The 71302-nt window shown below is 33.1% G+C and overlaps 7 protein-coding genes and 1 pseudogene across 16 annotated transcripts in view; 3 read left to right on the top strand and 5 right to left on the bottom strand.

The window, feature by feature from the left end:
- LOC133309785 (ABC transporter G family member 25) overlaps positions 1 to 4000 on the top strand; it is a 6563-nt gene extending 2563 nt beyond the window's left edge. Inside the window, exon 3 of the mRNA XM_061510607.1 lies at positions 2649 to 4000. Within this exon, the coding sequence (XP_061366591.1) occupies positions 2649 to 3667 (1019 nt within the window). The 3' untranslated portion in view covers positions 3668 to 4000. The remainder of the gene's footprint in view (positions 1 to 2648) is intronic.
- A 3995-nt stretch (positions 4001 to 7995) lies between these two features.
- LOC133309813 (uncharacterized) lies at positions 7996 to 8628 on the top strand. Its single transcript, XM_061510641.1, has one exon. It carries the CDS (start codon positions 8002 to 8004, stop codon positions 8626 to 8628), a length of 627 nt encoding a protein of 208 aa, XP_061366625.1. The 5' UTR covers positions 7996 to 8001.
- An 11487-nt stretch (positions 8629 to 20115) lies between these two features.
- Positions 20116 to 26164, bottom strand: LOC133309788 (receptor homology region, transmembrane domain- and RING domain-containing protein 2-like). Of its 2 annotated transcripts, XM_061510610.1 has the most exons (5): positions 25800 to 26164; positions 24998 to 25228; positions 23246 to 23650; positions 20978 to 21141; positions 20116 to 20920 (listed from the first exon to the last, which is right to left on the bottom strand). In XM_061510610.1, exons 1-5 carry the CDS (start codon positions 25924 to 25926, stop codon positions 20573 to 20575), a joined length of 1275 nt encoding a protein of 424 aa, XP_061366594.1. In that variant the 5' UTR covers positions 25927 to 26164; the 3' UTR covers positions 20116 to 20572. The 2 variants fall into 2 exon arrangements, with proteins under 2 accessions (XP_061366594.1, XP_061366593.1); XM_061510609.1 differs by having other exon boundaries at positions 20116 to 21141.
- A 3171-nt stretch (positions 26165 to 29335) lies between these two features.
- Positions 29336 to 34357, bottom strand: LOC133309798 (protein disulfide-isomerase 5-2). 2 transcript variants are annotated; one of them, XM_061510625.1, is made up of 5 exons: positions 34065 to 34357; positions 33503 to 33606; positions 32980 to 33350; positions 31140 to 31444; positions 29336 to 29849 (listed from the first exon to the last, which is right to left on the bottom strand). In XM_061510625.1, the coding sequence occupies exons 1-5, from the start codon at positions 34254 to 34256 to the stop codon at positions 29532 to 29534; spliced, it is 1290 nt and encodes a 429-aa protein (XP_061366609.1). In that variant the 5' UTR covers positions 34257 to 34357; the 3' UTR covers positions 29336 to 29531. The 2 variants fall into 2 exon arrangements, with proteins under 2 accessions (XP_061366609.1, XP_061366611.1); XM_061510627.1 differs by having other exon boundaries at positions 31140 to 31441.
- A 4141-nt stretch (positions 34358 to 38498) lies between these two features.
- LOC133309811 (probable amidase At4g34880) lies at positions 38499 to 41963 on the top strand (annotated as a pseudogene).
- A 3966-nt stretch (positions 41964 to 45929) lies between these two features.
- Positions 45930 to 57944, bottom strand: LOC133309783 (tRNA nucleotidyltransferase cca2-like). 6 transcript variants are annotated; one of them, XM_061510599.1, is made up of 16 exons: positions 57382 to 57944; positions 56381 to 56727; positions 56161 to 56291; positions 55197 to 55314; positions 54734 to 54789; positions 54419 to 54468; positions 54238 to 54336; positions 54000 to 54109; positions 53661 to 53788; positions 51625 to 51691; positions 51389 to 51472; positions 48346 to 48408; positions 48116 to 48260; positions 47439 to 47597; positions 46641 to 46735; positions 45930 to 46548 (listed from the first exon to the last, which is right to left on the bottom strand). In XM_061510599.1, exons 2-16 carry the CDS (start codon positions 56696 to 56698, stop codon positions 46444 to 46446), a joined length of 1728 nt encoding a protein of 575 aa, XP_061366583.1. In that variant the 5' UTR covers positions 56699 to 56727; positions 57382 to 57944; the 3' UTR covers positions 45930 to 46443. The 6 variants fall into 6 exon arrangements, with proteins under 6 accessions (XP_061366583.1, XP_061366582.1, XP_061366581.1 ...); XM_061510598.1 differs by having other exon boundaries at positions 56381 to 57734; positions 57800 to 57944; XM_061510597.1 differs by having other exon boundaries at positions 56381 to 57631; positions 57800 to 57944.
- A 2047-nt stretch (positions 57945 to 59991) lies between these two features.
- On the bottom strand, positions 59992 to 63918 carry LOC133309799 (alpha-(1,4)-fucosyltransferase). Its single transcript, XM_061510628.1, has 3 exons — positions 63249 to 63918; positions 60865 to 61038; positions 59992 to 60780 (listed from the first exon to the last, which is right to left on the bottom strand). Exons 1-3 carry the CDS (start codon positions 63729 to 63731, stop codon positions 60226 to 60228), a joined length of 1212 nt encoding a protein of 403 aa, XP_061366612.1. The 5' UTR covers positions 63732 to 63918; the 3' UTR covers positions 59992 to 60225.
- A 3825-nt stretch (positions 63919 to 67743) lies between these two features.
- LOC133309784 (sucrose transport protein-like) lies at positions 67744 to 70771 on the bottom strand. 3 transcript variants are annotated; one of them, XM_061510604.1, is made up of 4 exons: positions 69273 to 70770; positions 68274 to 68337; positions 68128 to 68171; positions 67744 to 68011 (listed from the first exon to the last, which is right to left on the bottom strand). In XM_061510604.1, the coding sequence occupies exons 1-4, from the start codon at positions 70569 to 70571 to the stop codon at positions 67838 to 67840; spliced, it is 1581 nt and encodes a 526-aa protein (XP_061366588.1). In that variant the 5' UTR covers positions 70572 to 70770; the 3' UTR covers positions 67744 to 67837. The 3 variants fall into 3 exon arrangements, with proteins under 3 accessions (XP_061366588.1, XP_061366589.1, XP_061366590.1); XM_061510605.1 differs by having other exon boundaries at positions 69297 to 70765; XM_061510606.1 differs by lacking the exons at positions 67744 to 68011; positions 68128 to 68171 and having other exon boundaries at positions 68269 to 68381; positions 69297 to 70771.
- Between the last annotated feature and the right edge of the window lie 531 nt (positions 70772 to 71302).

Below are 71302 nucleotides of genomic sequence, written 5' to 3'. Positions count from 1 at the left end.
TATATCTTCCTGGGAAGGCTAAGCTTTTAAGACAATTTTTTGGAAACACAGAAGGATGGCTTAAGAAACTAAAGAAAGTAATGTGGGTGCCAATTTCCCATCAAATTCGGTTTGGTGCCAATTTTAATGTGGGTCCGGATATATTCCAAAAGTAGAAGAAAAACAATAGAGACGCATATCATACACTCATGCTGGCATGGCCCCTTATTATTACTACTAGAAGCATCAACCATATCTTTTTCAACAGGAATAACTTGATCTAATATCCTTTGGAGAGGATAACATCAGAATAAAAAAAAAACTTTTGTTGTGATGTCGAAAATAGGCATTTGGATTGACTTATTATTTTGTAGTTGGGAAAGGAGGCGAACACAAGTCATTTAAGCTTGCACGAAGGCAATACTTTAATTGTTATAATGCAACCTCTTGGTGCAGATATTGGCACATATTGTTATCACAATTTATGAACCGCACTCTGTTTTCAAATTTATACCGGATTATTTTGCATGTTTCTCTTTGCTTTTATTTTGTATTCTTTCATTTTGTTGAAGAATTTTTTTGAGTTAACGTTTTTCTTTCTCCATTTCATTTTTTATTTGTCAAGTTCATGCATAACAAAGAATGTTATACTGGCTGTGTAAGATATGTGCTTAGTAGAAACTCTCTGAACTATTTACACTTAGCGTTTGTTGAAGGATTGGTGTAGTCAGATTAGACTAGTTATCGTTGAAAACGCCTGGATGGCATGGGGACCAAAGCTACTTTATAGTCAAAAGAGAATGTGCCTATGGTATAAAGTTGGAAATGCTAAAGTAGTGGACCGGAGTCTTAAGTTGTAGATTACTGGTCTTTCTGTATGTGTTAGTGTTTGCTTCTTTTGGAATAGATTGGTTGGTGATATCACTAAGCACAGTCTAGAATTAATTAATCCAAGAAAAACTGTATGGTAAGTGCTCTTTGACTAAGTATTTTTATCTTATATGAGGTTCAACATCTTTGGCACTGAAAGATTATTAGGGATATGTGCCTCTCTTGACCTTTTTCGTTGATCATTGGGACCATGATGATCATGTGGATATTAAGGTGGTAGAGGTGATGACGGCATTGATAGCGTGAGAAACCATAAATCTGCTGTGAAAAGGGGGTGGGGGGAAATGTCAAAAGCAATTGGGAAAAGTGGCACACTGAATCACTGTCTGCCGTTATTGAATAGTGATAAAATCATAACCATTTACCCAGTAAGTTGTTGTATTGTATTCTATGGGGAGGTTAAGTTTTTAGGTGTATGAGGTTTAAAGTTGGGTTTTGGGTCATACGCAACATCTTTGTTTTCCAATGATGTTTGGTTTGTCCTACACAATTGTGTACCTAGGTTGATAAAATTTTCCTTAGAAAGGTTACTCTTACACCTCAATTTTTACATTCATGCTCTATATGATCTTTCTTTTAAAAAGATTTTTTTTCCGCATAAAACGGTATAATAAATGTAAAAAAGTGAAGTAAAAGAATAATAATGTTGAACTTACGTAGAAAGTATTTTTGACCAACACAAGAACATGATCTTGGGGGCTGTTCCTTATTCATCATTACACTTGGAAACTTGACCTTCACTTCTTTTACAATGATCTGGCCAATTTTGGAGATGATTCCCTTTTCTCGTTAACTTTGCTTCTTTTTCTCTTTTCCTCCAACTTTTTTAGAATCTCTATCTTAGGATCTGTTAATTAAAGAGCTACACGTGTTGGGCTGCTTTACATCCTTATAAACATTTCTCCCACAAAAGTGAAGTCTGATGGCAGAAAAGTAAATAGCTATATTGATATTATATAATTGAAAGTGGGAGCTGGTGGCCCAATCAACAGCGCCAGCAACAATATTAGTGGAGACTCACCGTAACACGGGAACACCAAGATAAGTCAGCTGTCATAAGTTCCACTATCCTATTTAAGCATGTTTATTCCCCTAATTGACCCCATTAGAACAATCAAGTACTGTTTCAATTAATTTAAACACATTTTTATCCCTTGTTCGACCTATCATATACTTTATTTAGCTTCAATATTTTCATTGGAAAAGGTTCGGCTATTTAAATGCTATGATTTACAATATATGGTTCCATAGGGCCTCGCCATGATGTTACAGCTATCACTTTCTATAGTTTATTCGGTTGTATATTATTGATTTTTAGATAAGGATTTTTCCTAGAAAGCTTCAATCTATCTCCTCTGGTTTTTCTGTTAATAATCTATCTCTCTCTCTCTCTCTCTCTCTATATATATATATATATATATATATATATATATATATATATATATATATGCTGGGGTCCCTTATCTCTTTTATCCTAAAGTTGAAAATTGAATAATCTATACTTCTTGCCAACTAAAAGCAAAATAAAGGTTAACTACGAAATATGAAGCCCTCTTGTTTTTTCAAACTGAATGTGATTCTTGAGTTTTTCCTAGTTATTTTGCATCGTCTTTTGTCATTTTGATTGGACTTCCTCAGATTCATTTATTGGACAACTTAGTTTATTCATGATGAAATACAACTACATAATTGAAGTGCAACAAGAATGAACTTTTTATTGTTTGAAGGAAAAAGAATCGTCAATTGATATTAATCAAGCTTGGCCTTGAATTCTGTAGGTGTTTGCCATGTTGATGGTCTAAGTGAAAGAGATAGGCCAGCCATAAAGCAAAACCTAGTTCATTCATACAACACAGTACTTGCTCCCAAGGTAAAAGCTTCCTGCATGGACACTGTCAGTTTTCCTACAAGGAACACTCACCTTTTGAGAAGCAACTCTTCCAAAGAACGTAGATATACTGACAGGGTTAACTTCTTAGATTGGTTCAACCAATTCAGTATTCTGCTCCAGAGAAGCCTCAAAGAAAGAAAGCATGAATCCTTTAACACTCTGAGAGTCTTTCAAGTTATTGCTGCTGCACTATTAGCTGGTCTAATGTGGTGGCACTCAGACTATAGGAATATTCAAGATAGGCTTGGCCTACTCTTCTTCATTTCCATCTTTTGGGGAGTCTTCCCGTCTTTCAACTCTGTCTTTGCATTCCCTCAAGAACGTGCCATCTTTATGAAAGAGAGAGCTTCTGGTATGTATACACTGTCGTCCTATTTTATGGCTCGAATTGTTGGAGACCTGCCCATGGAGCTTATCCTTCCCACAGTTTTCCTCATTGTTACATATTGGATGGGTGGATTAAAGCCTGATTTGTGGGCTTTTCTCTTGACTTTGTTGGTTGTTCTTGGATACGTGCTTGTGTCACAGGGTCTTGGCCTTGCTTTAGGTGCAGCAATAATGGATGCAAAACAAGCTTCCACAGTTGCAGCTGTGACAATGCTAGCATTTGTCTTAACAGGTGGATACTATGTCCATAAGGTGCCATCTTGTATGGCTTGGATCAAATATATATCCACAACCTTTTACAGTTATAGATTGCTGACTAGAATCCAGTATGGGGATGGAAAGAAAATATCATATCTGTTGGGTTGCTATCATGGTGATAGTGATAGGGCTAGCTGCAAGTTTGTTGAAGAAGATGTGGTGGGGCAAATCGGCACTGTGGGAAGCATTGGGGTGTTATTTTTCATGTTTGTGTTTTACAGATTATTGGCCTACCTTGCCTTGATGCGCATCAAGAGTTGAAATTTCTGCATTGCATAGTTCTTTTGGAAACTATGCTATTAAACTTTATGTTTTGAATGACACGGATGGAAGAAAAGGGATGGATCAATTTGTGGGCTCCTAGTGCAACAGCCACAACCTTTACACTAGGCTAGACTGGCTAGTTGATTCGTACTAACTGTAATTGAAGAATGAGAGAATTTCTGGTGTAAAGTTAGAGAATTAACAATCAAATTCGAAGTGAAGAAACAATAGTTGTAGATTTGGATTTCACATTGATAAGTTTCATTAAGCTGTATTCAGAATGTTCAGGGAAGAAATAAAGCAATTTCTTCCACGTGGAAAATATAATATTTACGGTGTTAATTTATTATTTTTACGGTTCAAACTCTGCGATTTCTTTTTATTGGATAGATTATATATCTGCAATCGGTATTATCAGTCTATCAATTATTACTGTGAAGGAGATTGCTCACTTTAATGTCTATTTTTCATTTGTTTTTTAAATTATCATTAATAATAACTCATTTAATGATTTAAAGATAAAATTGTAAATATATTTATCAATCATTTAAAATTTTAAAGATAAACATAATGTTTACCAAAAAAAAAAAACATAAAAAAGATAAACTTATACATTTGTTTCACTCTTGAAATACGTGTAAGTTAAGAGTTATTCTCAGACCTTAAAAATTTTACAACTTATTTTTTCATCGTTGATTTTTCGTTAATCTAATGATTATAATTTATTGTAAATTAACAATTAATAATAAATGTGACCTAATAAATCATAACCGATCGATTGATGAAAATCAACGGTGAAAAAATAGGTTGTAAAACTTTTAAGTTGTAAAAATAATGCTCCTCATAGTAAACTTTAAATATTTTTCAGTTTCCCACTATATAACTATAATTTACTTCAAACAAGTTTTATGATTATTTATTTTTATTTTAATAAAATAAAAAATACAAAGTGACTAGCATATAATATATAGTTTGGCTCTTGTGTATAAGTTCAAAGAATGAGGGAGATGCATCACAGTATCACATCAGCAGGCAAAGTTTCATCTTGATTCGTTGAATTACACAGTGAAGCGTGTTTCTTATTATGACTACGTCCAGATTCGTGTCGTTTGTAAACAATGAAACTTGGAACTACTTAAATTGAGATATATAAAATTATTAATGTAACTTTACCCAACAGTTTAAGCTTTTGGGTTGAATTGATTCTTTAACATGGTATCAGAGTTTCGGTGTACTCGATCCTCACCTTAATGTAACCTCACCCAACAGCTTAAGCATTTGGGTTGAATTAGTTCTTTAACAACCTAAGACTTCCAATCATAGGAGAAATTCATAGCATGTCTTACCTTTTGACAATCATCAGTTCCTTGTTAACGTTATGGATGGTTGATCGCGTAAGCCATGTTCAGTACATCATTTTATCTCCCCGTGACGATGACAAGGAACTGATGGAAGAATTTATGGCTATGGCTATATGTGGTAGAATGGCATTTTGTAGATTTAGTGACAACATTCCAAGACCAGAAGAAATAGACGGTGACAATATGATTATCATCAAGATGCTACATTTTAGACAAATATTTAGTGCGTCAGATATATTCAATACGGTACATCTTTTTTCAAATTTAAAAAAAAAAATCATCATTTTTTAAAAATGATTTCCCGCCTCACTAAAAAAATTTCTTCTTTTGAAAAAAATATGTACCAAGTTGGATTTATCTTATGCATCGAAGATTTATTCCATTATATGATCCTTTTATTTCTATCGGTAGATTGCATATCAGACATTTGATTGAGTGATTTATTCTTGGCAGTAAGGCATTTGAAACAAGTAAGAAATTCTCCACAAGATGGGAGAACCATTGATATTAAAAAAATTAATATCAAAATAAATTTTGATAAAATGCAAACACATTGATAATAAATCACGAATTTAGTTGAATTTAATGATTTGATTATTTTCATGGATGATTTCTACTTACACTTTAAAATATCCGTCTTATTATGCCTCTCAATTCAAACACACGCATTTTATCCTCCCAAAAAAAATACTTACACTATTCTAGAAAAGGTACAGAAATCAAATGTAAATAAAAAAAATGTGTATCATTTTAAAGGATGTAAAGTTATGTCATTTTAAGTGAGAGAAGAGATAGATAAAGGAGAAGAGAGAGTCGCCAAAAAAATATAAAGGTGTGAGTCTCACTTTGTGAGGGTGAAATGATATAAGTTGTGTCATTTAAAAGGACAAATACTTTTCCCAAGGGATATTGATCCAATGATCCATGTGCCACAAAAAACCGACGGAAGATTTCAAATCATGACTTTATTTTAACGAGCAAGCTTTCTCAATTTTGTGGATTTAAGTATTTAACTCCGTGAAAAAAGACAATTCCATTATTAAATCCCCTTATCTTAAAAAGTGGGCTTGAACATCTTCTCAATTCAGAATTTGATCCATATGGGGACAAAGATTCCGAGGCTTGGGTCTGCTTTAAGCCCCATAGCTGAGGGAAGGAGCAACGTTTCAAAAGCCCATTGAACTCCACGGGTAGGCTACAATAATAAAATAAAATATGGGTTAAATATTTATGCTAGATTTTTTTTTTTCTGTCATACTTGTGAGTGGTTTCATTGTATTTTTCCCATAAAATATAAAGGAGCATTATTTTTACAACTTTTTTACTTACAATTTATTTTTTTATCGTTGATTACGTCAATTCAACAATTATGATTTATTGGATCACATTTATTTATTAATTAATTATTAATTTCTAATCAATTATAACCGTTAGATTGACAGAAATTAACGATAAAAAATAAATTGTAAAAATTTTAGGTTATTAGAATAACGTTCCTCTAAAATATATAGAATGAGTTAAGAATATTAAAATGATTTTTTTTTTTACTAATTCAATTTGTCCTAACTCAATATGGAATTAGACATGCTTGTAAGATTGAATATGTTCTAATTAACTATTTATTAGATGGAAGTTATAGTTGTTGTAATTTTTTTTATTTACCCATACTATCCCAAATATCATAATTTGATTTGAATCCAACTTATACCTGACACTGCCAAAGCAGGTTTTTGGCCTCACCAACATTTTAGGAAGACATTAAAATACTCAAACACTTGTCTCTTTGCTCAAAATTTATATTTTCTTGCTGGAACACCGGGTATTATTATAACAAGAAGTTTGGGTATTGTAATTCAACAAGAAAGATGAGGTTTGGGTCCATTTACTTCTAAGGAATTTGCATTTAGCTCATGCCTACCTATTCCATAGCCCACTCCCGTTTTAGTGATTAGCATCTTGTATTTGTATTGTTTCCTATGGGTCCAAACCACTATTCTATCAATAAATTCTCTACATAGTTAAATAAGGAAACATTTATAGGCTTTTGCTTCCCTTCTCAAAGAGTGATTTTTTACAATTAATTATTTTCATCAAAATTTTATTGACAGTCAAGTGTGAACAAAGCAAAAACTGTGCTTAAACTTGCTATCTTTCACTTCAAAGCAAAGATTTATTCTATCAAAGCAAAATTTTGTTCATCTTTCACTTCACATTCCAAAACTGTAACTCTAATTTTTATGCAACAAAAACTTAGGTTGGGAAGGTATCTACTATCTTGTTTAGAGTTAAGCGATCAAAAGCCACAGCCAGGGAATTGAAAAGTTACACTACACAAAATAAACCATTCATTTCAAAGGAATGTTTCTATACTTATGAGTCCCAAACTTTTGACACTACCTAGGGGACAAGCTGAAATTTCACAAAGGTAAATAAACTTGACCCTTGACATCTTTAAACATATGCAGCATTTATGGTTTGATGTGTATTTTTTGATGAAATTAATTGCTTATTCTTCCAAATGCACATAGAGACAGCTTTTATGCCCAAAAACCGATTTGATTAAAACCTGTACCTGCGTCTTTAGCAGCTGTAATTCCCCATGTTTGGCCTGCCACCTGTCCTAGGATTGCTTCTTAACCACTCCCTATAGTAGCCCCTCTAATTAAAACATAGCTTTATCACCTCCATCATTATTGATTTTCCCATTTTGTCCCCCTCATGAATGCTATGGGGTCCTTTTTGTTACTCAATAATATATATATATATATTTTTCTTTTACCTTCTTATCTCCCCATATTAAAATAAATAAACATCAACTCATAAAATATAGAATAGGACTTGAACTCTTGTCTTTCTTTATATGCCTATATAATAAAATGTGCAGGGTCCTAGAGGACAAAACTAAAGTGAACAACCACACAAAAATATACATAAACACTTCTCTCTCCTTTCTTCATAGCACTAACAACAATGGATACTTCAGCAGCAACTCTCAGTCAGCATGCCATGGATGTCCCAAAACAATGTGACACCTTCCCTGCCAGAAAGTACTTGTCTTCTCGCCGTACTCCTTCATTTTCATCCTCTTGTTCATCACTTTCACCCTCTTCTTCCTCCATTGAATCATTCTATTTTCATGATGATCCTTTGCTTAGTCCTGCTTCCCCTCTTAGATTCTCAGGAGTTCCATTTTCTTGGGAACGTTTACCTGGAATTCCCAAGAAGCAGAATTCCAAGAAGAAGCAGGAATCATCCATGAAACTACTTCCATTACCCCCTCCTACTACCTCACACTCTTCTAAAAAGCTCAGTCATGAAGAAACCAGGATTCGGAAGAAGAATTCAATGCAAACTAGTTTTCAAAGGGATCCTTTCTTTGCTGCACTGGTTGAATGCTCAAAGGATGATCATGAAGAAGAAACAAGTAGTAGCAGTTTCTTTAATGGAGCTAAGGTTACAAGGAGTATTAGTGATCGTTTTGGGTTTATTAGCCTTTCTGCTGCTTGCAAGAGAACTTGTGCTGTTTCTGAATCTATAGTTTACCTTCCAAGCTCAAGAAGAAGCAACTATGATCATGTAAGTCGCAGGTCCCTATGAGCTTTCTGTACTCAATAATGATGCCTAGCTGTCAATCTAATTGTGTTCATGTTATTATAAAGAGAGCTAGTCCCGTCATGATACTGATGCTCTCCGCTCGAACAGAATTACTTTCTGTAAAGAATATCTATGCTTTATAAAAAAAAATGGAAAAACCAAAAAAGATGTATTTTATTTTTTTAACTTTTTAAACCTTCATCTTTGTTTCATAGTTTCTAAAATATGGTATGTGAAGACAAATATGTCTTTGGAAACCTGAGTTATTGTAATATGTTAATACTAAGTATAGGAAGCAGTGCTTGTCTCCTTTTGTTCAGAGAACACCGATAACTGTTACTGTTTCTAATTTTTTATCAATATTTTTTTTGGTTTTTTTTGGCATTAAGCACCTAAATCTCTAAATACAATATAAGCTCTTTGCTGTTTTTCATGTGATAATATCACATTATGAGTGAAATTTACGTGATCCCACGTGGGAACAATACACAGGACCACGGTGGGAAGAGACTGCCAAATTATTGATTTGACTTTTCTATTTTCTATGTACATTTTTATTTGCAAGTGAATGTGATTCCCTAAGATTTTCAGTCCTGATGTAGATAAGAACTAACAAGTTGTTGAGCTACCTCCTCCTCTGTCTGTCAAACTCGCTCCCACACAACACAACTACATAAACACTACACAGATTAGAAAATTAGCATACCCAAAACAAAAACATAAAGCTTAGGCTACCCTCTAACTAAATCAACTTGATGGAGAGACAGTAAAATTAGTAGACCTTTTTTCACATCTTTTTTGAAGGTTAGTGGTGAACCAAATCATGACCCTTACATAATATCTCCCTCTTTTATATAGAATTTTTTTGGATATCAGTAGATCTTGAGTGAAACTTAACAAACTGAGTGTATCCTTTTTTTTGTGGGGCCCCCACAGTATAGGCTATAAACAGGAGTTAACTTTCTTCTTCCTTAAAATTATCTCTTTTCTAATGAGGTGAGATCTGAATTCAGGTCCTTAAAAGTTGGCATAACCTTTAGAAGATTTGACTTAGAATTTTAAGATATGGATGCTGAACTATGAGCTTTTTACCACTGTTCTGCCGAAATAGAAATAAGAGTAAATATTTTTTTTGGTCCTCCGCAAATTTTACGATGCCTGTTTTAGTCCTTAGCAAATAAAAAGGTCCATCGTGGTCCCTAAAAAATTCAAAATGGACCTATTTTAGTTCTTTTGAGGACTAATATAAGTCTTTTTTGAATTTGTGAGGGACCACGATTTTAACTAAATGGGTCTATTTTGAATTTTTTAAGGATCACAATAGACCTTTTTATTTGCTAGGAACTAAAGTGAGTATCGTAAAATTTGATGAGGATCAAAAAGATAAAGAAAGTATTTACTTTACAAATTTGTTTTGTACATACTACCGTACTACCAGTTTAATATTCACATGCTCTTCTCAGTCTGGTTTTCCATTTAGTGACATTTCCGTGTACTTGCTAAACAACCAAAAGTGGAAATTCGTTTTTCTATTTGGATTATTACGATGGTACTTGTATTGTACATTTAAAGCCTAAAATTACACATGGGAGTGACATACATGATACATGTATCTCTCTGGAGTAGAATGTATTTATTTTGCTATAAACCCATCTACACCAAGTTAAGTGAGTCATTATTATTCATTAATTGGAGTTCAATTATAGGTAGAAGCAAATTCATCTGATGCATTACTCCACTTCCCTTCCCTTAAGCTGGAGAAAAAAAAAAAAAAAAACTGTATAAAAAGATATACCATAAAAGACAAGTGAGGAAGGACCCAACTATCATCATAATTGATTTAGACAATCTTAGAACTCAAGTTATGTAAATGGGTCCATCTGGTTTTCCCCCCACATGGTTTTAGTACATTGAATGCATTTCTTATGGTAGATCTACTAGCTACTATTAAATCCATGGACATTGAAAGTAAAAAAACGTTATGTTAATGCTTGAAGTCTCTATGTTCGTGTAAAAGTCAAAGCCAAATACCCCTTTATCTTTGTTCACTTTGACTGTGCTGCATATGATGAAAGCTATGTGAGCATACACTTTTCTGTCATCTTTTATGGTAGTGGATTTGCTCAAAGTGTAGACCATATAATGAGCAAGAGGCCCAGCTGCCTTGTGATATAGCATTCTTCTATTTAGTGGTAGAGAAAGACCTACTTCAAGTCAATGAGACACTAAACTGGTAGGTTGATTTTTTTTTCTATTCAAAAGTGAGGTAAGCTATATTGTCACTGATGCAATTATTTAAAAGAAAATAATAATTCTACTTCATAATCAAATACACACCTACTTGGACAATTGGAACAATATTGTGGACAAAAGGTCACTAAACGGATGCTGCCCTAGGTGACTAAAGAAATTTAGTTTTTCAGTTTACATTGCACAAATATTCAAGTCAATGTAAGTATCAAGCAAAATGAGAATATCGTTTTAACTTTTAACAGCGACGTAATGTTATCTCCGTATTAATTATTCTGTGGGAAGATAGGTACTTTGTGTAACATGTTTTTTCTCCTCATGATTGCTATAATAGAGATTTTCTATTACAATTGTTTTGCATTAATGCCCATCTAATCATTGCCTATTTGTGACGTGTGGGTCAGCTAATCGAATAGACAGATAGATTACTCTTTTCGCTTTACCTATTCGGGTAGTACCAACTTATATGGAGAGTTAATTACTTAATTCGGGCAAGGTGTAATACTTAGAGCTGTTTGACAATTTTTTTAAGCTAAATATCACGTTTAAGTTAAAGTTAATTTTTTAAAAATAAAATAAAATTATAAACTGTTTGATAATTATATAAATTTTTAAGTTTAAAAATTATTTATTTCAAAAAAAGTTAATAAAAGATAGTAAAAAAATCTTCCTAAGAATTTTTAGATTTTAGCTTTTTTGTATTATAAAAAAAGTTTTTTTATTATAAGAGCTTTTGTAAAAAATTATTTAACCTAACTTCTACTTATAAAAAAAAAGAAATTAAAAAAATTCCCAAATATCCCTTTTGCAAGAAGTGAAAAAGTATCTAACTATTACATCCTCTAATCTCTCCATGTATAAGAGAAACGTGTAATATATATATATATATATATATATATATATATATATATGGGTCAGGATTATTTTACACCAGTGTAAGTTACACTCTCAATTTTGTCCGTTGATATCATTTATATCTATAGGCTCTAATTTTTTAGTAATATGAGCCATTGGATACAAGTGGATCATTGGTCAAGATTGAGTGTAAGACTTCTAACTCTTACACTGGTGTAAGAATATCTTGCCCCTATATATATGTATATGAGGTACGATCCTTTGGCCATTAGATCAAAAAAGATCAATGACTCTGATTTGTAAGCATGTGACACCATTGATCTTTTTTGATCTAATGGCTCTCAGATGAGGTGTCAAACTTCAAATTTGACACTGGTGTCAAAGGATCCTACCTCTCTCTCTCTCTCTCTATATATATATATATATATATATATATATATATATATATATATATATATATATATATATACGGGCCTATATGGAGCCATGTGAAGAGAAAAAAGAAGAAAAAAATATGAACCTCACATACTTTTATGTGTATGAGATAAAATTATCTCCAAACACTAATCCTTAAATATATAAAATGTGAATTAATTTTCTTCGGAACAAACATAAAAGTTTTATTTTATTTTTATTTTTGATATACTGACCCTAATTATTTCTTTGAAGCGAGTCAACTCTCAGTATCCCCACAAACTTCAACTCTTTAACTCAGTTATAACACTAATTCCGAGTAAAAACTTAGTCAATCAAATCTAGATTCTCTCTCTACCTACTCCGTTTATATTGTAAATTGAGCTATACAGTTCACTTTTTTACTAAGTGATTTTTTGCTATTTGCATTATGATAAATCCGTATATATAGGTTGGGAGTCTCAATTATCCTGACAAAAGATTCAAAATTTCAATATGTCAAAATCCAACCCAAAATTAAATGTTGATTTCACACTACTAAATATCGAAAAGAACAGTTCGCCATGGTAATTAAGACAAACGTATGAATCGGGATTCCCTATCATATTTTTTTTTTTAAGTACACAAGTCCCTATCATTATGAAAGAACTGCGAAATGCACAATTTAGTGAGAGACAGAAACAATAAATCAAATAGTGTACTTTTTAAAAAAATATATTATTGCCTCTTTTATTTTTGTTTCTTTGTTTCTTTCTTTAACAGTGTTTTTATTTTAAAATTGCACCGCATTCAGGGGGTCAATTTTCTAAGGATTTTATATTTATCATGTAACATAACATAATTTTACTTTCCTACACACACATTAAAGATGTGAGGTCTACATATTTTTCTTTCTTTTTCATCATTCCACTTTCTGTCTCCCTTTTATTGTGTATGTTAAAAACAACACTTAAATTATGCTACATAACATTAATAAAACCCATTTTCTAAACGATTTTTTTTCTTTTTATTAAAAAAAAAAGTGTCGTTAGAAACTTAGAATATTAAATTGATACATTTGTATTTCTTAAACTGAAAAAAAAAAAGAAAATAGTCTAGTCTTCACTCAATAAAGAAGAAAACCACAAGAAGCTTCCAATAACTATTAATAAACAACGTTTTGAGAATATTGCACTTGTGTCTCGTAATCTCATAATCAATATTGGTTGCGAACGTGGGAAAGAAAGAGAGACAGAATATCCCAAACTTATTCTATAAAATCAACAGTTCCTCCCTTTTCTTTTCCTAGTCTATTTTATTGAATAAATAATAGTAGGAAACCATCACATATTCACATGGTTTCATGATAATGTTTTTTTTTTTTTTTTTGCCCCCAATAACACCGTTCATCTCCACTACTCCATAATTGTTCCAATTAAGTTCCAACTATTACACATTTTGATTATTCTTCAGAGCAAGATGGGCCACACAGATCATTAAGCTACCCCAGTTCGTGTGCCTTAGAGGATTCCCTATAAATGCACAAAAGAGGGTTGCAACATAATAATTAATGTGAAAGGTTTTACATTTTAATTTGGAAGAAGATATAATGTGGTATACCAATAAGAGCTACATGATGATTTATTTACATCATCACAATATGTAGAAAAGTTGCAAAAATAGCTTCCCACGCCGACAGATTTGTTAGAAATAAATATTAGCCATATAGGCCTAATTTTGCTTAGTATTAAAGACTCCTTAGGAATTGGGTCCTCATTTTTTCACCCTTTCTAAGAGAGTACCCTAAAATGTGGATCTAATGCAAGCATGCGTGTTGAGAGGAAGAGCTAAGAATAACATAGTATGCTAAATTAAATCCAAGCATAACAGAAAACTTATACTTGATTATAATTTCTATCTTGAAAATTTGTACATATAGTATTTGTATATTTCTTAAAAGGTAATGTCAGTTAGTTAAATAAATCTTTTGCAGCACTCTTTACAACCATCTCTACAAATCACAAGATTACAATTAAATTATACTCAAGTTTTTTTTTTTAACAGCTCAAGTTCTGGGGAAAAAACGGCAACAATAATTTCCTATTATTTGATACTTGTATATATACATTTTTTTTTTCCAATAAAAAAGTTTAGAATAGGAGAGGCACACCCATATAAGGTTACTTACTAAAGACTTAAAAGACTAAAGTGAAATTATATATCATCCACTAGAAGAAAAGTTGATAATCAAATCCAAACTACGACTTAATTGTAATTGTATATATTTGATTATGAGCTTGTATCCACCATGGAAAATTGTGGATATGGACATTAAGTTACATAAAGAGAAGGCCGATTCAATAATCAATACAAAGTTTCAAACCACCAATTGAAGCTCTAATAGGAGAAAAAATATATAGTGGGTTACGTTTGCTTTTTGCTATCCCAGGTGGTCCTCGCGGCTTTCTTCCACTAACAATGATACTTCAACATCCAATTCTGACCCATCGCTAATCTTTTAACGTTTGTGAATAAGGCATGACTCGCAAGAAAATGAAATAAGTTCCTACCAATAGAAAAAGCTAAGGCAAAATTTGTCAAATGCAAGTCACTTAGAAACTCAAATATAAACAGATTTTATATTGTTCCATAGAAACAAAGATACGTAAAAAAAGTCAGAGACTCAAAATATATACATTTCAATAAATATTGCACTTTTGTGTATTGATATTAATTTGAGTTGTTAGGGTGAGTATAATTTAAGATTAGTATATCTGCTTTCCCCTTTTATTAAGAAATTAATATATGTTATCCTTTTTATAATATATATATATATATATAACATAATTATTTCACATTAATATAAGTTACATTCTTAATTTAAATGGTTGATCATATTTATATCTAGATACTCTAATACATTAGATTTGTGAATGGTTAAATACAAACAACTTAATAACTATAAGGCCTAAAAATAAAATAAAAAAATTAAATTCATTTTAAGTGGATCATGCTCTTTATGTGAAATGGCTTTTTATAGGATTGCTCTATAACAACAATCACGTACGAGCGAATCGTACATTATTTTATTAAAGTACGAAGGAACGGCAGCTATAATAATAAATTTGATGCAGCTGGTTTCAACGGAAAAAAAAATATTTTATGCAATCGTGAAACAGTCATATTACCATCACAATTTTAATGATAATTAGGAAAGTCTCACGCACTAGTTGTGGAAGTCTTCCCTTCAATCCCAAGCTGTCTCAATTTATTAAAGAAAATTGACTCTTGCAAAATTATTAAATACTAAAGATAGGTAATTCAATGGCAGAATTAATAACATTTACTGGGATTTCGTTGTCTCCTTCGCTGTAAAGGCCACGAAGGGACATCTTCTTGCGTCTTACGACATTGTGTGCACAAATCCTATCTTCTCGCACAAGCTTTCTTATCAATAAATATCTCTGAATTCAACCCCATTTTCTTTCTTTCCTCTAAGAGGCTTTTCGAGTGCAAAAATCCTATATACTCACATCTAAAAAAACTATAAATATATATATATATATATATATATATATATATATATATATGGGGTTCATTTTTTCTAAAGTCAATGTAGATAAGTTATCTACATTGAACCCAAAACGACGTCGTTTTGAGGCGAAAATCAATGTATCTTTGTAATTATAATTTATTTCAGGGTTATAATAGTCTTTTTCATTATAATTTTTTAATTTTTCAATTCAAAACGACGTCGTTTTGGGAGCGAATGTAGATAATTTATCTACGTTTACTTTAGAAACATTAAAGCCATATATATGTTCGCTTTTTCTGCAGTTACTTACTGCAGATAAGTTATCTCCAGTAAGCCCAATACGACATCGTTTTGGGACGGAAATCATGGTGTTTTTATAATTTTAATTTATTTCAGGGTTATTATAGTCTTTATAATTATAATTTTTTAATATTTCAATTCCAAAATGACGTCGTTTTGGGAGCAAATGCAGATAACTTATCAGCAGTAACTGCATAAATATTTTTCTATATATATAGAGAGAGACAAAAAAAATATTGTTTATCATTTTACATGAAACAAATTATCTCATACAACACATAAAAAAGTTGATATTACCCACTAAGAAGAAGAGTGAGAAAGAAAATATAAGGGTCTCATCCATTTTTTTATGTGTTGCAGGAGACAATTTGTCTCATCCAACATGAGAAACAATATTCTTATATATATATATGTATATATATATATTAATGTTTATTATGTTATAGGAGATAAAATTATCTCTTATACACACATAAAAATATTGATATTACCCACTAAGAAGAAGAGTGAGAAAGAAAATATAAGGGTCTCATCCATTTTTTTATGTGTTGCAGGAGACAATTTGTCTCATCCAACATGAGAAACAATATTCTTATATATATATATATATATATATATATATATATATATATATATATATATGGGTCAGGATCATTTTACACCAGTGTAAGTTACACTCTTAATCTTATTCGTTGATGTCACTTATATCTAAGGGCTCTAATTTTTTAGTAAACTGAACCATTAGATACAAGTTGATCAATGGTCAAGATTGAATGTAAGACTTCTAACTCTTACACCGATGTAAGAATATCCTGCCCCTATGTATATATATTAATGTTTATTATGTTATAGAAGATAAAATTATCTCTTATACACACATAAAAATGTGTGGGGCCATGTGAAGAGAAGAAGAAAAAAAATGAATTTCACTTACTTTTATGTGTGTGTAGGAGATAAAATTCTCTTTTACAACATGAGAAACACTAATAATATATATATATATATATATATATGAGGAAAATATTTCTTTCTTAAGCCACTTGAGATATGTTTATTTTCGGTCACCCCAAAATTATGTTTTATTTATTTATTTCTGGGGTTGCATCTTCCTTATGCGGCAGAAGAAGAGAACATTTTCCAACTGATACAATTAAATGGGCCCCTCTGATTTAAAAGAAAAAATAAATGAAATGTTTGCACGCAAATCGATCTCTCACTGGCGGGAGAGCATCAATTTTCCTATAACAGGAGAACTACTTTCCCCTTTATTTCCTTATAGTAATCGATTCATCTTTGAATGATTATGATTCTTTTTTTTTTCTCTTCCTTTATCAGCATTGAAAGTTATCTCAAGTAACTTGAGAAACAATAAGCCATATATATATATATATATATATATATATATATATGGGTGAGGATATTCTAACTACCAAAAATTCTTACTACTAGCTTACTTACTACCCATCACATCACCATTGGATCAAAGAGAGAGAATGTTAAAAAGTTTTTTAAGAGAGAGAAAATGTTAATCTAATGGTGATTAGATAGGTAGTAAGTTAGTAGTGAAAAATTTTGGTAGTGAAAATATCCCTCCTATATATATATATATATATATATATATATATGAGAAAAGTGTGTGTCATTTTAAAGGATGTAAAGTTGTGTCATTTTAAGAGATAGAAAGAGAAAGAAAAAGGAGGAGAGAGAGTTGATAAAAAATAAAGGTGTGGGTCCTACGTTTTTGTGAGACTGAAATGATATAAGTTGTGTCATTTAAAAGGATAAACATTTTTCCCTATATATACATATATTTATATATATATATATATATATATATATATATATATATATATATATATATATACATATATATATAGGAGAATGTTATATTTATAAACTTTTTGTTTACAAACTACACTATGTCTGACCGGTAAGACACTCTTGAGTGAAGTCTTACCGGTCAGACATAGTGTAATTTGTAAGTTTGTAAAAATAAAAATTTGTCAATATAACCCTTCTCATATATATATATATATATATATATATATATATATATATATATATATATATATGGACAAGATATTGTAACAACCAAGTAGTGTTACTACCAATCAATTTTACCGTTAAATCGATTATGTTGTTCCAACGGCTATATTTATTTCCATCTTTCTATGGTTATGATTCCCAATATTTAATACTTTATATTTATTTCTACCTTTGTATGGTTATGGTTTTTCACAATGTTATTAAACTCGGACCGGTGATCGACCCGGTCGGGGTACCGGGTCAGTGGGTCACTGGTTCAACCAGTGGGTTACTGGTTCAACCGCATGAACCGGATATGTATATAAATTTATATTTTATACTTAATTATATAATAAATATTTTAATTGGTGCAAGTGAACCAAGAACCAAATATAGCTTAGTGGTATATACTACAATTTATATCTTCACAACAAGGGTTTGATTCCCACTAGATGCAATTTTTAAATAATTCTATTAAATGATATGTGTTATATATATATATATATATATATATATATATATATATATATATATATATATATATATATAAATGGTGCATTTTATCCAACAAACGAACTCAGCCCAGTGGTAAGTTGTTGTTGGGTAAACTCATGAGACTCGAGTTCGAATCCCAGTGGCTACAACTTCGGTTAATACCGGTTCACCGGGTCAATTCCGGGTCAATGACATATCCGGTCTGTTCCGGTTTCCATATATATATATATATGGGCTTATCGTTTCTCAAGCTGCTTGAGATAACTTTATATCCGACTATTACCGTACAAAGATGGGCTGCTTGAGATAACTTTATATCCGACTATTACCGTACAAAGATGGATCAACGGTAATAATAGAAAAGAGAGAAAAAGAAAATCATAACCATTCAAAGGTGAATCAATTAATATAAAAAAATAAATAAACAAAACGAAGTAGTTTTGGAGCGGCCAGAGATAAACTTATCTAAAACTGTTGTTTTGAGGTTGATGATATTTATATTTAATGGCTCTAATTTATTAATTATATAAATAATTAAATTGCAATGGATCAATGATTTAAAAATAATTTTTTTTTATTCTTGTATGATATAAGAATAATTTCTTGATATATATATATATATATGTGTGTGTGTGTGTGTCTTGTATAAATTAACGTTGGGTGGATTTATCTACAGAATACGGATGACTTTGGCCAATTACCTTGTAATGTGCAGGACATCCATCAGAGCATGCGGCAACAAAAACGATCCCACTAGCAATTATTTGTACCTCAATTAACACTAATTCAAGGTTTTTAAAACTTCGATACGATGTTAATATGATGCAACTACGACAAAAGATTAGCGAGTCATGCCTCAAATCTTTAAAGTTAACACCGACTCACTAAATCATTTAAAGAGTACGACGACTTAAATTTCAAGAATATAAATGATCTTTTTTTTTTTTTGGGTACAAGTATAAATGATCTTTTTGTCCCAGCTCTTCAGCTGTTGGTCTTATTCTTAACAGTTATCACCGACAAATATAAATGATCTTTTTTTAAAAAAATTGTGTTAAATAATATCCCCCTTTCTTTTGTATAATCCAATGTTTATATAATATCTTTATTTCCTATCCTAATCAGTACTTAAATTGCTGAAAGTGTTTATGTAATCTTATTAGTTAGTACACGCACATAAATGAGTATATAACCAACTAAAACCACCGTTTAAAAACTGTTAATAATTTTATACAAAAATCGCTTCGTGAAATTCAAATATTTTGAATGATATGATTTTTTTATACTTTATCCACAAAGAAAACAAATCATTTTTGGAATTTCAGGAAATAATTTTGTGCATTCTCTCTCTCAAAAATAAAGTAAAATCTAGAAATTTCAATTTTCTATAGGTCCCAAAAGGTATTTAACTTGTCTTGCTAATGAATTTTCCTTGGATCAAGTATCCAAATTAGCCATAACACTTCATGTCTGAATAACAAGATAGTGTTTCACTGTTTCCATTAATTGGTGCCAAAAGAAAAAGTCTTGGTTATCATGATGGAAGTATCCCACGGGTGGCACACGCTGCCCCATGGTTTAAAACTGACATCATTTGAGAATATCTATTACCAATCAACAACAAAGCTACATCCACTGAAAATTTTACATGTGTTATTGACTAATGATACTCACTGTTGCAATTAGATGCTCAAGTATAGTAACTCGAGAGCATTACGAAATATATCATCATTCAGTTGGCCATTAGACAGAACATAAATATCTCTTCTAATTTCAATCTGTCCAAACATCCCAACATTTCTCTTGTTAGCAGTTAACTATACTTTGAAAACATCAACATTCAAACACAAACTCACCAACCTGAAAATGCAAGAACCTCAACTCAGCACATGTAAATAAAAAACTAACATCACAAAGATTCTACAATGTACACCAGGCGCCAAGAGGGAAAGTCAAATTGCCAGAGGAGACACAGAGGTAGGAAATGCCAAAGCATAGCATGGAACTAGACCACCATTCATCACATGGCCACGGCAATTTCTGTTTCAACAGCACAGACATCTGAATCATATGATAAAATCTGATTAGACAATTTTAACATTCCGGAAGGGAGTTTGCTGACGCAAATGGAGAGAAGCTCGCAGCTGACTCACTATGCCGGAGCGGATGCTGTTGATGGCTGGATGAACCCATAAAACTTACTGAAGCATTGCTAGGACTTGGAATGTGTGAAGACAAGTACCTTGAATTAAGAGATGACAAAGATGGGTAACCCATGGAAAGTGGAGAATTCAAGTGAGAAGCTAGAGATCTTTGGGATGCATTCCTAAGGTCTAGAGAGCTTCGGCTGACACTTAGGGATGGGGATTGACGGTAGGACCTAAGAGATGGCTGAACATAGGGGGTACTAGCTAAAGAGTGGTTACGAGAAACAGATGGAGACTGCGAAGTTGCCCGTGTTATTTGTATTGCTGAAGATGAAGCTAATGATGACCTCACAGAAGATATGACAGAAAATGAAGTAGATGCCAGGCTCGATGAGAGCAAAGGTGTGGATTCTGAAGGTGGTGGATCAGTTAAGCCGGTTCTTGCGTCACGCTTGCAAACAGGACAAAAGGTTCTCCATGAAGTAAGCCAGGAATCCACACAGGCAGCATGAAACTCTGCCAATAACTCAAAAAAATAGAATTAGTATAATCCTTAACAAAGTCATAATTTAATATGCACGTAATGCACAATATATAAGTAAATACAGAACAGACTGCAGGGATTATTCTTGTTACTCAATGACATATCAATAGCAGGAAACATATTACATCCAAAATGAAGGAAAAGAAGAAAATTATAAAGGCCTCATATCATCCTTAAGGAGGCTCAAATCAATTCATGAACATTTTATCAAAACAAAATATACAAAGAATAGAAGTAAAGCTAGACAGCTCTTTTATCTTATGCATTCCACCATTCAATTTTTAGTTTTAGTATTCATAATGCCCCATAAGCTACTTTCACACAGGTCGTTGAAGTAGTTCTTGGAATTTTCATTTTTTCCAGAAACCTTAATGACAGAGATGTTAGGATCTTGTATCTAAGATCAATCATCTGTACCTTCCAATCCTTTGGGTTGGTACTTTAGACATGGGGATATGGGAAATGGGTCTATAGTTAGAAAGCTCTTTAAATGTTTTTCCTGTCGAGTCGTGTGAGAGGATTTGACGCATTCATCCATCAATAATCAATTTTCATATCCCACTTGTAAGTCTCAGACCAAGATTCCCTATAAATTTAAGTCATTTGTTTAATTACGAGTACTTCCTGACTTTTTAAGGTACACTAGCAAGTGTCTGCGTTTCAAGGTTCGAGCATAATTCAACAATCATTAAGAAGCAATAGGATTCCATAAAAGGCTTCATTATTTATTTTTTGGTTAAAGTACACTCCCACCCCTTCAGGTTTGTCAATGACACTAAACCCAAAGTCCCCCACCCCCTCAACCACCCAAAAAAATAAATAAATTACATTTGACTGCTTTGTTAACAGTCGAGCTAAGACAGAAACAGGAAAAATAAAATAAAAATAATATCTTGATTAAAACTTAATTACAACTAAGAGGGAACTTTGTATTCCAAATGGGTTTGTCAAGGCGACAACTAACAGTATATTAGTTAAAAACTTGAAAAGGGGTTTGCAAGAAAATAATCCAGCAGAATCCCAAGTCCAAATTCTCCTATCAGGATTAGTAAAGAAATGGGTAAAATCAAGTAAGAACAAGAGAAATTGCAATTTGCAAGTGGGTAGAATCTAAAAAATAGAACTTCTGCTAATTGTCCATTTTCAAAAATCCCATTAGAATACTTCTTTTTGTTAAAATAATTACAATCTGTAGATGTTGCAGATTCCACGAAAAAAAAAGAAGTAATTTTCTTTATTTGATGCAGCAAAGCAACTATGGGATTGTGCATTCCATTTCAGCAAGGATTAATAGCCATTTGATATATATATATTTTTTTTTTTTAAGAAAAAAGAACTTTTTAACTCCAACCATAACATAATCAGCAGATTTTTTTAAAAAAAAAAAGAAAAGAAAAGAAAAGAAAATTTGTTTTAGTAGCTACTTAAAAAAAGCTCTAAAAAAAACTATTTCATAAAATCACTTTTTGAAAAGCATAAACAAACAGACCCCAAGTGTGGGGGTTAACGTCATTGCTACAATATAGTCAAAAGTGATGCTACTGAGATTTGAACTCTCATTGTTAAAGGACAGGTATGGCAAACACTGCAGTTCAAACAATAAAACATCAACCATAGTTTGTGGAGGAACAGAAGGGTGGGAGAAGCTGAAACATGAAGCGTGAGTGGGCCCCCAAACAGAGATTTCCATTTGAGGTCACCAAGCAATGTAAATTCTTTCATGACCTACTACCACCTTAAAACCAACATATTCATTGTATACTTAGCTTCAATGAAACCTAAGAGATATGGCTGGGAAAGTAGCCATAACCTGCCTCATGATCATGACATCCTTATTTTCCAGGTATTGGTAACTGATATTATACTACCAGAGGCTTACAAGTTACACCATATATGAAGCTAACGTATGTCTCAACACAGGAGCAACGTTAGATCCAATAATCAATGGCACCAGTGCCAAGAAATTCAACCAGACCAATGCTCCCACTACATCAGTGTTCACCATAGCTAGATCAAACCAACAAAATAATACACTTGATTTGAAAAAGAATTCAAGTTTGATATGGGAAGACTTACTGTGACAGCAGGGAAGAATCCTAAGCTTCTCTCCAACACAATAATCTTCAAGGCATATAGCACATGTTCTTGATGTACAATTATCTTCCAGAACAGCAGTAAATATCAAACTTGGCATTGCTTTCACCAGGTGACTACTCATACCATGAAATTCGCGCACACGAGAAGCTCGAGGCCTTTCTCTTCTTATGCGATGCCTGCGGACGAAGAAACAAGTGGCCAGAACTGCAGACATAGCTAATAGGGATATAAATGAAATTGCCATGATAGACCATGCTGAGTTTTCAAAACTTGGAATGAGCCATATTTCCACATTAGTCAACCCAGCATATTTCTTCAGTATTTCACCTGAAGCTTTTGATACAAATACAGCATGTATTCTTATACCAGCAGAATTTCCTGCCACTGAAATTCAAAATATTTGCAAATTAGAAATTCACACAATGTGACGTAGGTTCATGCATACATATACAGATATATTGAAAGAAAACAAGAAATCTATCCAACAATAAATTATTTTCAATAGCCTTTCTTTCACTATAGAACTTACATGCTTGATAAGGGTTAATTTTAAACCTATATATTGTATATGGGTTGTCATTCTTTCCATAAGCTTTACCATGATAATATGTTTCATCAACTTCTTCATCAACTTACCATACCTAAAACCCCTAATACATTTGAAGCTTTCCAGACCGTTTTTCAATGATTGATGACATCCCAATTTCAACAAAGGAAAAGAATATCACCTCTAATGAGAACAATGAACATAATTTTTCTCTAACATTCCATTTAACATAAGATACTAACCAACAAACCTAGAAGAGATTTTCTTTGGTTCAGTAGTCTCAAAAGGTTCATAGAAATTTAAAAATACAAAAGTTGACAAAAGTTGAAAATTTCCCCTCCCCATCTGATATTGGAGGACACCCACACTGTATAGAGAGAAACTTATTTATCTCATGTCCTATCCCTTCTTAAATTCTTACTGCAGAGCATCTGCTGTAAACATCTCAAACACTCACATAGCAGCAGTGAAAGACCACTTCACATAGTTACATGATCAAAATCAATTCAGCCGTGTTTTAGTGGGTTCAGAAGATGACAGTGAGCTCCACTCCTGTTTAAATTCAAAAATACTTCTAAAGGTTTTTTTTAGCTTGCTATATAATTGCGGGAAACAAATGTTTCAGTTATATGAATCTCAAAATAGCCGAATTGAAGTCTCACATACAAAGCTTCACTGGTGGATTATGTAAAGAACCAATTCAACCCAAAAGCTTAAGCTGTTGGGTGAGGCTACATTAATGGTTATATATATCCCAACACGCCCCCTCACACGAGAGCCCACTGGGCTTGAAGGGTGGACAATGCACAGGCCCACCTACCTGTGCGAACAAAGAAATTCCACTTGAAAGAAAGTGGGCGGCGGTGAGGATCGAACCCGGGACACGAGGCTCTGATACCATGTAAAGAACCAATTCAACCCAAAAGCTTAAACTGTTGGAAGAGGCTACATTAATGGTTTTATATATCTCAACAGATTACAATTACTGTGAAATCTACAGCTTTCACAATTTCAAAACGATGGATTCTCTAATCTACACACAACTATTTTGCAAAAACCAGTTGGTGTACATTACAACCCACATTATAATTGGTGATTGCTGAAAAATAAGCTCAATGGCAATTGCATGTTGGAAGAGAATTATAAACAACAAATTATTGCTATATGTAAGAATTGGTCATTACTTGCAACCAAGACACCCCCATCTTCATTGTCATAGACAATTGCAGCTTCGAAGCCAGCATTTTGTGCCCTTCTGACCTTTTCCTCAAAGCTACATCCCCCTCTAACCACCAAAACAAAAGGAGAACTCACATTTGAGAGTAGTTCAGTTTTATTCGTCAGTTCTGTACATGCATCAAGCGGCTCTGCCAAATATAAGACCCCATATTCTCCAGAACCTTTGACTGTCGGAGCTGAAATCAAAAGCCTTTCATGTCAACAAAAAGAGATTGAGATAAAATTAACATCATCACCAACACCAACACCAACACCAACACCAACACCACATGCAAAACAATAACAATAGAACAACAATATAACATCAAATTTAAGTTCTTCTTCACTATTTTTTCCCCAAAAGAAGCACAAACATAATAATACAAAAATCTAGAATTTCACTTTAGAATGGCAGGCATCTCTGCTTTTGAGTATATACCACCTTCTTCCATACTTGCATACCACACATCAGAGTGTACTGTTAGATATCTTCTAGTATCATTTTAAAACCTTTTGTCAACCTTTTCTTCTCCCATCTACTAACAATTTCCTTTTTTCCTCTTCAGATGGGAAATTACTTTCTAACATGATAAAAAGTTCAGCTGAATCAGTTTCCCACTGACACAGCTCCACCAAAGCACTACCCAAGTTGGAATATTCAATACTCTCATGAGCCCAAGAACCAAAATCTCATCCAAATAACCCAAAGCAGCTTATATAAAAAGTACACTAACTCCAAACTTGGGCAAGAAAACCCAGAAAACTCACCGAAATTAGCTTCAATATCATCGAAGGAGAGAGTGATGTTGCTCCCAATCAACACCACTTTGGCAGTGGCCATAGCACACAAACCCACCAAAGAAAAGAAAAACAAGAGAAGATTCGAGGTACCCATCAGAGCAAAGATTCGAAAAGCACAATTTTTTGTTGTTGAAAAGCATCCAAAGCAAAGAGAGAAGGAGAAATTGGGATTTTTACAATTTAGGGTTTTGAAAACACAGCAAAAATAATGGATACATCAGCTTCCATCTCTAAAACAATTCAGTAGCATTATTCCTTGATGCTATCTGCTCTCGATTTCAATAGATCGTTAATAATATTATCAGAGCAAAAACGGGAATAAAATATCAGAGTATTACAAAAAAATAATCAGTGTATCTACTAAATTTCCAAAGTGAACTTTGTAGATAAGCATGTTTGATGTGAAATTTGGTAAATATCAAAGAGAATATTATTATTATGTGACGGAAAAAAACGAAAACGATTATAAAATGAGAAAAATATTGTTTCTTAAATTATCGTTTATATTTTATTTAATCATATATGTCTCAATCTTATTATTATCTTATCAAATAAAAAATTATCAATGATGATCTTGTCAATTAATTAAAAAAATGGGATTGTACATCTCACCGCCACAAGGGGGTCTGGATTAGTCTTTGGACATGTTGAAATTAAAAGATTATTTCTCAAAAAAAAAAAAAAAAATCAATCGCAGTTGGGTAAAGTTATAAATGGAATATTCTAACATTCGAAAAAAAATATTGGATTTAATTTTTATACGTGGACATTAATTTATATATTAGTTGTAATATTGTATTTTTCTTTTTCTTTTTTGGGTGAACATAATATTGTATTTTTCATCATAACGTATGACATGTTTGATCATAGAATAAAGTAACTTCCTTTTCCTAAATTTTTTATACTAAATTTTTTTATTTAGAGGCAAGTAGGCCTGTTGGATATTAGGGAGTGGGGCTGGGCAGATATTTGTGTGTGTAGCTATCTGCCGCCATGCCAACTTATGTTTAGGAACTTAAGCTATTATTTTTTGGGCAAAATGTGTCATTTTAAAAGATGAAAAGTTGTGTCATTTTAAGAGAGAAAAAGATAGATGAAGGAAGAGAGAGTTGACAAAAAAAATAAGGTGTGGGTCCCACCTCTTTGTGAGAGTAAAATGATATAAGTTGTGTCATTTTAAAGGATAAACATTTTTCCCTATTTATTTTTATAGTAACAATTTTTCTTCTTACTCTAAGCAGAATTACATGGAAACAAAACAATGCAGCTCGTAACAAGGTTTTTTAATTTAAAATAAAAAAAAGTTACATTTATAAATTTTTTATGTATTAGTATTCTTTTTCTATTATGTGTAAATGCTCTTGCATTATTTACAAAATTTGCGTTACTAATATAATTTTTTACAAATTTAATTATGTATTTATGAGAATAAACTCAGTTAGGAATACATTATTGGGAATGCATAGTTTAGTTTATAAGATTTTATAAACAAAAAATTTGTAAATATAATATATCCCTTAAAACAATTATAAATAACTCTTGATAAATTTATTATAAGAATTACGTATGTTTTTTCACAAAATCACAATTTTTTACAGTATTTTTTTCGCATTATCTATATTTTGTCAAACTTATATATTTTTATTGTTCCTCATTTTTAACACTAAAGCAAATAACTAGTTGAGAAACATAATTTAAAAATTATAACAGTAGTTTACCAAAAATAAAATAAAATTATAACAGTAAATAAGAAAGCCATGTTTATTTTAAATTCGATAGAATTGATTTCGAAATAATTGGTGTTGAAAAAATAAATTTGTTTTTGCAAATGATATTTTAAAAGTGAGTTTAAAATATTAATTTATGTAAATTAAAAAAAAAATATTTTTTTTTGAATTTTGCACTAAAAAAATTCCATCTCTCAAAATCAATTCAAAGTGAATTCTACTTAATGCAATCTTGATTTTAAAGATCTATAAACTAAAATAAACAAATTAGTGTCTGTTTGAAAACTCTTATTTTTATCTTCGTTTCTCATTATAAATAGAAATTTAGCCAATATAATTTTATAAATATTTTTATCATAAAAATATTTTATAATGAAAAAAAAAGCTAAAATTTGCCGGAAAGAATTTTTTTTAAGATGTATATCAATTTTTTTTTCAGTTTTAAAATATCTATTTTTTAATTTTACCCTTATTCTAAACTTTTATTTATACGTTTTATTATTTACTCTAATAATTTACCTTAATAACAAATCATTTGTTCTCCCTTCCTTTAAAAATAACTTTATATAATTACTAAATAAATTTTAGCTTAAAAAAAATTGTACCATATAGTCTCTTAAAGTAGTCTGCTAATCCAATTTTTTCACCGCCGCCGTAATTATGTCACTATCCAAATAGGCAATAAATCGTGTCATAAACAAAATTATATCTAATTGGTTATTTATATAATTTTTCCTTTAAAAGCTATTTTTGTAAATACTAGAAGTTATTGAAAAATGGGTACCAACCCCACCTTTAGACCAAGTATCCACTTGTCCTTGTCTTTCTGGTTTATGTTTATTTTGTCGCTATCTATTGGAATAATTCTATGGGCGATAATGGTTTATCCCTAGGTTGCAGGTATTATTATTATTATTATTATTATTAAAAGAAGTTCGTTCAATATTATTGGTAAGAGGTTGTTGCATGGTACGGAGAATATTTTTCGTTGAAGTAAAGCTCTTCAACTAGCTCATGAACGCTTGAGAATTTTCTTGATGGAAGAATGATTATCAAGTAAAACTTCAAGTAAACGGAGATTCAAATCAATAAACACGGAAATTGCAAAGTCTTATCAAATCATTCAAGTGAGCTGAACTATGTTGACAAGTTAATGTTTTCTAGAACAAAATGTCAATAAAGAAACAGTACTGTTTAGCTATTGAAGATTGATTCAAATTCCAACTTTGAAGTTGGCAATGTTGCTAAGTAATAAAAGTTTTACATAAACATTGTTTTCTTTAAATCTAAGAGCAAAGCCAAACTATTAACAGTGACGTAGTAAAATGAATGAAGACATCAAATTTTTTGATATTAAGTGATGACTACATTGATAACTTTCGGTGAAAAGGTATAATTGCGAAGGATGAAAAGTAGGTTTTACTCTCTATATTTGGAGATTATCTATGTCTATTCATATTGGCATTGTTCAATTCTAACAAGGAGGATGACCTATCCATACCGACAAGTTAAATAAATAATTATACAAAAAATATTTCTGCAATTACTACAAATAAGTTATCTGCATTTACTCCTAAAACGACGTCGTTTTAAAATTAAAAGATTAAAAAAATAATTATAAAGACTATAATAACCCTAAAATAAATTAAAATTACAAAAATATTATGATTTCTGTCCCAAAACGACGTCGTATTGAGCTTACTACAGATAACTTATCTGCAATAACTTCAGAAGGAAGTATACAAATAATAATAAAGTTAACAATCTTATCACTGTAATCTTTGAAATAACAAATAAGCCTTTTAATGTAAAGAAATAACTAAAGAAAACGTGTCAATTAGAAGGCAAGAGTTTGGACAGTACTCAAAATTATGGAAATACACAAAATCTAAATATTTACACATACCAATAGGTATGGTAATTCTAAAGCTAACTATTTTCTCACATTTTGATGATCATTATATGCGTTAATTCAGTCTTCCTTGTCTCCTGCTTTATACTCTTTGCTTTCAACTTCCGAAACAGAGCTGGTTGCATGATCAACTTGATCTTGATTTGGTACTCTATGGTAATCATCACCTCCTTTACTGAAGGTCTGAATAAGCATCAACACTGCGACCACAAAAACACCGATGTACACCATTCTAATGTCAAAAGATCTATTGATAAATCGCATCAGTGAAGGCCCACTAAATGATTTCTTTATGGTTCTTCCTTCCTTGTATCCTTCCAGAAATTTAGTGATTAGTGTTGCCTGATCCTCCCCTTCAATGCTTTCTAAACCATCAACCTGAAAATTATATAAAAAAAAAGGGTATTGGCTTCCCACATTGTGGAAATTTAAGTACAAATGTAAAACAACAATCAGCAGATTTAATTTAATATGTCTTGATATAAACCATCCATGTTATCATGATAGTCACAGCACTTGGAAGTCAACTAATCAAGTGAATTAGTTAAAGGGTAAAATGATGTATCTGAAAGTTCGAAATGAAACTGACATTGACAATATACCATGAACAAATGCATTTTAATCCTTTACAACCGATAAGCACGGTGTATAGGTTATAAGGAAAACATAGAATATGGAAAAATTTCTGACACGACTGCGTCACTGTTAGGAAGTGACAAGGACATAACAATGAAGACTTGTAGTTGAGATTTGATAAAAGCTCCAAATGACAATTAAATTGACAACATACGATTCCTTGAGATATAGACAAAAGCCTTGAGAGGAAGAAAGATAAGATGAGGAGCAGAGGTTCAATTTGTTAGAACAAATTTTCTAATAATCACTTGTCCAAATAGGTTATGACCATTATGTGCATATAACAAAGATTGATGCACTTCCCACACGGCTGGATATGTCTATACTAGGAAATCTTATGAACAAACCCCAAGTTTGGTGGTCTTGAAATTTTATTTTATTTTTAAAAATGACAAAAACGTGGAAAATCCCATCTACACCATCTACCTTCAAAAAGAAGATCCTATAGTTACATGGATTCGAGGTCAAATATCACAAAGCAATCCTCGAACTGACGATCAAAGGAGATGCAGATTAAAAGTAGTAAACATTATGGAGGCATTTGGTATGCTCACAGATCCTCACCCATAACCAATGTCTGGAATCCTGGGGTTATGGGAATGTGTGATATCTGGAAATCCAAAATTTCATTCTTCAGGATACCAGCTATATAAATAAACAAAGTTTAATAGCTACACCAATCATCAAGATCTTAAACTCCAGGTATTTAATACCAGGGTATCTAAATCCTCACTTCCACACTAGAATGCTGGTGTACCCTATGCATATATAATCATAGATGCCTACTCATGTGAAATGAATGCCAGAATATGACATTTTTCTTCTTCTGCAACAGTCATCTCGAAAATACACAAGTATATACATATAGATCCAAATTGAAAAGAATAAGACATGCAATGGAGGAGTATCAGAATAAGGAAAAAAAGAAATTAAACCTGAAGCCAGACATGTAAAAAAAGACAGAGAGCAATAAGAGAACTACAATTAGGATAAACTAAAATAACTTTTTTCAAGAAAAAATCATTGACTTACTGTAAGGTAATCATCACTTTTATTCCAAACGACCATTTTTGGTAGTTTAGTCCCAATATCAAAATTTTCAGCAAATTCTTCCAGCTGTTTAACTCCAACATAACCAAATATTAAGTCCCGATTTGCAGATGCAGCAGCTTTCAATAACTTAATCAGTTCCCGTGATCTTTCTTCGTCTTCATCCTCAACAATTGTCAAAACTATTTTCCTACCATCAGCTTTCATCAACTTAAGTGTGTCATGGGATACAGGCACAGCTAAAGGAATCAGGTTTTGTTTTACAAAATCTTCCAAAAATTCCTCTGCTTCATGGGGTAAAAATAAAAAAAAAAACTCATCAAAAAATTTCTGTAATGATATATCAAAGTTAAAACATGTAAAGAGTATATGAACAAAAGTGAATATATTCCAACATAACACAATGTGAGAAGAAAAAAGAAAATATATTACAGTATAATTCAAGAAGTATTGATAAGCTCACAACACCATAGTAACTTCTAGTGAAGCAAGAAAAGCATTCTAGATTAATAATTGGCATTCAAGCTGAGATTTTATTTAGAAGTAAACAAACCATCACTGAACTATTTGAGTTCTCAAACCTACTACCCTGAAACAAGAAAGGCATTTCAGATGAACCTATTATATGTTAAGCTTAGCCTTAAATTTCAGCTTCAGTCAAGTTCCATATGTAATATTGTCATACCCTGTTTGATTTATAAGATAGTTGGGTCTAGGCCAAAGAAACCTCCTAAAAAAAACCAAGAGTAGAAGTATATAGGGAAGCCATAAAAGTCACCCCCTCCCATATAAGTTGCAAAGATAAACATATTCCACTACCATTCTAGTCTAAGGAAGTACTCCAAAATATCCAGACAAAACCAAAATTAGTAAAAAGAGTACTCCAAAGCTTCCAAGCTATCTTAAAATGCAATAAAAGATGACATCAAGACTGCTAATTTCTGCATTCCACAAAAAAAAAAAAAAAAAAAAAAAAAAAGCCTAACCTTAACTTTCAGAAAGAACCAGTGAGACTGACGGCTAAACTCTCACTCATAAGATTCCAAATCAAGTATTTAAAAATTGGTTAGAAATGATTGTACATAGTAGATTGGCTACTAATGATTATAAACACTAGATTGACACTTATATTTCGTTCAATAGAGACACTTCCCCACATCTAAATAAGGTTTGACAAATAAAAGAGTGAAGTCAGCACAGTCGCAATATATATTGTTAAGAGTCTTCGAGATATAAAAATCATTCTTAGGACGCTACCTATTAGATTTAGCTATTAGTAGAGTTGGTTTCTGACAAACTGTTGCCTCTTTGACTAAGTGGTCAAGAGTTTGATCTATGTCATCCCCATTATTCATAATGAAGTCAGATTTCAGCATTAGGTTAAATGAGTCTTTCCATTGTCTATGCTTTGAGCCCAACAATCTTATGTGAGGGGGTGTATTAGAGACATAAAAATCATTCTTGGCTCTCTACCTAATAGCTTAAGCTTTTGGGAGAGTTGATCTTTGACATATATCAACATGTCTCGGTCCATCAAGCATGTTTGCCAGAATAAGCTTCATAAAACAGCACGCACCACCTAATAAGCCCCTACTTAAAGAAAATACTATACTAAGCAAATCAACTAAACTTTCTTCTTTTGTAATAAAAAAAATACAAAACAAAATCAACCACCATTTCACTATCAAAGTAGCATATGCCAGCACACATTCCTGGGTATGTCAAAATCAACAAAAAGGCATTTCAAGTAAGTGAGATGGACAAACTGGTAAGTAAAATATATAGCTGTTAAGTGTAGTCAATTATCTATGTACGAACTAACCTTCAAAGGGGCCATAGAATGTGTTCCGCTCATTGTATACTGGATTGAGGGAAACCAGTGCAGGAATCTTATCAAAGTCATACAATACCATGAGATCCTCTGAAAAATCCTTTGCCACAGAAAACCATGCATTTTTCTTATATTTTATGGCTAACTTTTCTATCACTGAATTGTTCAACCCAAAACCTATATATATTGGAAAAAAAGTGCTAGCTTCTTCAACAAACGTATTCACAGCAGAATCTGAATCAAGAATGGCAACATCAGAAGCAGCAAATTTCTTTAGATAACGAACAAGTAAATCTGCTTTCCTTGGTCCGCGGTATTCTGAGGGGACGCCATGATTAAACAGCATAATTGTTGGATACGCACTACACCACAGAATAGAAGTTTTGAATAAGTTCGTTTCCAGTAATAAAAGCATTTTTATCCTTAATTTCTAAACCCCAAAATGCAACACTTACATCTTAGTAAGAAATAAAGATGATTTTAACAAGTAATATACAAGGCCACAGAAACATACTCAACATCATATTTTTTTGCAAGGCTGGTATGCTTGTCTGCATCCACTTTTGCTATGATAATGGGTTCCTTCAAGGCTGCAAGTACAGGCGCGGCTGCATCTAACTGCAAGCAGAAAATCACAGCTTTTATCCTGACACAAAATGAAACATAAATGCTACTCGGGAATCTCCTATCAAGTAATATTAAACATGAATAGCAATGTAGAATTACAACTTACAAGTCTATTTCTATCTCAGTAACCCTTGACAAAGTTCAAATTTAATAGGAATAAGCAGTGATAACCATGGATCCAACTCCCAAAGTGCATCAATAACACCCCACAAAAATAAAATAAAATAAATCAATCTTATGAGATGCATTAAATATAGTATATCAAAAATAAGATCATGTTGAAACAACCAGCACCAAATCATGTATACCCAATAAAAATACATGAAACCCACATTTTGGAACCAAATAAAAAAAATTACTTTTTCTAAGAGGGCTTCAGATCAAAATCAAAACTTTGAAAACATCCATGAGAGGAATGAATGAGAAGAGAAGAAAGATAAGGTAGGTACCTCGGGAGAGAGACGCTTGCAGTGGCCACACCATGGAGCGTAAAAGTCAACCAAGATGTGATCGAAGGAGGATATGGCGGAATCGAAGTTGGATTCGTCGAGCACTAACACCTTCCCATCCACAGAGAATGGCTCAGCACGACAAAAGTGGATCAACAACATAACACCAAAAACCATCAAAAGCCTCATCATCGTATTGTTCTGTGTTGGATCCCGACACCAAACTAAAATCCTAAGTTTTCTTCTATGCTTATACTTCAGACTTTCCTACCTCTTTCGTTACTCGGTTAACCTCACTTTGTTACTGTCTTCTTCTTTTTCTTTTAATAATTTCTTTTTTTTTTACAAGTTTACATTGCTCATGGATTGGATTATTAAACATAGTCTACATTCCACCAAATATTGTGAGGGATCATGTTATATTAAGATGTATTGCATTAGCATTTTAAAAAGATTTGAAAGGGGGAGATATTATAACAATCAAATAATAATGTTATTATCAAATAATTTTAGATAACGGTTATATTTATTTTTATTATGATTCTTTATATTTAATATTTTATATTTATTTTTATTATGATTCTTTATATTTAATATTTTATATTTATTTTCACCTTTGTATGATTATGATTTTTCATATTTAATGTTTTCACATTAAATATGAAAAATTATAATCAAACAAAGATGGAAATAAATATAACCGTTGGATCAACATAATCGATCTACCAGTGAAATTCATTGGTAGTAACATTCAGTGGCGAATTTAGAAAATTAACGAAGGGTGGACACTCAATAAGTTCAAGTACATATAGATCTAGATCTTGTCTGGAATGCAACTTGCAAGCAGTTGTCGGTTGGCTGGGTCTGGTTTAAATTTAGATCTGGATGGAATGCGACTCAACTGGACCGATCATGCAGGAAGAAGCAAATGTTCCAACTTCCAATAACGGGTATTTGAGGCTTGAGAGGAGATGAATCAGTGTGTAGATGCAAATGATGGGTCTGGAATAGAGCTCTCTGCTGTTAGATTTGGATAATGAAGGTGGAGGAGAAAAAAAAACTCACTGGAAAATAAAATAGAAGAAGGGAAATTAGAGGGGTATGATATCGTGACAACCAACTAAGGTTACTACCAATCAATTTCACCGTTAGATCGACCGCTAGATCGATTATGTTGATCCAACGATTATATTTATTTCCATCTTTGTATGATTATGATCCATATATTTAATGTAAAAGCATTAAATATGCGAAATCATAACCACACAAAGGTGAAAATAAATATAAAGTATTAAATATGAGAAATCATAACCATGCAAAGATAGAAATAAATATAACCGTTGGATCAATATAAACGATCTAACGGTGAAATTGATTGATAGTAACATTGGTAGTAACCTTAATTGGTTGTTGTAATATCCTACCCCGAAATTAAATTGTAAAAACTAGAATTTTAAAAGAAGGGTATTTTTGTATTTTCAGATCATATTTCAAGGGTGGGCACTTGCCCCCTTCTCATGTACTTGGATCCGTCTCTGGTAATATTGGTAGTAATACTAATTGATTGTTACAATATTCTACCCCAATTTTTAAAGATTATTTAGAATTGGAGGGACTTTAAAGAATTTTCTAAAAGATCTTTTTTTACAATTAAGACTTCATAAAATTAGGTTTTAAATGATTTTAATATAATTTATAAGATTTGAAAGGACAATATGAATTTATAAGATTTTAAAAAAATATATGAATTTTTATCAAACATTCAAATTTACAAGAGTCAATAAAAAAACAAAGAAATACAATGATATTAGTAAAAAAAAAGTAAAACATAATATAATTTTCTCAATCAGTAAAATATAATATATTTATTTAAAAACATTCAAAATTACTAAGCAACAACTCCACATGTCTAAAGTTATACTAGTCCTCCATGCATTAACATTTTCTTATTCTTGCTCTTGAGTTTGACTAATGAGTTAAAAATTATTTTCTTCATTTGGTATCAGAGGCCAGAGCTATGCATATATGATTATAAAACTCAATTTTTTTATTTATTAAAATAATTCTAAATTTGCATATAAAACCTAAAATTCATGATAAAATTTCGTTCGAATTTTTTTGCAATTGATCTTGAAAACTTTGGGATTTTTGTTCTACGTGATGAGAGTTTTCTTACCATATATCATATTCACGTTCTCATTGAGTATTCTAAGAAAATTTTGAATTTGGATTTTATTACATCAAAGTTTAGAAAAATTTCCAAATTATTTTCAACCGATACGTTGAGAACTTAAATTGCTTTGGGGCTATTGAAAAATAAGTCTTTAGTTATCTATTGACACAAAAATTATTTGAAATCGTTTTCTATAGCGAAGGAATTTGGTTCATCAATGTATTATTACGAAATATAGAAAAAGTTTACATCTTTCTTTAAATTGATATTGTTTAATTTATGTAAAATAAAATTTGGTTTGAGGGTTTTTGTTCCCTCTATTGTTTTCCCATTGTTTTTAATATAAAAATTAAATATTTTTGTGCCAAGAAAAATCACGATCCATATCTTGAAAAATTATTTTTTAAACTTACAAAAGCTCTAAAAATACAATCTACGATTTTTTGAGATGGATTATAATAAAATTTTGTTGTTTGTTTTTTCTGGGTTTTTTTGTGATTAAAATCGCTAAAAAAATTCGTTGTTTTTGATCTTTGACGAAGCTCCTATGGTGGAACCTGATTTTGAGCAGGTCAACCCACCAAAGGAAGAAGAAGACACTACAATAGAAAAATCTCAACAATCTTTGGAGTTAGGGTGAGATTGTAAGAGAGGCATCTTATTTATATTTCTCGCTAAAAAGTCTCACAAAATTCACACCAATAGAAAATTCATTAAAATCGTTAGATTTTTGACTACCACAAATTGTTTTCCCGTTATTTAAAATTCTGATTGAATACCAACGGGTTCGGACGGACTCTAAAATAATTCTTTAAAATTCTAATCGAATACTACGTTACTTTTTTCAATCTTTTAAAATTCAAATTGAATACTAAGGGGGCGTTTGGTTGAAGAGAAATTTTTATGAATCATAGAAAAATGTGATTATTATGGAAATTGTTGGAAAGTGAGTTTGGTAGAAAAATGTAAAAATAGTTGTTTGGTTGGAAAAAAATTTACCGGGGAAATTAGGTAACTTTTGTAAAGTCTATGTTTGGCTTTTGGTTAAATATAGATGGGAAAAAAAGTATTTTTACCAAAATAACCTTGCTTTTCAAAAAATAACAATCAGGCATCCTACCCTTGCTCAAGGGGGTTTCTCTTTGACTTTTTTCCGATTCTATTTTCTGGTCATTATAGTCAGTGGCGGACCCAGGAAAAAAAATTTATGTCCGCACAATCAGTGGCGGGCTGCCCCAGAATTTTTTTTTTTATGTAAAAGTTTAAATCAACGCTTGAACCCGCTCATAATCTAGTTGCTTCCATAACAAGCTGCAGACAATAGTTTGACCAATTATTTTCCCCCTAAATCTTATCAATCCTTCAAAACAAATATGAGAATATACTCCAGTACATCCATACATCATCATTCTATTTTGGGATATGTTATTTTACCTAACATTTTTCTGCCTACTTTTGCCTACCACTCTCCAATACCGTTAGATCAAAATCTCAAGAAGAGAGAAAAAGATAAATGTTAGTTAAGATTCTGATCTAACGGTGTTGGAGGGTGGTAGGTAGAGGTAGGCAAAAAAATGGTAAGTAGAATAACCTATCCCTTCTATTTTATAGTGGTGAATAAAAAAGTTAACACTACCTATACAGAAGTAAAACAAAATCACAGTGAAGGTCTCGTCTCTAGATATTAACTTATTTGAGAATGTCAGACCTACAATCAATCATCTCTTTTTATAAAAATAAAAAAGGAAACAAAGGATGAAGAGAACGTGGAAATGAGTACGTGACAAGGGAGGAAGAATAAGTTTTCTTTCTAATCAATGTGCGTTGTTGCGTTGTTTTAATCATCTTCGTACGTTGTTACGTTGCTAACTAATATAAGAATAAATATCCTTTTTGGTCCCTAAAAAAAATTTGGTCCTCACTTTAGTCCATTATAAAAAAAAAATTAGTCACCTGATCCCTATGGACCCACTTTGGTCTTTCTGTGGGACTAGTGTAGGTCTTTTTTGAATTTGTGATGGACCACGATTTTAATTAAATTGATCTACTTTAAATTTTTTAAGGACCTCGAGACTAATTTTTTTTTGTAAAGGACTAAATTGAGAATCATGTTTTTTGTTAGGGACTTAAAAAATTATTTACTCCTAATATATATATTGAATCAAGAGACAAATAACAATCTACAAAAAAAAAAAAAAAAAATTAAAATCAAAAAATTTATGACCGCACTCGCGGGCATTTGCCCGCAAGTGGGTCCGCCAATGATTATAGTCACATTCTCTTGTTTGAGATCAACTTCCTCGGCTATGGGGTTCTCAATAGAGGAGGCAACCGTGCATGATCTCCAACTTGCTTTCCTAAGAAACCAATTAACTTCTAGGCAACTAGTTGAGTTCTACCTCAAACAAATACAAACCCAAAACCAAGTTCTTAAAGGGGTGTTGGAGGTGAACCCAAATGCACTAGCACAAGCAGACACAGCTGACCAAGAGAGAAAGGCTAAGGCACCAGGGTCTCTTTCAGGCTTGCATGGAATACCCATTTTGCTTAAGGATATCATTGCAACAAAGGATAAGCTGAACACCACTGCAGGTTCTTATATACTGCTTGGCTCTGTGGTGCCAAGAGATGCAAGTGTAGTTACCAAATTAAGGAAAGCTGGGGCTACATATTAGGAAAGGCCACACTCAGCGAGGGTACACTCGTCTTTTGTTTAGAATCCAGTCTGAGCATTTAGGCGGCTTTTTATCAATATCACCCTCAAATAGGATAACTTTCGCCGGCTAAATGGAGAGAAAACATATGCAACTTGATTATGCAGGAAACTGATTTAAGTGGGTAAGTGTGAGAAAACCTTCACCAAACATGGTTAGCTTAGATGCTCATTTCTCATTTCCCTATCAATCTCAACCAAATCCTTTAACCAAACGCCTCCTAATGGATTTTTTTTTCTAAAAATAATCCATTAAAATCTTTTGAAATATCAATCCAATACACCCCTGATTATTTTTTATTATATTTTAATTGTTAATTTCTGTTAATTTAATAGTTACAATTTATTGGATCATATTTACTAATTAATTATTTTTTAATAAATTATAACCGTTAAATTGTCAAAAATTAATAGTTAAAATTTAATAATAAAAGATAATAAGAGAAAAGTATAATAAGTATAATATCTCCCTATTTTGATTTAGCTAATTTGTTTTACCTAAATTTAATTCAGTCATGACGGTGACTGAAATGGACGGACTCAATATTAATTGTTATAAAATTTTAAAAATAAGAAATTAAAACTAAGACATGTTATGAAAAGATATTAATTTAAGTTAAGAATTGTTATAATTTACGATTAAGTTTTAAGATAATTATGAGATTTAAAATATTATATGGCATAAGCCAAATTAGAACGAACGAATATGTGAGGTGAGCAATTTTCAAGAAAAAAACTCTCAAGATAGGCTTTGTCATGATTCTAATTTATTTCCTTTTTAAGAATTCGAGACCGCTGTGAGGTGAGTAACGGACCAACCCAATCTGCATCGGTCCATTCCTTAACGACTTGATAATAAACGTCTCAAACCGTGTTGGCTATTGTCTTGAACGCGTCACAGAAAATGTCAAAATGGGCTCTATTTGACTTAGCACATAGGTTTATGGGTTAACCTGCCAGTTCGTTTTTTGTTTTTCTCCTTTTTTAAAAATAAAAATTTATTTAAAGTTTTGGACTATATTTGAACATTTTGGCTAAAAATGTTTTTATTATTGAAAAAGAGAACTTAAAAAAAGTTAAAATATTTCTAAAAAAAGAACAATAATAAGTTTTTAATTGGTTAATTAATGAACTAATCAAAGAGTTAGCTAATTGAAACATGTTTAACCAGCAAGTTAAATACACTGAGTTCGTAAACCCACATTGAAAGAAGTTTGCAAAAATACTTAATCAAGTGAGGGATTGTGCTCGGAAAGATTATGTCTCCCAACATAGTTGATGAATAATTTGTTATTAATAAGAGAAATTATTATATAATTTTTATAATTGTCACTAACATAACATAATATCAATGACAAAATCAATTTGTAGTCACTAATATTTTTTTTTTGTAATATTAGTTATCAATTACTTATCATCACTAATAATCAGTGTTTTAAAACCCCGCCTACCCCAGGGTCGATCCCGTCGGGTCACTGACCCTCTCTCTCTGAGGGTTCGGATTAGTAGTTAGATCATACTTACACGTTGATCCCTTTAACCTTCCGATTGAACTCGTGACTTCCGGGTAAGAGGGGACAAAAGGGTCATTACATTTTTTTTAAAAAAAAATTATACACAAAATAACGTCGTTTGATGTGTAAAAAAACAAAATAAAATGTTAGAGAATAGTATAAACTATTAAAAAGTCCTAACCCACCAGCTTAAGTTTTTGGGTGAATTGGTTCTTTACACAAAACAAAAACTCGCTGCTGCCTAGATTTAGTCCCTGATCCGGTGATCTCCTCAATCTTGGTGGCTCTTCTCTCCCCACTATTAATTTGTAGTGTCGCCGTCTCTCCTCTGCTATTTTTTATTGGGTAAAAATTTTTCTTTCATATACTGTTGTAGTGCATGAGAAGGACAAGAAGAGTCTGAATTTAAATTTGATGACATAACTTTTCATTAACTCCATTGGAATATGTGTTTTATACTTTGATTAAGTTGTGAATATTGACTTGTAGATGTAATTGGTTGAATTATATTAAGTATATTTTGAATCTTTAATGATTGGTGGTTTGATTTTTTTGAATTTTTCATATAGGATATATATTTATATTTTTTTAGTGTATAGAACCGGGTCAGCGAAGTGATCCCGTGACCCCCTAATCGAACCCGTGACCCCTGATCTCAGCTGAGTCGATGGTCGGGCCGGGTTTTTAAACACTACTAATAATTGATATTTAATATTTCTGACAAATTATTACATAAAAAAAATATTTAAGTCATTAATGAGGCATAAATAGCAGTGATTGATGTGAATTAAGAGACGGATGCAACCTAAGCACTATATATCTTCGTAATATATACATAAATTAATGAGGCATAAATAGCAGTCATTAATTCCACTAGTAATTTTAAAAATATTAATTTATTGCTGCATGCCTAAGCACTATCTATCTCCTTAATATATACATAAATTAGTGAGGCATAAATAGCATTCATTAAATCCACCAGTAATTTTAAAAATATTAATTTATTTCTGCATGCCTAAGCACTATCTATCTGCTTAATATATACATAGTCTGTCTCCAAAAACAAAAATTATACGTAGTCTTTGCAATAATGTTAAATTATTTAATGGTTGTATTGTAAATTAAAATTCACAAAACCCTATTCAATTGTGTTAATTTTACTAGTCTTTTGGGTTGTATCTGAGGATAGATCACACTTGATCAGCTTTTCTTCTTGAATTTTATTTTCAACTTTCTTCAATGTGAGAACAATCGGATGCATGCGTGAGTTGCCGAACATGTGACCGAAGTCAGCCGATGAGGATAACGGCAATTGCGACGGCGAGGGAGCCGGCGGCGATAAAAGGACGACGACAGCCGAAGCGGAAGGTGCAACGGTTGCTGTGGTAGCCAACGATGGGCTGGACAAGCATGCCGGAAATAGGGCCGCAGAGCCAGATAAAAGCGTCCCATTGATGAGGGATACCGAGGAGCTGGACGTAAGGGGTGAGAAGGGATAGCTGTAAAGCCCACCCGAATTGCACTCCGGCGGCGATGGACGCCACGCCACCACTAGAGTCGGCAAAACGGACTCGGCTCGACGGGCCAACCCGTCCAACCCGCTAAACGGGGCGGGCTGAGTTTTTCAACTCATCTCAAAAGCGGGACGGGACGGGGCGGGCTCATTTTTTTGCGGGTTGATGGCGGGCATAAGCGGACCAAGACGGGTCAGTGTAAAATAGGTTCGGGCTGGTGGGCCAACCCGCCAAACGGGACGAGGCGGGCTAAGTTTTTGAGCCCATTTTCAAAAGCAAGGCGAGGCGGGCTGACTTATTTTTTGGCGGGTTGATGGCGGGGTGAGGCGGGCCGCCCACTTTGCCACCTCTAGCCACCACCATGGTCTTTCGCAAAGGACATTATTATATCATTAATTAATTTTATCATGCACAATAATGAAATCACATTTCACATAAAATGTATTAAATTTAAAATTATAACTAAATTAATGAAATCACATAATAATTTAAAAAAAAAAATTATTGTGAATAATAATAATTTTATTATTGATTTTTTACTTCCTAGTTAACATAATAAAATGCTCTAGTGGAAATTAATATTTTTGGATGACATAAAAGAAACGAAAGCTTTAAATCATTAATGATATAACAATTTGTCATTGGTAATGGAAACTAATAGACAACTTTTGTTGTTATGATTATAATATTAATGACAAAGTTAATTTTTTGTTGTAATACTTTTTTATATCTTTTAAATTTTACATAATTAGTTACAATCTAGTGAGAAATTGAAATTATTCATTATTCATTTGTATTAAATGATAAAATATTTGTGACATACATACTTTGATAAAATAATATTAATCATTAATAACTTATAGTTACAATTCATTACTTGGTCACTATTAAAATAATATTTAGTCAGAAATAATTTATAAAGAGTAATGAAATTTATATTAATCACTAAATAACATACACCAGTTGTTTTGGAGTAACGGGCTCCACCAATCATAACTGATAGCTCTGCATCTGAATCCACTTAATTTGCTAGAGTTTGTGCATATATCCTCAAGAGGAAATTTAAATGCTAGAATAAAGAACTAAATTCTCCAGTGACTTCCATTAAATTGGGTTGACCACACTGGGGTTCAGTGGGAGCATGGAAGTGGAAGAAGCACAGTCATCAGCAGAATCCTTAAACAATCATAACTTCATGAGCTACTTGTTTCACTACATTAAAAATAATTAATTAACCGTATAAAAAGGAGTCCCCATCATATAATTAGTTTGTTTTAGCTATCTTCCAGTTCAGTTAATTTTTTTCTCATTTAAAAATAATTATCATTCCTAAATCAAGCATACGAAGTAAAAAATATCATTTTATTTAACTATATTACCCTATCATTTTAATAATATTTTTTTATTTTACTTAATAAATATATCAAAAGACAAAAGAAAAATTAGTAAAAATTATAAAAAAATTATTTTTTTAAATGAAAAATAAGTTAAAACAAACTAAAACTGACATTTATTTTAAAAGGAAAAGAACGCACCCTTGTTCCCTAAAAGACATATGATTAAGTAAAAATAATTGCAATGAAAATGAGGTATTCTCGAAACTATTGAGATAAACAAGCTGGAAAAAAATGTATAGAATAATTTTCTCTCATCTAAATAAGTAATAGTATATTTATGTTGAATTTAATAAATTAAATTACGATTGATGCTCTTATTTGCTCGTTGTAAGATTAGTTCACTTGAATGAATTTTGTCCAAGAGACACTTGTATAAATTTTGTTTCGGCCAACCCAACTGGACAAATCCAACCTTGAAGGTCCAAGCCATCTCAGCCCTAAACAGCTTGCAATAATAGTGTTACCACAGTTCCTGCATGTCAGATCGACATCCGAACGTTAGACACCAAAGTGTTTAACGTTGGAAGACTCCTCCATCACTTTTGCCTCTATAGGCACCCAATATATCGCATTGGGGTCATCTCCCTCACTTTTTCCCTGCACTGTGGCTGGTGTCAGCATCGCAGCAGTTGCAAAATGCCATGCTTCAGCAAGGACAAGCAGCTATTGGGTCTTTCCCATGATAATTGACTCCCCCATCACTCTGATGTTTTAAAGATAAATCATGGTTCATGGGAGGGAAAACATGCATATTCTATAGGCTACCACTACCACCAATCACCCCAAAAGCTATGCCAACAACATTGTTTAAATTCACACCAACTCTTAATTACTTTAGTTTTGTTTCTTTTTCATGATTCAGTATTCTTTCACATATCAAGCTTCAATCAAGTAGGAATCTTTTGACAAGCCTGGAATGAAACAAGCAACTTGAATTAATCATGGATTGGAATTTGCTACATGTTTGAAGTGACTGAGTGAGTGCTGGGAAGAAGGGGAGGAATACAAGATCAGTGATTTAATTTGCCACCAAATTTTATACACAAATATATATTTTTTCAAAAAGAAAATTCTTGTCTATTTTAAACAAAAGATATTTTTCATTTAAAACAATCATGGAGATATAAGTCTCTCCAAAGTTCAGACTGGTGACGACGTTGATGCCATTTTTATGTCAAAGAGATGGATGGGTCAGGGTCATGAATTGTTTCATAAAGTGCCTAATATCAAATTCTATGGTCAAGAAAAATGTTTTTGTTGGATTGCATTATTATGTATATAGTACATTGCTTCTAATCTTCTATCACATGGTTTGGTTTAGCCGTTTAGGGATAATGGGAAATGAGCAGGAACAAATTCCTCCTCAGCGCCTCCATTGATAGCATTAGCATATATAGGATAAAAATGACTTATTGTGCTTTGTGACTCAGATATACCGGGTTTGGCTATTTGATTCACCCGTTTGTTACTAGAACTTAGAAAAAATCAATAAGAGAAAACACCCCAAGATGGACAAGTGATTGATGAATGGATACCCAAGGCATGTATGTACCTTGTTACTTGCGTTTTGCAACTATCTATCGTATCCATCCAGTCACGTGCTTTGAAGAATAAGGTAAAGTGGAATTGGGTGGTACAGAGAATGGTAGTTAAAATCTCGATTTAAATTTGTAATTTTATGATTTTATGACTTTTTTTAATCAAAAATCTCATTAAAATTCTAAACGTTTTTATGTTTTTACAATTATTTTTACGTTAGGATTTTACGTTTTATGATTTTTTATCATCTTTTCAATTTTAGGTAAAATTTCAATTTTAACTACCGTGGTGTAGAGGCATAGCATCAGAGCATGGATTCTACATAGCACTAGAAAATAAAACCATGTTGGAACTTTTCATCTAATGCTATGGCCAAAGGTTTATGCGCCCAAGATTAGTAGTGGGGTCGTTGTAGTGTAGGTGATTGTAGACAGGCTCTTTCACTATATGGGATCCTTGACCTTTAAATGTATCAATTTGATATCTGATTGGGATATATTATTATTTAGGGTCTTCAAATTCCGCAAGCGATCCAACGAGTCCCGCACCCTCTCTCCTGCGGAACTCAAGTTTTTTTTTTTTCAGGTGAATGTCGTGATCCCCCCTTGAGGAACTCACATAGATGTACCAAATGGTATAATCTCAATCTTTCACTCATTCCTCGTTCATTCACTAAAATACTAAAAACACTACTCATTAACCCAGTAAATAGACTGACTCAATATTAAGTTATAAAATTTTAAAAGTAAGAAATTAAAACTAAGGCTGTATTTTGAAATAAATTATATACAATATTATCATGTTAGGAAAAAATATTAATTTAAGTTAAGAAGCCTTATAATTTTTAAGATAATTATGAGATTTAAAATATTATATGGCATAAGCCAGATTACATTGAACCGAAATGTGATATAAACTTAAATTCAAAAAGCTGCAAGTTTAATTTGCAAGAAACAAACTCACAAGATAGGCTTTATAATTATTCTAATTTATTTCTTTTTAAGAATTTGAGACCAATATATAATAGAGGGAGTAACGGACCAACCCAATCTGCATCGTTCCATTCCTTAGTGAGTAAACGACTCGGACCGTGTTGGCTCGTGTTTTGAACGCGTCAAAGAAAAAGTCAACATGAGCTCAGTCTAAATTAGCCCATAGGTTTGCGGGTTAACCTGCCAATATGTTTATAGTTTTTTTTTTTTTTTGGGGGGGGGGGGGGGGGGGAGGGAATGTGAGGTACTTAAGAGTACAAGACTATCATTAAACAAAAATAGGCCACGGTATCTCTATTCTCATCCTTTCTTCTTTCACAAGTATGGGAAAAGAGGTAAATAAATAATACTTCCCCAGGCTTTATAAAGTTGGGAGCGGCGCAACTTCAAGCGAAGGGTGTTTGAAGTACTACTGTTATCATCTACACCACACAGCCAGGTGGCTAAGCTTCCTCCATCCAAGGCACATGTGCTCTCAATTATTTCCATAACATGGAAAAGGAATGGACAAGTGATCAAGATTCAAGGCAATCAACCTCACTCCAACTTTATGCGCTTAGAATTGGTTTGTCTCAACCATTCAATGCATTCCTCTGTAGTTCCGGATGGATGAGCAAGTTGCCAAGCCATTGCCTTATCCAGCTGCAAGTGAAAATGAAACAGGTTATAAAAACCAATTTCTAGGCAGTGTGCACGCCTGTGTGAGTGAAAATGCAGCAAGCAGAATGACTTACCCACTCCTTAACGAGTGGTCCACCTTTAAGCTGTAGGGCATTCATAACATCTTTGCCATTGATCAATTGTTTTAGGTCCCATACTTTCTCAAGGCCTGGCATCCACCAAGATGTGTTAATCAAATAGTAATTTGGGGCCTAGCAAACTATTTGACAACATCCACATACAGTAAACACATCTTTGTCAAACACAATCTCATCTTGGCGTGACATGACATGACATGATAAGCAATCAATTTTGTTTTTTATTTTACTTTTCAATTTACCAAAAAAAAAATACTTCATTGACATTCACATTGAAATGAACTGCCACTATTTCAAACAGTTGCATGCCTGCAGTGTCTGTGAGAGCATTTTCACATCAAAGAATGTAAACTCCCAATCACACTTCACCTTAAACAACTCATTTAAGCTCTCTTATTTTAGTTAACTTCTTGATATGACTGCACTGCAAGTGCAAACAAAGCTTTCCTGTATTAGAGCAAAGCATCTCAATCCAAAGGAAAACAGAGGAAGAAAAAAATCATTAGCCAAACTGAGCATTCAATTATTCAGATCAAAGAAACACATTAACAAGTTAAGATATAACAGAGAAAAGAAATACAAGTTCAAATGCTCTACAAACATAGGGTATTAATATGAGTAAGGTTGACAAAACAAGTAGGAGCTGCAGTAAATTTACAGAAAATGCTAAAAGCACTTGACTTCTTCAAAAGATATAAAGCACGAGAGAATGCAAGTATTTAAACTACAAGCAAATACTATCATGGAATTGACAAAAAGAGCCACTAAGCTCACCTAATTTGATTATAGAATTCTCCACAGTATTAAATAGATCTCTTCGTTTGCCCAACTGAGAAGGCTCATCCTCAATGCTGTTAATGTCAATGGGATGTAATATTGTAGATATCAACAGTGCAACACGCCAAAAATCTCTAAGCTCTCTTAAGAGAAACCCTAAATAAAAAATATAAAAGCTCAGGTATATCAGATACAATTCATAATGCTGCAAGCACAATAGCTTAGCAACAACTTCCAATAGAAACAGACACAGAAGAGCAGGGAAGAATCACAGTGCAACACTTCATCTAATTTACTCCCCCATTATTTAAGGAAATCCTATCTTTTCTTTTTCCTTCTTTTATCGATGCAATTTAGTCAAGTGGCTTAAAAAACATTGATTACTTAACAGGCGAAGTGTTGCCTGTGGCTTGACCAAAGCAAAACTATAACATAGGAAAAATGTGACTGCAAAAATGAATTAAGGGGGAGTGTGGCCTGTGCCTACTTTCCACTATAAAGCCAATAATTAAATTGAAACTACAACACATAGAATCATGATAAACTACAGCCTATGGCACAATATGTCAATATGAAAAAGGCTTTAACTGAAGATTAAGGTCAACAATAGCTAAGCTACAAGAAAAAGCATGCTACCAATGCAAAACCAAGGTAGAAATGCAAGAAAACTGTACCTGTTAATACCCGGACTCTAGAAGAGACGGGAACATCAATCAAGTCGGTCATCCAATCAAGATCAACAATTTGGACATCCTCAGCAGATGAAAGACAAGGAATCAATGACAAGAATTTATATGATGCTCTGTGTAAATCAAGCACCTGGATTTTGAGGAACAATTACAAACACATTAACCACCATAAATATCAACCAGAGTAAGTAATACTGAAATAAAAGGAAACTGACCATTTCTGCATCCTTAGCTTTTCGCTTGAGAGCCTCGCGGATAATATGATTGACAACAGGAATCTGTGTTTCAGAATCACGTATTAGGCTATTCAACCAACAAGTCATTTGAAATAATAACCACAAGAACAGACACAGGGTACAATGATCATCATACACCCTATTGAACACACACAGCACACCTAGCAGTCTCCACTCTTTAGGGGTGGAACTCAGCCAGGATGATTGTTCGAGCTGAACAATAAATAACTGCATTTGAGCACAAAGGTTTGGCTTGGCTCAGTTAAATTCTGATAGAAAATGGAATTATACTGAAAATAAAATAAAATAAAACTAAAGGAGAAAACTCTCCGTTACAGAAACGAAGTTGTGCTAGTTAATTGCACCGCAATAGCGTCGCGAGCCGCGTCGTATGGACGTTGTGGAGCCTCGACGTAAGAAACCACGCCGCACCAGAATGCAATAGTGGCCATTGCGATCACATTTGCAGCCAAATCACGGCCATATTGATGTCATAAGGCAAAATGTCAATTTTGTCCTAAATTTAAATGTGTAACAGGAAAATTTTAAGGGTTTTTTAGTCTATCTGCATCTCTCTCTGTCACTTTTGCTACCTCTGCCTTTAAAAAATGTTTCTTTTTGTCATTATTTATGTGTCATATATCTATTCCGCTATTTCCGCAATCACAACTCACTATAGCACTATAGCGTTTTTTGGGGTTGGCCGCGATATGCCGCAATCCGCATTTGATAACTTTACTCGGTAACAGAAATTGAGCAGAATGAACAACAAAGAAAAGCAATGCAGCAAATAAAAGAACAATCAGATTCAGTGCTGTATTTACATACATTACCTCCCCAAACGATTCCCCAAAATTCTGTTACCCCCCCCCAACCCCCTTCTCCCTCCTCTTCTTTACTCTCTCTCTCATCATTGCAGAATTTCCCTCTATGATTCCCTGCTTCCACATGTATAATCTGGTATACACTTCCTCCACAACTTTCTCTTTACTCATAACAGTGTTTCTCCCCTTCCTCTCACACACACGTACCAGCCACCAGCGCATTTTCCTTTCCCTTTTCTCCTCCTCTGGTATACATGTGTTAAAGGCCATCAAAATCTAATTATAATTTTAAAATTCTTTTTTAAAGCTATAAGAAGTGTCTACAAACTACAACTAGGTAACAAAAAAAAATTATTTGATTACATGATGACATAATCGTTTCTTAGGTTTCAAAAATAGAAACTGAACGAAAACTGACCAAAAAATCTGCATTATATTTCAACAATCTTGAAATGTTCACTATAAGTAGGAAACATGTGAAATAATAAGGCGAAACATGTAGCTTTCAAAAAAGTAAATATTAACCAAATGATGGTAGCTCAATTGGTTTGGCGTCAGGAAACTGAACAGGTGGGGGTGAGAGCATGTGTTCGATCCTCTCTAGTACTATCTTTGAGAGGGGTTCAAAGCCTTAATCCCGGGACCCGCCCCGAATCAAACTAGTCGCGAAGCGATGAACCGATTGGCATATCTCCAACAAAATATATATATATATATATATATATATATATGGGGCAGGTTATATTTACAAACTTTTTTGTTTACAAACTCTTACAAACTACACTAAGTACGACCGGTCATACTTTAATCATGCAGTGTACGACCGGTCGTACTTAGTGTAATTTGCAAAAAAAAAATTTAAACGGATCCTATCCCTATATATATATTAAAGACCAAGTGCTTTATATAATATTCTACATTTTAGCAGTATTAAAAAATAAAATAATAAATTATCAACAACACCTTTATCCCAAATTAATTGGGGTAGGTGGAAAATAATAAATTATATAAATAAAAAATAAGTTTAATTGTATTTATTAAGATTCTGATATTATAAAATATAATGGACATGTTATTGAACTGACCTGCTGGCTAACTAGAGCACAATATCTTGTGTTCAAGCTTTGCTTGATTATGTAACTGAGTATCATATCCAACTTGAACTAAATAGAAATGAGCCTTAAATTGAGCCAACCTATCCCTTAAAAAATTGTCAAATGGCTCAATTTGATTGCTATCCTTAATCCTGTCACATGATAGTCCAACAAAAATGCAATTTCAGGACTCTATGTATCGAATCTAATACGAAATATTTCCAAAACACTGATTGTGAGAAAACCAGGTTACTAAAAACTAGGAGGCAAAATAATGCTAATAAACTAGAAATAATGCTTGAAAAAGATAAGGAGTGGAATGAACTTTTGTTGGCTAGAATACACAACATTCGGCTAGTAAAGCCTTTTTACTCCATTGAGGTTTCCAAACGAACACCAGGGGGTAATGAAGTAAGAAAAAGTGATGCCTTATACAAATTGTTGGTCCTCTATTCATAGTGTAAGCTTCAAGAGGTGGTTCAGCTAGGTGAGATTGTCCAGTTGCTAAAGTACAGGCTCTTGGCAGTCTGAGGCATCTTTTCCTTTGATTTAAAATCTGTGCCTGGATCATGAGTTCATGACAAAAGGGTGGAGACAAACGGTTTCTGGACTAGGTCTGACAATACTAAGTACAAATGAATTGATATAAATATAAGTATCAAAGGATCCATCTTAGGTTGAAGGTATCAATATTTGTCATGTTCGTGATTTTAACATAAGATTTATGTTGTCATAATAAGATACAAAAAAGAACTTTCTCATAGGTTTTCTTGCTGCTCTAGGATCCTAACACGTATAGTCTTGTAATGCATATCATAGTCATCGCATTTTTCCTTGAAGCACATGTTCCTTGAAGCACATGTTCCTTTTCTTTTATTTTTCTTCTAAAGCCACAACTTTTTTATTTACAATATTTTTTATTTCTTGATCATTCATAGGCTTTTGGTATTTTCTCCAAAACAACCACCAACATCAAGCTGAAAATCTAATATCAACATTAAGCTAGATGTGCCAATTCAAAGCACAAAGCTCAAAGTTATGCACTTACAGCTTAATATTACAAAATTACAAATATTACTACATAGAAAAGGAACAGGTACGTACCTTCTTAGCTTTCTTTTCTGTGTAAGTGATATTTCTAAGTGGGAGAAACAAAGCAGCATAAAGCGTTAACCTTCTTTGTTCAGCCTAAAGTATACAGCAAAATTGTGTATCAGCGCATAAGATAGCCAAACAAACCTAAAGTAGTACAGGAATAACCATGCAACTTCCTACTGTAACAGGAATAAATGAAACAAAAGAATATATAGTTAAAGTGAAAGCTTAAACTCATTACTTACAGTAAAGGTTGAATCTCCAAGTAAATGGGCAAGATTCCATGCAGTATCCAAGAAAGAAATGCAAAGCCTGGATACAAGTGAAAGAATCACCTGTTCAGCATTACCAACGAAATATACATATCTCCATGCAAGAGAATAGTGAAAAACAAAATAAAGAACTAAGCATGATTATAGGGTTTGGGTTGGGAAGGAAGAAAAGAGAGAAAGGAAGCTCATAATAAAATATTAACCCAAAGCCAATGACCCACTTTATGCTAATAATTAGGTCAACTATTTGTGTAATACTGCCAGAACAAGCTAAACCAATAAGACTTCTAACCTAACAAGACTGATAGCATTATAAAAATCATAACATTCTAACCAAATAGGTGACAGATTTCAACCTATGGTCCTTGGATATGATCGGGACTGGATATTTAGACTTTTAATACACAAAGATCGCAGGTATTAAAATTTTGAAAATATAAAAAAGGTAACCATTTGGGAATGAAAGAATTCAAATCCACCTCTCATATGCAAACATGTGCAAGATGCCAATGGAACATAATATATCATGATTGAACAGTAATGCAGTCAAGCAGAGAATCAAAATCAACATTAACATCACCTTTATCCCAAATGAAAAGTACAAAAAGATTAGGGGAAAAAATAAAAATATAATATATATATATATATATAAAACAAAATAAATTAAAAAAATAGCAATAAACAATTAAAAAGAATAAAATAAAGTGAAAATAAAAATAAATAAGAGAAAAAGAAAGTAAAAAATATTTAAGGGTAAGACTGCATACAAAAATCGCCATCATCCTACCCTCGCTAGTCAGGATTAAATGGGAAGTGGTCAAGCAAAGAATGACAGGAAAAAATCTTTGATCTGTGCAAATCAATATACCTTAACTTTTCTAGCAAATCAATATACCTTAACTTTTCTAACTCATCCAGTGAATGATTTCAGGCCACGACGCTACCATCCTAAACTAAAGACACCCTTACTGCCATCAAGAACCCAGAAATGGGTTTTAAGTTTTCAAAGGTTGAGACGAGAAAAACAGAGAAAGGAAAGGGAGAAGAACACTTTGGTAGTGTTTATTGAATTATACCAAAGCCTTCACTCAATTTTCCAATCTAAATTCCGTAATACTTCCCTCCTACCTTGCTTCTGCTATTTAAGCCTCAACCCCTGTGCCTAACTACCTATCACCTCAATAGATACTAACAAGTAACAACTAACTAAATATATCCAACCATCTAACTAGCTCTGATCCAATTCCCATTTATTCTTCCGGGGTCATATCAGATGCCTTCCAGAATCTAGATTAGGTATCTATTTCCTTCTCCTAAACTTCTGCCATCATAGAAGGCTCTGTACAATCTTATATAAGTCAGGTCGAATCTTATTTCACAGGTTTTGTGGGTCTTCAGCACTTCATTTTTATATCTGTCCAGCCATGTCTATATAACTTTACCAGAGTTGATTTTATTCTAGAGACTAGATGGTAATCAAGACTTTTATATTGTATCTGGTTTTCTGAACTAGCTACATCCTCTATTGTACATTTGTGTTAAAACATGACGTTTACAAACTAAATTAATGGTCAATCGCTGGTTATTAAATCAGGTTGTCGAGACTTCTGAAAGTGTAAGTATAATCTGGTTAATGCCATCTCATATCAACTTTATGCTTTTCATCTTTTTCAGTCAAGTTCCTATACATTGGCTCAATAAAATATCAACATTGTATGAAAGGCTCCAGTCACTAGAAAATGTGAGAAGAAAAAAAGGAGAGAAAATAATGATAAATCTTCATCGTATGTAAATACACTTATACACATCTCAACAGGTATACTGTTTCAAATATGATTGTTATCACTCAACTAACTAACTTTTGTTTTCTGGCAAAGCGGCAATAATATCCAGCTAACTCTTACTCTGCAGAAGATGTGATGTCATTGTCATTCATAAATGGATTCGCAATCATTCTGCACCTTTCAAACCATCAATAAACATTTTATGAATTTATTTACGAACTATACCTTTCGCATCCATCTGAAATGGCAGGTTCAAACTCAGGAGGAAGACTGAACACAATCCAAAATATTGTCAGCTCACAAATATAAGTCATTGCTTTGACAGGTTGATTTCCAGATATCATAAGATCAATCTACAAACAGAGGCATAAAGGTAAGAGCATAAATGGCTAGATTTTCAGTACAGACAAAAAATTGAGCAATTTCCTCATAATAAGAAGTTCCACTAGCATTCCAAAATTGAAAATATATATATATATATATATATATATATATATATATATATATATATATATATATATTCTAAGCTATCTCTACTGAAGGAATGGAAGAGTTGGAACATACCTCTGTTCCAATGCGCTCTCTGCTTATTTTAGCAGCTAGAGCATCTTTCACATCATCACATGCAGCAGCTCCTTTCAGATCTTCATCTAGAGTAAATCCAAATCTTGCACCTAAAAATAATAAAATATGTCTCTTCAATAAAGCGGGAAAATAAGCTTGAACTTCACATAAAAGCCTAGGACAAAAGGTTCACAGGATATATATATAAAAAAAAAAAAATCATGAAAATAAAATATACCAAATCGAATGGCTCGAAGAACTCGTAATGGATCATCAAGAAATGTGGCCTTTGGAGGTAAAGGAGTCACTATCTTTCCAGACTTAAGGTCTGAGATCCCTGCAAAGTCCCAAAGGGATTATTGGATGGACAAACAAGTAGCTCTTAAAATACTAGTTTAGGAAATAATATACATTCTAACCTCTCTTAGTGAAATCTTCAACTAAGTCAGTGTTGATATTGTAGAATAAGCTGCCATGCACAACTAAATTTTTTATGAAAATATCTTCTAAATGTGTGCAAAAGGAGGTGAATATTAGATAACACTCAAACAAACATATAAATACAAAGGAAATTGACCAGCATATTTCTTAATTGTATCATTCCATGCAGATAAACACTTGAAATGTTAAGCACATTTCTTTTTATATTTCTCCTTGTCTTTTTCTTTTTTATTTGTCTTATATAATATTTCTTTTTTCAACAAAAAGATAAAAACAAAATTACAGAAAGATACCTGTTAATTGTCAAATCCCTCCTATATGCATCCTCTTCAGCTGTGCCAAATCTTTGCTGTTAAGGCATTAAGTAAACTTTATTCTGCAGAATTTAACTAAGATACGGGAAAAAAGGGACCAAAAATTCCAAATGGCAGATAGAATATAATTATATAAATGTTCACCTTGGGACAAAATTAGCTTAAATACCAAGCAAAAGTGCAAAAAATGGAGGAAATTTAACTTCATAATGATCAGACATCATGTTTCTTAAGCATGTAACTGACTGAGAATACATGCATGTGATTCCAACTTAGAAGAAACTGGCAAAACATCTTATATGACCAAAATGAACCAAACAAAAGAAACCTAATGGAAGGAATTCTGAGCAAAAAAAAACACATTATGCAAATTTGCAAGCACAGCAGAATAAGTAATCTGTAGAAAACCTGAAGACTGAACTATAGAATGCAAATTATATACCTTAGAAGGAATGCGGCTGTTCTCAGTGTACTCTTCACTTCTTAGGTTAACAAAATCAATCCATGTATCAAACAAACGCATCCTGGCTGTTTCCAAATGTTTGGACTGGTCAGGGTTACTGCAAAAAAGAGTAATTAAATAATGTTCTCTGAAAAAGGTCAAAAATGCAACCAAAACATACAATTAATGCCTGTGATTCCCAGTTGTAAAGTTATGTGAATTGGAATTTATGACCAGAGGACTAAACGAAGAGATAGTTTTGAAAGGAAAAATAAGAATACGAAGAGATAGTTTTGAAAGGAAAAATAAGAATAAGAAGAAAAATGGAGACTAAACAGTAAGACCCCAAAATTATCCACAGATGGCTGCACCAGTAACCACATAAACAAAAAAAAAAAAAAAAATTCGATCACTTCTTCATTGTTCCCAAGTATACTGTTACTATATCACAAATTTTGAAAACCAATGCAGAGCATAACAGTATGTATTAAGCAAGGTTGTCAAACTCGTGAGTTTATTAGTTCATTAACACTAGTGACAAGAATGTGTCAACTCCGCTTCGTAACATGCAATCGAGTCAAACTCGGTAATACTCATCAAATTCAAAAATTAATATTATGCTAAACTTTCTCACTTTTAATGTTAAGAATTGTTTACTTACATATGCATAGTACGAATTTGTTTCGAAAAATGAAAATCATGCTGTGATTTGCTTGATTTAGATATCAATTATCTAACTTCTAAACATTGCATTACTTTACTCTTCTTCTTCTTTTCAATTTATGACGCACTACTGCACTAGTAGTAATTTTGTTGTTATGGATATCAAAACATGTAATTTCTATTAGCTATTTTACTAAAGTAAGTTAAACTGGCCAAATTGACAATGAAAACCTTGTTATGTAAAAGCACTATTTATGGAGATGGAAAGAAAAAGTGCAAAGGGAATAAATTAGAAAGATACCACTCAATAACACAAACTCCCTGTACATCTTCCCCAATGGACAACAAGTACTCCTTGACCTTATACACAAACTCAGCACCCATCATATTGTCAAGAGCGATATCAATATCGTAACAATCTTTTCCCAGAAGCTGCAAAACCAATCAAACACGAAACGAATCAATGGAAGAAGCAAACAATGAATTAGGGCTAGCTAGCCATTTTCGGAGTTAGTGAGGACCTTGTCGCGAACCCAGCCACCGGCGACTCGGAGCTGAGTTTGGAGTTGGAAGTGACGAAGAGTGGCGAGAAGCCTATCGAAGATGCTCTTCTCGGTGTCGGAGAGTTCAATCTTGTCACGAACATGGAAAACCTGCTGCGTAGACATTGGTGCGCATACGCAACTCTGAAACGACGGCGTTGTGGTTCGTACAAGGGTTTTGGCGGGACGGTGAGAGTGGAGAGGAACAACGACGGTTCGTGTCAGTGACAAACAACTCAGCTTCGGTCTGGGAAGTAGCACAACAAGGCTAGTCGCTGTTTTCAAAGCCAGTCTCATGGGCTTCCTTTATTTTATTTTATATTTTTCTTATAAAAAAAAAAAAACAGTGTGAGACTGGAAGTCTGGAACCGCTTTGCTTCTTCATCCCAGTGCCATACATTTAGGGGTGAAAGTGGGCTGGGCTGGACCGAACTTTGTCCCGTACAGCCCAAGCCTATGTCAAAAAATTTCAATTTGGCCCGGCCCGATAGCATAATATGAGTCTAACTGTTAGCCTGTCTTGGCCCATTTATAAAAAAAACAAATGGCCCGGCCCGGCCCGTTAGCCTGTTAATTTTTAACTTCCAAGTAGACCATGAATCAACTCCACAAAATACTCAAATTCTATTATTAAAATAAAAATGACAATTTTAACATCCAAACAGAACCATGAATCACAACAATAACTAAAGAAGTCAATCCATACTATGTAAATTAAAATAACTACATGAAAGCATAAGCAAACACAAGCAATTTAAGATATCACATCAATGAATATTCAGTATGTATTATCCTGAATATGAAGAAAAATGAAATTCTAGTTGCAGCATACGCAAAGAAATTATACTTAAAAAATAAGAGCAATGGTACTACAATGAGTAATAGTATATATAAAGAAGAAAGAAAACATAGGATTACAACAAGTTCTTATTTATCATTAAATTATTCATCATCAATAGTGCATATGGAGTTGCACGTACACGGATTGAAGACAACCCCACAACCTTCACCAACCCATCCTCATCCTTGAGCCACCGACAACCAATACCCAGCCCCACATCCTCCAAACCACCGCCACCCACAGCCATTATTTTCACATTCGGCTAGCCTCCCTCAACCGATCCACCATTCACCGCCTCACCACCATCATACAAACCCAACCCCCAATCCTTCGAACCCAACCACTGTTCCCCCTTCCTCTTTTCAGATTTTTTTTTTAAGACCCACAAACTCCACCACCAAACCCAAATCATGCGTCGGTCAAGATAGCGTAACATAAAAAAAAAAAAATCATCTTTACAATCACCAAAGATCCAACAAACATAGCAACACCCTAATCATAAAAAAAAAATTAATAACAACAAGAAAGACAGAGGACTGAGTGCAGAATCAACTTACGAATTGGTATGAGATGTACACCGACGGAGCGAAGAAGAAGAGGAAGAAAAGACCGAAACAAGAAAGAGTAACTCGGGAGTCGGGAGCGTGTAACGGTGCCGTCCTACAAGATAATAGAATTGAATACTTACGGCACGTTTGAGAAATTTTTTGAAAACTAAGGAAATAGAATGGATAGAGAAATGGTAAGAAACTGATATAAAGTGAGATAGATAGGAAAATATAAAAAAAAAGTTGTTTGGTGGAAAAAAATTTACTGAAGAAATTAGGTAACTTTTAGAAAATGTATGTTTGGTTGGAGGTAAGATATAGATGGAGAAATAATCTGAAATGACAAAAATACCTCTGAGTTTAAATGTTTTGTTTCGCTGGCATGGTACAACTAAGTTCAAAAATTAGCCTTTTGTATAGCATATTGGTTATGGTTTCAGAGGGTATAAATGGGTGTCCAAAAAGTGTAGCAACAGTAGCATACCCAGTTTTCATAAAAAAACCACCCTCAATTTTGCTTTCTAAATAGTGCAGATACATGGGTTTCTCAGGCAAAGTTGGGAAAGCTATGCAAATTACATAGATAGAGATTTGAAGAAAATCTGTTGAAACAAATGTTGCTTTTCTAAAAACCTTACTTCATATAGATGGGAAAATATTGAAAAGACCTAAACCAAACACCACCTAAGGAGTAGGACTAAGGAGTAAGACTAAGGAGTAACTCTAGTATATTAAACAAATGGGCCAGAGGCTCGTGGGCCAGGCTTCATATATAAAAATCCGGCCCAATTATGTAATCAAACATTTACACCAGCTCAAGTCAAATCTGTCAAGTAAAAAAGCCGAGCCAGGTCAGGCCACTAATGGACTGGGCTGTAGGCCCCTGTGGGCCGGCCCGGCCCAGTTTCACCCCTAGCCATACTGCTCTATATGAGATGAGACCGTTGAATTGGAGAGAGCCAATGGAAATGGATCGTCCCAGAATAAATGGGTCGGGTTCTCAACTCCATAGTCCATAGACCAATACTACTTTCTTTCTCTCTCTTTTTTTTCTTTATTTAAAAGAAAAATATTTCTACTATTAATGCAGATAAGTTATCTATATTTATTCCTAAAACGATATTGTTTTGATATTAAAATCTTAAAAAATTATAAATATAAAGACTATTACAACCCTGAAATAAATTAAAAATACTATTATTTCCACCCAAAATGACGTCGTATTGGAGTTTCTGCAGATAATTTATATGTAGTAATTATAAAAAAAAGCAAACCCTAATTTAAAATAACAAAGAAATGGGTTGGTTGTAATATTATTTAGCCACAATTAGAGGTATAAATGTGGCAATAGGCTTATCAAGGGCATATAGGGCGATCTAGTCAGATCTAACCTAATATATTTAGTAAAATAAAATAGGTTTAAGTCTTAAAAAAAATTCATGTAGAAAATAGATCATAAGCTTACTTTTACAAAGTTTATATCGTATTATTTATTTTAATTAAAATAAAATAAAATAATATTTTAATAATTAAATTAAAAAAAATATTATTTTATTTATATTTTATTATTCTTAATATATATTGAAAGTTTGATAAACTAATATGTGGAACGTTTTATTTTTTAATGGGATAAGATATTATGTCCACCTTTTTCAATTCTTATTTTATCCACTTTTCTCCAACACTGTTAGATCGCAATTTTAACATATAATGGGAGGAGAGAGAAAATGTGAAATTCGACTGAAATAATAATCTAATGATATTGAAAAAAAAAAAAGACATGAAAAAATATAGAAATAATATCATATCCTTTTTTACTATAGGCTATCTAGCTTATATAAACCTAATAGGTGAGTTCATGATAAGATTAGACTTTGGTTTAAATAAATCAGACTTATTCTTATTTGAGCCTCAACTCACTTATTTTAGGAATAAGTCTGCTATTTAAACCAAAGTCTAACCTTACCCAACTCATTTATCCCGTAGCCACAATAGGCTTGTTTCGATTAGTGGCCGGAAATGAAAAGGACGAGGGTGTGTTGGAGTGGAAACAGGTTCCATCGTTCGCTGTTATTTTATGCAAAATTGCTCAATTATTACAAGTATTCATATAACGTTAAACATTATTGTTCCAACTGGTCCAATACGCCATTTCAATTGAATGAAGGTTGGTGTTTGTATTTCATTCATGAATTGTCATACTCATTGCAAGTTGACATATGCCCGCGTTTCTTAAAAATTATACATCATAAAATCAACTAACTATAGTGTAGTCTAGATTGACTAGGTGGAGATAGCAGCATTAACAACTTTCTATCAGAAATGAGGGGGAAAATAATGATATATTTCTGTAACTTTGCTTTGATTTTTATTTCCTTTTTTCGGTCAAATGACTTGGATAAGTGAACCAAGTGTGCGCTTATACAGGTTGCAACCTAGCTTCTTGCATTTCTACCACCTTTTCTGCTAACAGCCTCACATAACCGGCATGGCAATGTGTCAAGGCTCATTGCTCGGGTTTTTCCATAGTTACCCAATACACCGCACCTTCTCCATGCATGGTATTCTGCATAGGCTACTAGGTCATTAGCTACGGCCTTCACGTATGTAGCCAATTCTTTCAACGAGCTGAATTTACTACCATCTATGATTGAATGTGGAGGAACAAAATCCATGACGTTTGGTGCACCAAAATAGATGGGAACTGCACCAGAGTCCAAGGCATAAAATAACTTCTCCGTCACGTAACTTTCAGTAAAAGTGTTCTCAATTGCAAGAACAAACTTGTAGTGAGACATGGCACAATGTATATGATCCCACCATTTTGGTTCAACGTTGGCATCATATGCACATTCTGGATAGAAAGAAAGAGCCACAACATTATTTAGGCACTTGCCAAATGAATGATGCGGCACCAAGCCAAGGAACTTCTTTGCAAGTTCATCCCTTTGAGAAAGACATCGTGATGAAGACCAATAAACAAGTTTCTCCTACAAATGATAAATTGGGTTAGGTTACTATGAGTCCCTCTTTCTTAATCTGTCATTTAATTATCTTCTCAATAAACTACTTACGTTGTTTTTCTTGTTGGAGATGTAATAGTTACGACTGTTGTGAAACAGAGTACCAGCATAGGTTGACTGTACATCATCTTCAGCATGATAACTAATATATATATCCTCTCGACCTGATCTCTTTCGGCCAGCTTCGAGATCCATGTATACACGAAGCGGTTCCCCCTTGTGTCTCTGAAAAAATAAATAAAATAAATAAAAAGCCATAACAAAGTGGGCCAAATACAATACCGCTGCATAAGTATCAGCCAAATGTTTTTGAAAGTCTAACATGCATTCTGCAAGACAACCATGCATGAAGGATAGACAATAAAACACCTTGAGTACAAAACTAAGGAGACAGTGGGATTTTGAACAGCTTAAAATAGGAAGTGCTTGTAAATCTCTTCTACAAAAATGCCCTTATCCTTAATAAAGAAGAAAATGAAGATGAGAGAAATAATTGTATCAAGCTAATTAACTCAGTATTGGTGGTGGATATTATAAGCATGTTGCTAACCACGTTTAAACACCCTGAAGGCTCAAACTAATAAATGTCTTGAGCCATATAAGGCAGTGCAGATATATACCACATTTATACTACCAAATAAAATTCACCTTGTTTCATATTTATTATGGTTGCTTATATTTATTCTGTGAATTAAAAGAATTTCAAAACAACTGAACCCAAAAGACATCTTAGCTATTGACTTTGTTAAATTTGATCCCTGACAACAGAAAAATAGAATTACAACCATAGGCACATAGTTTAACTAAATGGAAGAAAAACAGACCCAACCACAACCCAAATGGCAATAAAGCTAATAACATTGAAAAAAAAAACAAAAAAAACAAAGAGAGAAAGACAGAGAGGAGGAAACATCATCACGAGCAGAATCTTTTGACGGCTGTGGTTAAGCTGTAAATGAAATTAAGAACTTCATCCTACTATGAAGCCCCAAATGGTACAATGGTGGAGGTATACACATAAAGGAACAAAAATAAAAAATACAGCCCTTTTACTTGAGAAATCTCTGAAATAAAAGGACTCCCTTCCTATTCTTTGCTGTTTTTACATCTACCAAGCATTCCTAAATAAAAATTTGGATAATCGTGATGAAGAAGTGATACCTACCCATCCTACTCTAGCAAATAATCCTTGCTATGAAACCATTGTAGCAGACATCTATATCACATGCTAATGCAAGCTTATTGGAAGTCCAATAAAGGGCATACAAGCACAATTTTGGATGCTTTACTAAAAATTTCAAATGCAAGATCATTACCCTAATCTTCCCGTAAAAATCATCTCATAATTCCAGATAACACCACCTCAAAAAGCTGATAACAGAATGCTTAGCAAATTATTTGTCCCTCACGCTATCAAAGCATGAGAAAGGGAAGAACATTCAACTTAGAATATCTAAACATATCTCATAATATCATTATTGAATTTTAGAATACTTTTAAAACATCATAGATGATCTCTGAGTAGTGTTTCTATATTTCATGATTTGTTTCCTTAATTGAAATTAAGAGTCTACTATTAGTATGCATACAGATTAGTGTTTTGTCTTTTGTATTACATTACGTCAAGTCATCAATATACATAACCTAATATTATTCATTATCCTTTTTATTCTCTCTTTTCCTCCTCCTCCACTTAAAACCCTAAAACTTCAACAGTTCCAAACAGCAATGTTATCTCCTTCTAGTTATTGATCACAGGTTACAACAGCAGAAGAAAAAAATTATAGACTTAGTTTCTCAGTATCTGCGGAAAAAGATAATTCTCCTCATTACCATTTACCACCAGCAGCTTCCCACGACTACCACTCCTTGTACACCAAAAGTACCATCAATGCATCATATTGCACATCGTAACTAGTTGTAGTTGTACAATAATAAATTTCCTCCTATTCATAAGAATGAACCTTTGTTCATCATGTCCTCTTATAAATATTTATAAATCAGAAGATAAATTTAGTTTTTACAAAAGAGTGACACACAATCCCAGCTAGTTCAGTTATGAACATATACTTCTCAGCTAGCAATGCGACTTGCCAATGACCCAGATCTACTCCAATTTCAAGTCTTACATCAATTTAAGATGACTGATGCTCAAACAAATTACAAAAAAGATAAAACTTGGGAATGGCAGGGTAGATCACCTTGAGTCAAGGTCCTTGACAACCCTGCCACAGCAGAGACACCATTCAATCAGTCATGTCCTTTCCAAACACAGCACATTTCAAATTTCTAGACAAACCTTTCAACTCAAAAAGACCCACCATCATTGCCAAATCAAGCATATCAAAATGTAGTTTGTGAAGAAAACTAGCATTCAAATTTAGATTTCCACCTAATCTAATGAAACTAGTGAAATTTTTCAACCAGAAACCTACCTGATTCGGAGGTGTAGATGTTTCAAACAACAAAGCATCAGGCTTGTCGGCAAGAACCGGCGATTTGGTCCACAAACAGCTCAACCCACATCGACAAGTGTACAAGTTATCCAAATTATCAGGAATCCAAGTCCACCCTTTGACCAAAATGCTAACATGGTTCATCGTGAAGCCCCCACAAGCCGAATCACCCCCAACCTCTTGCAAAGAAGCAAGCTTTGACTGATTGAAGCCCACCCCATTTGTTTTCTCCTTGAACCGAGCACAACCCACTTGCGAGTCCCATTTCCTGAATGCAACCACCAGATCGGTGAAGGATTCTGCGGCGGTTCCGGTCCCTAAAATCACGGGGCGGTCGATGGGTCGCGGCAAGGGCGAAACGGATGGGAAGTGGAGGAAACCGGAGAAGAAGAGTAGGATGAAGGTGAAGGCAAGCATGATTGTGATGGTGAAGGTGTTGATGGGTTTGGGAGGCACTGGCATAGTGGAGCAAGATGAAGAAGGGGGAATAGGGTTTTATCTCTCTCCCTTATAGAGAGAGAAAGTAGAGAGATAAAACATGACAATGGAGTGCGATGACCAAGTTACAAAACCAGTTGGTCCCCTTCGTCCTCAGTCTTACGTTTCTTTGAACCAGTTTGGTGGATTTCCGGAGTTAGCAATAGTAGAAATATACTACTTTTCAAATGGCTTTCTTTCTTTTCTTTTTTCTTTTTTCTTTTTTCAAATGGGTTTCTTAACCTTAACTGGGGTTGAGATTATTCAAGGAGAGGTTATTTGGATAAAGTATGTAACTTAGATTTAACAAAAGTAAAAAAAAAAAATTGATATTTACCTCATTTAATCCATCCCAACTAGTGAGTTTAAATTATTATAATTACTAATTTTTTTTATTTTTAAGTTTATTTAAAATGATTAATTTTGAATATTTAAATACAAATGAACGGATCTGAATATGGATCAACTTTTATTTAGCTTAACCCACACTAGGCCAGCCCAAATTCATAACCATGGGAAGGGTGCCTCGATAGTCTTTAAAAAAAAAACTTGCTATAAAACAAGTTGTTGGGTTATTTATGCTTTAGTGCTCCATGCGGTGGAAATTTTGGGCCTGTTTTCTGTTTCATAAAAGAACTTGTTAATTTAAAAAAAAAAATTAGTTTGATAATGAGTGTTTTGAAAAAATAACTCTGAGAATAGCATTTGATTTCTAGATTTTAGAACAGCAATTAGAGAACATTGCTAAGATATTTTTGGTCTGATTTTAATTTTTCTATTCTCAAAATAATAAAAACACAGAGAAAAAGTTATTTTCATGAATGGCAGGCAAATTTAAAGTTATCAATCGATCCTATAATATAGCTAGAACAGTGAAATACGCGAAAAAATTCTCAATTCTTCGGCTTGTTTTCGTTGTTTCTATTTGTTTGCTTTTATAGGCCATTTAAAAGGTCACTCCCTGCCTTAATGAGACATTTAGACCATCACAACAAAAGATGTCTTATAAGTTAGGGGATTACTTCTCTCATGTAGTATGAGAGAAGTTTTCTTATGTTATGAGACAACTAAAGTGGGCCTCACCAACTTTTAGAAAAAAGAAAAAAAGAAAAAAGAGAGGCACATTTTTCGAAGAGAGAGTAACATGAGAGATCCATCTTATGCAACATAAGAGTATGATTTCTCTATAAGTTATACCCTTCACAGCCCACCTCTCATTCACGTCGTCTGGGAGATGTCTTTGCCTCATGCATTACAATGGGGTTCACGGGGTAAAATAGTTATGGCTCTTTCATGATTAGAGAATATTTTCTTTTATATATATATATATAATCATTAAATGAGCATCTTGCTTCCAACATTTCATAAAATGTTACTTTACTAAAATATAGAGTCACTATGAGCTCTTTGACAAAATGGAGATTATTGACCCTTTAATTTTCTTATTTGATATTCGATACCCAGTATTTATTAATGGGGATAGTTTGAATTCATGTGGGGCCAGCAAATTGGTACCAATTAAAATTCAATTTTCCCTTCTTGAGTTTGAGGCACTTGTCCAACAATGTCTATATTAGGATAACACAAAAGAAATAATTTAAAAAATTACAACACCAATTCCCTAATAAAAATAAACTCTAAATATAAATCACAAATAAATTATTCTAAATTATATTATTAAATTACAAAACACTACTGATTAACCAATAAGTATTATATAAAATCTCATTTTTTTGGTATCCTGTATTATATAAAATCTCTATATACATTGTTATCAAAAAAAAATAAAAAAATCTCTATATACATTAATTACACATCCCTATGTTAGGATAACATAGAAGAATTAGTTTAAAATATTATAAAAAAAATTCACTAATTAAAAGAAACCTTAAAATATTAATCACAAATTATTTATATAAATTATAATATTAAAAATACTAAAAACTACTCATCAAGGACTAATTATTATGTCAAATATCTAAATATAATTAATTACACATGAACATAAAAAATTAATTATTATGTAAAATCTCTATATATTATTAATTACACATGCCTTGTGTTAGGATAACACAAAAAAAAAATTAATTTAAAAAATTATAACAAATATTCACTAATTAAAAAAACCCTAAATATTAATCACAAATTATTTATATAAATTACATTATTAAAATACTAAACATTACTCATCAATGACTAATTATTATGTCAAGTATATAAATATAATTAATTACACATGAACATAAAAAATTAATTATTATATAAAATCTCTATATATTATTAATTACGCGTGCATATGTTAGGAATTAGGATAACACAAAAAAATTAATTTAAAAAATTATTACAACTATTCACCAAATAAAAGAAACAGTAAATATTAGTCACAAATTAATTTTTTTAATCTACATTATTAATGTATTAAACACTACTCATCAATGAATAATTATTTTGTCAAATATCCAAATATAATTAATTACACATGAACATAAAAAAATAATTATTATGTAAAATCTCTATATATTATTAATTACATATTGCTTATATTAGGATAACACAAAAAATTTAATTTAAAAAATTATAAAAACTATTCACTAATTAAAAGAAACCGTAAACATTAATACAAATTAATTATTCTAAATTACATATTAAAATACTAAACACTACTCATCAATGAACAATTATTACGTCAAATATCTAAATATAATTAATTGCACATGAAAAAATAATAATTGCATCTGATAACTAATAAAAATAATCACTATATGAACTAAAATAGATTAATTTAAAAGGACCGAAATTAAAAAAGTTATACTTGCTGTAGAGTTGAAAAATGTAATACTTTTGTTTCATATACCAAAATGCTCTGCAGAGAAAAGTAGCAGCCCTGATGTGAAGAAAAGTTGCAGTGAAAAAGAATAAAAAAAAGTTGCAATGAAAAAGAACGAGAGAAGTTGCAGAATTTTTCAGTAGTGAAATGTAAATTAACGACACCCATTTATAGCAATTTGAGAGGGACTCGGATAGTAGTGCCACTTGGCATGCCGTAAAAGTTTCGGTTTTCACATGGGAAACTCTAAACCCGAATTTTTTATTTTTTTTTAAAAAAAAACATTGTTGATTTTTATATGGGAAACTCAAAACATTGATTACACGTATAAGAAATAGAGATCAAAACATTTTTTTTATATAAAAATTGAATTAAGAATAAGTGTAACATGTGAATACTTAATATATACCCATATCTAACATTAACGCATAGAAACATGTTCCACGTACGTACCCGTCGAAGAAAAATGTAACACTTAAAAAGGGAATAAATTTCCTTAAAGGCATGGGGAGGTGTAAAAGATGTGGAGGCATATATTGAATAATTCAATCAAGTTAATCATAAGACTGTAGTTGATATTTACGGGGGGAGGGGGGGAAAGCTTGACAGGACGCAAGAATTACAGATCAGAATCGGATGCTGGACTAGGGATGGGTCCCATCCCACTCATAAAGTAGGGAACCTCTTTACTTTTGCATCATCTAGAATGAGTCGGTCGGAGAAGTTTCCGAGTTACATAGCAACGTCATCCTTTTATGTATCATTAATTTAAAATCAAAGTGAAACATGTTATATCCTCACCTATTGGAGACATATCTATGCAATTTTCAGTTTGTAAAAAAGAACGGACAATAAACACAAGTGTTCCTTTCACTATGATGGAGATAAGAGAGATTGTTGTTGAAGTACCGGTAATCACTAGAGAAGACGACAATGGAAAAGGGAGTGGGAAAGAAGAAAGTAGTCTTGTTTAGTTAAGAAGATTCTCCCCACATATATTATTAATAATAGATTAACCATAATGCGCACTAACTTCATGAGTACATTCCCCTGACCCCTCAAAATGTACCAAATATTACATAAATAAAAGACAGGGCTGGGTCATGCACAGCCACATCAAACTTTACAATTAAAATGACTGTTTAGTCACATTGTAGCATTTGTTGTGAGCTAGAAGCCTTTATAGACTGGAAAAAACAAAACAAAAAACGTCCTCTTTTTTCCACGGGAACAAAAACGAGAGATGATGAAAATGTTCCACTGATTAATGGAAGCCTCCTCCGACGGGCAAATTGGCCAAATCTGGCGGTGGAGATGGCAGCAGGATTATGGATAATATGCCACTTGCTGCTGCCGCCACAGCACCCACCACGAACGCTGGCAAGTTACCACCACCAAACACAGAATCCCATGGTCCACTGAGTACAGAAACCACCATCTATATATATACACATGTACACACAATTAGTCAAGAGTTCAGACTAAATAAGATTTAAACATATAAGAAATGATGTAATTAAATGGAAATAGTTATCAAATAAATTTAATCTTAACCTGTGGTATCACAATTGCAAGATTGAGAACTCCAAGAGATAACCCTGAAAAATTAGAACAAAAAATAAAAAGGTTATACATTTTTGGTTTAAGATGGCCTTTATGATAGTAAAACTGTTGGACTGGGTAGGTTATGATTGTCTAACCTTGGCCTGCCCCGGAGGAGGTAGAGAATATAGATGCTAGTGCAAAGGGTATGCTGTAGGTAATCTGAACACAAGCACAATGAAGTGTTACTTTTAACTGTTTTTCCTCTGAAAAAAGAAATGGATAAATGAAGAGAACAAAAGAAGTAACTATGTAATTTAAATAAAGTTCGAGCATCGCGGAAAAGCTATGCTACTGTTTGCAGATTGCAAGGCCAAAAGTAGAATACATTAAATACAACAATAACTGTGTGTAAAATGTGACCTCAAACTTTGGATAAATAAAAGGACGGTATCCTTTATTTTACTGAAAAGGATTAAAACAGGATAGGGAATATTAGCACCTCCCCCTGCACCTTTATTCCAAAATTAACTATTAAAGTCAGGAGGATTGCATTGCTATTTAATTATAATTAAAACAAACTGACAGTGTATAATAAAAAGGAATCAAGTTCAGAAAAAAAAAAAAAAAAAACTTAAAAAAGCATGTCGAATATATTGTCTTTTCCAGTTCAAACAAAAACATGCAACAGCCAAACAAGTTCACTTTTTTCCGAGTAGAGTAAAAATAAAATTTGTAGGATTGAGAAGCAAAGTTCAAGAATTTGTTTAAAATTCACTGCCCTCTCTTTTGTTCTTATTGGGTGGGGGGACCAACGCTCTGCAGTATCACCCACAAAAAAACTAAGGACTATCCTTGGTGATCGTAAAATTCACATGGTTTCTTTCATGCATGGCATTCCAATTTCTTTAAAAATAAATAATAAATAAATGCAAATAGCTAAAAAGTATTTTAACTTTTCCTGTCATCTTCCAATAATATGAAAAATTATTTGTATTTTTTTTGTCCGCCGTCCACCGATCCTTTAATTAGTAATAAAATATTCCTTAGTTGCTGTGTAAATTTTTAAAAATGAAACTCAATATCCTTTTTTCTTTTTTCTTAAAAAGGCGTAGCTGTCATTTAAATAATATATTTAAGTAATAAATATTTGACACGAAATGGATGATAAAAATGGTTACCGCGAGTGGAATTCCGAGGATGGAAAAGAGAGCCAACGCGCCGGCCTTGATGCTACCGGAAGGAGGGTAGGGATCGCTGGTCTTGGGGTCAACACCGGGAGGGTAGACGCGCGAATGCTCAGCCAACTTGGTAACCAAAACGGTCATGGCCAAACAAATAGCGAGCAAGAAGTTCACAATTCCCCAAAGCCTCTTCACGCCTCCAAGCCCACGCGCCAGAACCTCAACACCCAACGACGTCGCACCGAGAACCACCGAGTTCAGCATGAGACCCAACGAACCCGCGCGCACGCCGTTAGCATAAGCCTTACCTTGCCCGACCGTTCCTCCATATACCTCTTTCCCCATCCAGTCAGTGTCGAAGAGCAAGAAAGGGAACCAAGCAATCCAATTGAGACACGTCACCAACAGAAGGATCCACATGGGCCTCTTAAGTTCACGGAAAGCACCGAATATATCCCCAAAACAAGGCATGCCACCACGCGAACCACCTTCCTCCTCCTCGCCGGAGGGAATCGCAGAAGTCACCACTTTCTCCTTCACGTAGATCAGAGCGGCGGTTGCCAGCGTACACAGCAGCGCAATGGAGAGGAAGAAGCAGCTCTTCAAGTTCGCACAGTATACGTCACAGGCCTTAGTCTTCGTGAACGGGAACACCTTGTAGAGGCTGCTGTAAGAGCCAGCGGCGTAACCGAGGACGTTACCGACGGCCATGAAGAACGAGAAGAACGCGTTAGCGGACCTCGTTTTTCTCTGGTCGCCGGCGGAGAGATCGGCGAGGAGGGCGCGGCATGGCCCCTGCAGCATGTTATTGGCCACATCAAGGATCCAGAAGCCAATTACGAAGATACCTATGGCTCTTGGACGGGATTTCTCGGCGAGTGAGTCGCCGAATAAGTAACCGAAGTCAGCTGCGTAGCCGATGAGGATAACGGCAATTGCGACGGCGAGGGAGCCGGCGGCGATAAAAGGACGACGACGGCCGAAGCGGGAGGTGCAACGGTCGCTGTGGTAGCCGACGATGGGCTGGACAAGCATGCCGGAAATTGGGCCGCAGAGCCAGATAAAAGCGGCCCATTTATGAGGGATACCGAGCAGCTGGACGTAAGGGGTCAGAAGGGAGAGCTGTAAAGCCCACCCGAATTGAACTCCGGCGGCGATGGACGCCACCACCATGATCTTTCGCAAAGGACTTGGCTCCGGTGGAGGGCTCTCCACATGAAGAGTGGAAGGCTTGGTTGTGTTGTTGTGTTTTGTGGCTGAGATATTCTCCATTGTGAGAGTGAACAAAGTTTGTTCATATACTGTGTGACTGTGTGTTGTGTGTTTGGGTGTCGTAGTTTTTCGTTGGTTTTATAATGGGAGGAAGAGAGGGAGGAGCCCTGGTTGCATGTAATAGAGAATCTCATGTGAGACAGAGAGAGAGAGAGAGAGAGAATGTGTGTTGAGGGGGGAAAATAGAGAAAATGAATAATTTAGGTAATTGGTAATTGGTAATTGGTGGTGTGAATGGGTCTTATCCGTTTGGAGAGTGCGCGGACTTGTGTAGTGACTTGTGTTGTGTTGTGGGGGAGGCTCATTTATTGAGGGTGGGGTTTCCTCGTTTTTTAGTGTTTTGTGATTTCGAGTTCCGGTGACGTGGCAGTTACATTTAAGTAGATAGATAAAGAGAGAGTAGCAAGAAACTAGCAATACTCATAGTGAGTGGGGTTACTTTACTTACAATTCATCAAACTTTGACTTTTGCTCTCTCCTCTCTCTGTTAAAAAAATCCTTGAGATTAGAGAACGAATTGGAAGAGTAACTGCTCTCCTAGCTCACTGCTTATTTGGATAGGGATGTAATTATTTCGGAAACACCTTTCAAGAATTTGCGTGTCTGCATATCAAGCGGTCCTACTTATCAATGAAAATAAAGTATATAGAGTAAATATTTTTTTTTTTGTACTCAGTTAAATTTTATGATATCCGTATTAATTTTTAATAAATAAAAAGATAATTCATAAT

The sequence above is a fragment of the Gastrolobium bilobum genome, unplaced genomic scaffold (genome assembly GCF_033153095.1).
Source record: "Gastrolobium bilobum isolate Gb01-03AN ecotype WA unplaced genomic scaffold, APGP_CSIRO_Gbil_v1 utg5492, whole genome shotgun sequence".
In the NCBI taxonomy this organism is placed as follows: domain Eukaryota; kingdom Viridiplantae; phylum Streptophyta; class Magnoliopsida; order Fabales; family Fabaceae; genus Gastrolobium; species Gastrolobium bilobum.
Note: the sequence above shows the minus strand (reverse complement) of the source record. Positions and strands in the feature narration are given on the sequence as shown.

Excerpts from the sequence above, each read along its gene's own strand:
- LOC133309813 (XM_061510641.1), top strand. The coding sequence starts at position 8,002 with ATGGATACTTCAGCAGCAACTCTCAGTCAGCATGCCATGGATGTCCCA.
- LOC133309788 (XM_061510609.1), bottom strand. The coding sequence starts at position 25,926 with ATGGGTACCTCGAATCTTCTCTTGTTTTTCTTTTCTTTGGTGGGTTTG. Across the intron at positions 23,651-24,997 it reads TGGGGGTGTCTTGGTTGCAA|TGGCAGGAAATTCTGCTGGT; the intron begins GTAATGACCAAT and ends TTTGAATTTCAG. Across the intron at positions 21,142-23,245 it reads GATTCTTCCCTGCTGTCACA|AGTTTCATGCTGCCTGTGTG; the intron begins GTAAGTCTTCCC and ends AGTTATTGGCAG.
- LOC133309798 (XM_061510625.1), bottom strand. The coding sequence starts at position 34,256 with ATGATGAGGCTTTTGATGGTTTTTGGTGTTATGTTGTTGATCCACTTT. Across the intron at positions 33,607-34,064 it reads GCAAGCGTCTCTCTCCCGAG|TTAGATGCAGCCGCGCCTGT; the intron begins GTACCTACCTTA and ends TTCTGCTTGCAG. Across the intron at positions 33,351-33,502 it reads GCAAAAAAATATGATGTTGA|TGCGTATCCAACAATTATGC; the intron begins GTATGTTTCTGT and ends TCTGTGGTGTAG.
- LOC133309783 (XM_061510599.1), bottom strand. The coding sequence starts at position 56,698 with ATGAGACTGGCTTTGAAAACAGCGACTAGCCTTGTTGTGCTACTTCCC. Across the intron at positions 54,469-54,733 it reads AGGGATTTGACAATTAACAG|CTTATTCTACAATATCAACA; the intron begins GTATCTTTCTGT and ends TGTGCATGGCAG. Across the intron at positions 51,473-51,624 it reads TTGGAGATTCAACCTTTACT|GCTGAACAAAGAAGGTTAAC; the intron begins GTAAGTAATGAG and ends TGTATACTTTAG.
- LOC133309799 (XM_061510628.1), bottom strand. The coding sequence starts at position 63,731 with ATGCCAGTGCCTCCCAAACCCATCAACACCTTCACCATCACAATCATG. Across the intron at positions 61,039-63,248 it reads CATCTACACCTCCGAATCAG|AGACACAAGGGGGAACCGCT; the intron begins GTAGGTTTCTGG and ends TTATTTTTTCAG. Across the intron at positions 60,781-60,864 it reads TCTCCAACAAGAAAAACAAC|GAGAAACTTGTTTATTGGTC; the intron begins GTAAGTAGTTTA and ends TATCATTTGTAG.
- LOC133309784 (XM_061510604.1), bottom strand. The coding sequence starts at position 70,571 with ATGGAGAATATCTCAGCCACAAAACACAACAACACAACCAAGCCTTCC. Across the intron at positions 68,172-68,273 it reads CTCCTCCGGGGCAGGCCAAG|GGTTATCTCTTGGAGTTCTC; the intron begins GTTAGACAATCA and ends CTAATTTTTCAG. Across the intron at positions 68,012-68,127 it reads TTGCAATTGTGATACCACAG|ATGGTGGTTTCTGTACTCAG; the intron begins GTTAAGATTAAA and ends GTATATATATAG.